The following is a 72,089-nucleotide window of genomic DNA, read 5'->3' as shown; positions in this document are numbered from 1 at the left end:
CGATAGCAATTTAGTGACACCAATTTCTGACATTATAGGTATAATCACCCCAGTCTGAGCAGCCTGAAAAAAGCTAGATTAGTTGTATTTGCAATCTAATTCATGTACAATAATATAGGTTGCCTGCAATGGATACTTGACGAAAGTGTATACCATCATGTATGTGTTGTGGTATCATTGAATTTGCTTTCAACGCACTATGCACGAGCGCAATTCAAGCATGCTTTTAAAAATCTGCAATGTGGAAATTGCATTTTCTTTCACAAGGTTGCAACTGTGTTCGCCAAGAACACCAAGAAAGTTTTGCTTGTAACATCTCTAGTTGGTGTACATCCTGCTTGTTTTAAGACACATTGTTCCAAATCATTTTAAATATACTGGCAAACTCAGTCTTGCTAAGAAACACATGTCACTCATGTCACTAAATCGTTTTCTCGGTGTTTCCATCGCAACCTATACACTCACCTCATACAAACTGAGTGCGAAATAACTTCGTACAAAGCTGTCATCAATGGTGGCTCGTGGAAAAGTTGGTTACTGAATGTACAGCAGGTGCGCATGGCTTCCGTTTCTTATGGTAAGGTAACTTCACTGAGCCACCTGGTTGCTGTATTCAAGTAGCTCGCATGTTCATGATGTTCAATATTAAGCCTTTTATTTTTATTTTTTAAAAAGTCAGTGCTGTAAGTTGTGTGTGTAAAAGCCACTTTTGCAGATAGCTAAGTGTTCAGGCGAACACAATGTGCAACAATAATTATCTCTGTCAGCCGTGCCGTTGAATAGGATTCAATAATGAGCTTATCAGTGACTGCGGCAGGCAGCCATGCACGTATTGAAAATTTGAGCAAGTCATACTTCTACATAGGTCTAAAGAATTCTGGCATGCCTGTGCTCAGATATCCCGCTGGAAAGTATAGTTGTGGCTTGTATAATTATGCATGCAGGACAGTGAGCACTAGCACACAGCTACTACTTCCTGAGGTGCCGCAAATAATCTGATCATGGATTGAAGCCATAGAAAAGCATTTTAATGGTTACCTTTTTACTACCGGCTGGAATAGCAAGAACTGACTGCTTATCTCACCAGGGAGGAATGTTTTGGTGATCCTCGCTGCCTTGCTTGCGTAATCATGAAAAGCACAATAAACTTCCGAGTGGAATATCTCAGAGCATAGACATGCTCGAAGAATTTTTCCAAGTGGGAGTGTGTAGAAACACGACTGCCACAAACTGTTCTATGCAAACATACCCATTTATTCCTTATCTGCAAAGGCAGTATTCATTTCTTAGGGCTGACTTTTACTACAAGCAAAAAGCACGTCTCTGAATGTGTCAGTGCTGCTTTCTAAGGTTTTATGTTATGTTGATCTTTGTGTAATCTGCAGTTAGTCACTTAAAATTGAACTTTTTGCATTGCAATAAGGCTGTAGCAGATCAGTGGTTTTATTTTCATTGTAATATTGACTGAATATTGTTTTAATGTTTTGTAACCTCAATTCATTGTCTTCTCGAATTTAATGCCTAAGTGCAACCAAGTGATTTTTTACTGTCATACTTAATCATACCTAACTTTGCCAGTACCTAACCATGTGTGATATATTACAGAGATACTTAACCATGTTTAACATTGTTAATGATGACTGACAGAAGGCATTTTGGAATACTATAGCATTTTAAACTCCACTGTGTCTTTTGTGCGAGTATTTCGGTATGGAATTCGAATTCAGGGTGTTTCCAAAACCACAATTTGATTGTCAAACACAGATTTGTGGTGAAACCCTATAATTACGACTACTCATGTTTCTAACATACCTGAATTTAAGCGCACTGGGTGAGAAAAAAATTAATTGTTCGACTGCTGCTTTTTGGCTTTAACAAATTTTCTACCTTCATATATTTGCTACTGGGTCAATGTGTTTGCTAAGCTAGCCTGCTAAATTTCGTTGCACTGACAGAAGTCTGCTCGATAAGAACAGTATGTTCCTTTTGTATGTGTGCAGGCTCCTGGACCAAGTATCTGGCCAGCCCCTCAATTGCTTTGTATAATTATAGTTACTATAAAGCATGCAAGTTATGGGACAAAGTGTTATGTATAATAAAGGTTACAAGTATGCAACAAGATTTGTTGAAATTTTGCATTTGCTTTTGGATGTATTTCAGGCAACACCAGAAACAATAATGAGTTGACGTTTAAAAGCACGTCTTGTCTCTAAGCAAAACAGATTATTGTAATAATAGACGGCAGATGCTAATTATTTATTTCAACAAATATGGCTCCAAATTCGCTGATTAGAATAGTGCCAGCAATTATTTGATGCCAAATTATGTTGCTGTCCCCACTTGTCACTCTCAATAGTGAGCAGCTAAATGCACCGAATGTAAAACGCTGACATGACGCAGCAAATCAACAACGGGAAACGCTCAACAAGCTCGCTTGCATAAAATATAAATGTCTAAAAATGTGTTAAAATATCTAGCAAAAGCCTTTTTAGAATCTTGGCAAGACATTTACTAGGCTTATAATAATATAAGTATAGTAAACGTTCGCAAAGGTTCTTTAAAAAAATCTAGAAAGACGCTTTTTAGAATTCTTGCTAGAAGTTTTCTAGCCGTATAATAACGTGGCGTTAGCACAGCTACGGGAAGTTTTCGAGCTGCTTAGGTTTAAATAACATCTCAACTAGACTTCTTATATATACGTTTGAACTATCCTTTTTGGACATTTACTGGAAGTTTTTTTAGCTTTTCTTGTGTTTTGCCGGCTGTCGCCTTCTGCACCATACCACGCCTTTTACCTCACACTACTCGGGGCCGGGGCCAAGCGCCATCAGCTCCTTTACCCGCTGCTCGAGCTCGGTCCGCCTTCCCTGTTCTTTTTGAAGGTCGCCCTTCATTTGTTCTAATAGGCCGGCGGTAGGCTCCTCCCGCTCACGCGACGCTTCGAGCTGTTTCTGGAGTTTCATTCTCTGCTCCCGTTCCGCCCTAAGCTCCCCCCGAAGCCCCTTGATGCTATCCTCCATGCGCTGCACGGCCGCCTTCAGTACTTCGCACAGCCTGCACACGAAGCTCGCCTTCTGCGCGTCTGCCAAACTCGTGAAGGCTGTCTCGTCCAGGTAACACAAGCGCTTGCTTTGTTCGCCCGTGGTTTTTCTGGCCTCCTTAGCCATCGCCCGCCCGACCATCGGACCGAGCGCTCGACAGCCCTAAGTTCAACCCTGATCCTGCTATGCAGCTGCTTCCGCTAACTCTCCTACCTAAGCAACTGTCTGAAGCTGGTGCCTACGCCATATACACTTCGTGTTCGGGTCTTACAACTAACCGTGTGCACCGAACTTCTTCAAAACTTCCGCTTACCCCGTTCACGTGGTCAACGTCTTTGTCGTCGTTCTGTTCTCGCGCTATAACTATCGTCATGTCGTACCAACTAACCCAAACTGACACACTTCTAAGTGCCAAGTCATTGCAACTTGGTATAGTGGCTACAAAGATTTCCTAGTGTCGTTAACCACAGAGTTTCCTAATATACACTAGAGGGAACTCTGGCGCTAGTGTCTATGGGAGCCGCAACGCACGGCCCTTCAGCAAGTATGGGAATGATGGGTAATAGTGTAATACACACATTTGTCTAATATTCGTACTTTTGGCCTTCTTTTGGCTCCGTGTGTGTTTGTGTGGCTTGGAGCTGTTTTCTTATGAAACAAATATTAGGAAATGTTCAGCGGTCGCGCTTCACCACGTTATTTTTTTAGGCTTACCTTTCCAAATGGGGTCATGAAGTTCAAAAGGGTTGAATCGTTCTTTCAAAACAAAACCGAAACACAGCAATAAACAAAGCCGCAAGTACGATTCACCGCCCGTAAGTACGAAGACTAGGTAAATTTGTGTACTACTAATATATTATACTCTAGTACACTCATCAATCCCATGGTCGCTGAACGATCGCAGCGCCAGAGTCCCCTCTAGTTAATTTTTGGAAACTCTATGTCGTGAACGGACGCCTTCCCAAGGGCAGCGGATAAACTAAATTTCATGCACCGCGACGCGGCGCTGTTTGTTTCTGGCGCACGAAGATTTGGCGAAGATTTGCAGAGATTGAAGGACATCTGCGGTAATGAGGGAGATAGGTTAGATTTCAGATTCAGTAAGGAAAAATCAGCAGTCATGATTTTCATTGATAACGATGGTAGTGAGCTTAGAGTACAGGAGGTCACGCTAGAGATAACAGATAAATGCAAATATCTGGGTGTATGGATAAGCAATGGGACCGAGTATCTGAGGGAACACGAAATATACGTGACCACTAAAGGTAACAGCAATGCAGCAGTGATGAAAAATAGGGCTCTGTGGAATTACAATAAGTATGATGTTGTGAGAGGAATATGGAAAGGGGTCATGGTTCGTGGGCTGACGTTCGGCAATGCGGTCTTGTGCATGAGATCAGAAGTTCAAGCAAGATTAGAATTTAAGCAACGTGGAATAGGTAGGCTTGCTTTAGGAGCTCACGGGAATACACCAAATCAGGGAGTACAAGGTGATATGGGATGGACATCATTTGAGGGCAGGGAAGCTAGCAGCAAGATAAAATTTGAGAAACGATTGAGAGAAATGGGGGAAGAGCGTTGGGCTAGGGAGGCTTTCAGCTACTAGTACATGAAGAATGTCGATACGAAATGCAGGAAGCGAACCAGGAAATTGATTGGTAAATACTTAGAAAACAGCAGGTGGCCAAACCAAAAAGAACTATCGGTTAAGAAGAAGGTTAAGGAAGCTGAGACCGATATGTGGAGAATGGGCATGATTAAGAAGTCCGCACTAGAGATCTATCGAACTTTTAAGCAGGAAATTGCCAAAGAAATGATCTACGATAACACTCGGGGTAGTTTTCTACTCTTTGAGGCCAGCACGGGAGTATTGCGAACCAAGACATATCGGGCCAAGTACGAAGGGGTAGACACAGTATGCAGTGCGTGTGGAGAGGAAGAAGAAACTGCCGAACACTTGATAATGTTCTGTAAAGGGCTTCACCCTGTAGTTCAGGATGATGGCACTGAGTTTTTCAAAGCACCGGGGTTTAGGGACCGGGAGGGCAAAATAGACTTTAAGCGAGTAGACTTAACTAGAAGGAGGTTATCTGATTGGTGGCTAAAGTCAAGGCACGAGTGAAAATTAAACCCCTCACTGCAAATTACCCGTCCAACTTTGCTATTTAAAGGGGAAAAAGATAAATATAGTGGTTAGTTCAGTAAGTATTATGGCTTAGTGGCGCTAGCTACCGCCCGATCTAAAGGGTACAGCCATATCCACCCATCCATCTATCCACTAGGAAGGTTTTCAGTGGTGTTCTGTGCTTATACATAGCGGTGTGTGCCGAGGCGGTTTCGTCCGGCGGCGGCGTGGGGCTCGTTTTGAGTCGGCGTCGTCGGCGCACGCCGAGTAAAATCATTGGCGGCGGCGCCAGCGGCGTGGAAGTTGAAACAATTTCAAAAAGCAACTATTGCGTCTTTTTTCTTTGCGTAATAAGATGAAATTCAGAGCTTTTAGCCCTAGCTGCAGAATATCACATATGATATTACTAAAAGATAATTGAAAACGGTTCGTAAATACTTTGTTTTTGAGCATGTATACTGAAAATGTCGGAAAAAAATGGGGCAAGGGTGTGTGTGGGGGGGGGGGGCTACCTATATTGATTCGTGTACAGTACATTATTAACTTCCTGGGAAAGCTCTGACACCCCCCCCCCCCGTTTAGCGTTCGTCAAATAGCGATTACCACGGCCGGGATCGAACATGCATCAGAACACCGTGCCACCACGGCACGTATGTTGAATGTACGTTTATTGCTTCCACAGATGTGCAGCATTCCTTTTTTTTGGTAATGTGTTCTAATATGTTTCACAAGATTCATGGCAGCAGCTTGCTGGCATATCATCTGAAAGAACGACGAAACCAGCCTTGAAGGACGCGCGCACACAACAGGAGTTAACACTCAAGCTTGCCATTGACGTCAGTATTTTCAATGAAGCAACACGGTTCGAAAGGAAAACCAAGACGCACATGCGCTATACGTGATGCAGTTAGTACAAATGAAAACACTGGACATCAGACAGTCGCATAATTGATAACCAACACGTGCCCATGTGCCGTAAAAACCATTAAGATTTAACGCAGAGCACGATACATACTAAATTACAAAATATTATCAGCGTCTTTGTGTGATAACGGTATAAGGTACACGATCAAGACCATGTTTTCTTTTTCATTTTATGCGCTTGAGCTAGTTACTTATCGCATATTATGGCATTTGATATATGCGCCCATCAGTTCCCTCTCGCATTTATTTCATTGCTGGGTATCGTTAAACACTGAGCAACCGCACACTCTGCAGTCGAGCAGGCGAGTCTCCTCCCGCTGATGTGACGGAGTTTTCAGGTTCTCTGAGCGCCCCGCCTGGCCTATGCACACAATATATCGCAATACAAGAAACGGCTAACATCCCTGTCCTTCCTTTCTTCTTCCTCCTACAACAAGGAAACGGTATGCGATAGGTATGACAGCACACAAAATAATGAGCCCTTAAATGTACACTTCTTTCCTCACATTTGCGAGTAATTCGGCTAATCTATTACATGACCAGTAGTGTCTGCTCCTTGATTTGCGGTTTTCGATGATCTCACAAGATCGCCAAAGCAACATGGCGCCGATGATTCGGCAACTTTTTTCACGCCATGAGAAATTGTGTACTGCCGCTCGTCTACTGTACCCACTTTCACGCGTACCTGAAGTCCCACCTGTTTCTTTTTTACTTTCCTTTTCATCATCATCATCAGCAGCAGCAGCATCATTATCATCAGCATCAATTACTTTCCCTTGAGGGCCCCTGACGGAGTATTCATTTCAACTCAATCCTGCAGCCTTACAACAGGTAACTCAAATGCTGCAGCTTTTCAGCAAAAGCTTTTCAAGTGCCGCCTGATTCCCTCCGCGATTGTAGGTATGCGTGACCCCCTAAAATGCACTTTCTTTCTACTAAGAGTCCTTGCGAGCAAAAAGAAGTTGGGAATTGCGGTGGAGGGGGCAAGCGTTAAAATACGGTACTTTACATTGCCAGGGTCGAAAGAGATTTTACAGCTTTTTTCTTTTTCCTTAAAGTGGAGTAGATATGGAATCGCACACATGTACGTGTCCACAGAACACGTTGCCGAGTAACCGAGAAAGCAATCACCCCTTCCCTCTTCCTCTTCCTAATACAAAGAACAGGTCGCCGGAGGGCTGTGAGGCTGCTGATGGCCGTCCAAATATGTGCTCCCGACACGGGAAGTGGGGCGCTATGCAGCTCAACGAGGCAAGGTGTTCGACGAAAACTACTGCAATGATTCCCGGCCACAACGCCCTAGTTTAGGAGAGCTGTGTTAAGGCAGCTGACAACCAGTCCCAATAATTGAGCGTGTCGAGTGGTGGTCCTTTTCTTGGTTGCACGAGAGTGAGACTATAGTGAAGCGAGACCTGTGCCCCAGCCGTCTTCTCACATCAAAAAAAAGGAAAAAAAAACTCCCAAGCATTTTGCCGAGGGTGAACATGGTTAAGTGCGAATGCACGGGGTGATGCTATGAGGGGGAGTAAAGTTAAAACCCGTTGGCATTCGCCAGTGAGTCAACGTAAATTCCCCCGTGTGATCACATTGCGATTCCCAGGAATCATTAGACCCTCTCGGGAAATCATGGTGAGTTTACGCGTATATGTGAGAGTAAATTCGCACTTTAATAATGTTTATGTCCGCGGCCCGCTTCGCCCGCTTGCGCTCGGCATCACGGGCCCTTCGCCGCGCTGCCTTGTCTTCAACCGGCGCGACATCTTCAACGACGCGTGCAATGCTCGCATTCGATTGCCTTGTACTCGTTGTTGGAAGTATCACAGTCGAGGTTGATGCCTGCGATGGATCCAAACCTATGACGACTTGCCGATCTCGAGCAAGTCGTGGCTGCGTGGAGGGCGGAGCGCGCGCAATCACGTGGTGTGTGACGTCGCTGCGCCGTTGCTACAGACGCTCCTCTCCGCTTCTCGCGCCGTTGCTAGGGGAGAGGAGGAGGCGCACCGCGGACGGCGGACTCAGGGTCGCTTATAAAGTGCATTCGCACTTAAAAAGGAACACGTTGGCGCCCTAGGTAAAATGTGGTGGAAATGTCGAGTCAAAAATGTCGACCTGCAGGCGGGCGTTGGCTCAGTGGAGAGAGAGAGAGACAAAACATCTTTATTATGTAGGTAGAACAAAAAGCATGGGAGGGACCCCTAGTCCGGGGTCCCTAGAACGACTCTGGCATCATACAACGTGTCGATCCCGTTGTATGATGGCTCGCAGAACCTCGGGAGGTCCGTCGCGGAGGGCGTCGTCCCACAGCTCTTTTTTGCGCAGCGGGCGGAGGAGGGATGGTAATGGAGGGAAAAGGTTTGCCGTGCACTCGATAGTGACGTGGAAGATGGAGGGTGATCTGCCGCAGCCCGGACAATTGTCGGCATAACAGTGTGGAGACATCTTCGTCTGGTTTCACGATGTGTTCGTCACGTAGCAAAATGCTTGTGATGTAATTATTCTAAATGAACATCCAGTTTCCTTCTACATCAAGCTGCATCGACCCCGTCATTGCGAATCTCCTGTGCCAGAACGACCAGACACAACACTTTAACAACCTCTAGAACCGCTGATATATCTCTTGAGAGTTTAATGCCGTTTAGTAATCTGTCATATTGAGGGTTCTTCATTTATTTGGCAGTTTTATCAATTATTCGATTACTCGCATGATGATGATTTATGGTAAAACACTATCCACAATTTAGAATATCTTTCTGAATATCTCATACAGCATGCTGAAAGGAGGTCGATCGGTCTGTATAGTTTGTTGAATGGTGAAATAGATCGCGTCATGCGTTGGTGAATTCATTTTGTATATGCGTACGATGGGAAGATATCGGGAGAAGAGGAAAAGTGTGAGGATAGTTGTTACGCCACATGCATGACGATAAAAGGGATGATATTTAGCGAACTATACTTTATAAGAAGCCATTCAAAAACACGAAAACAGCGAGGGAACCAGACATGACAAGTGCTGGACTAATAACTAAATACTTGTTAAAGAAATCCCCCACATGTATGAACCTTCAGTCATCATAAATGTGCTATCTGAGCCTAGTACGTTGCACATTTAACAATACAAAGTCAATAATCAAGCATGTCAAGGTGTCGCAAACAGCGCATTTCCACAAAGCCAAAATATCAACGCCACGTGAGCCCGTTGACTAAAAACTGGGGGCTCGCATCCCATATGTCACGTTGCCTTTTTTTATTATTTTGATGGGCTTCACAACTTTCATATTAAACGTTATTTCTCAATTACTTTTTTTATGACACGCTGATTTGGAATCAGGGGCGCGAAGCTACACCCTTTGCAGTGCAGACATACGTAAGTTTCGAAATTTTCTTGTCATGCGGCCCTGTCTACAAAGGTCATAATAGTAGATCAGCTTCAATGACAGGCTGCGTGAACCACGCATTATACTCCCTGCAGGTACTGGTGGAAACTCACCTCTGCACTGCAATGACTCTGCGTCCCTAATTTCAAATCAATAAGTGTCATTGGCAAAGGAATAAAAATAAGCTTGAAAATAAAGCGTTTACAGCCTTCAAAATAAAATAAAAACAAACACATGGAAAAACGTCTTGTGTAAATAATTCATCAGTTTTTCTTGCAGATAAAGAATGCGCATTGCTACATAGTGATTGCCCGGTAGGGTCGAGACTATAGTGTTTCATGAAAATGTGCTGTTTGTAACACCTGTGCACGGTTAGGTGTGCAACTGTGATGTGATCAGATAGCCTATGCATGCACGCGTTGCTGGTTTGTGTGTGGGTAGGCTTTCTAGCTGCAATTTGCCATCTCGTTGAAATCCAATGCTCGTTTTGTGTGGTTGTTCTCCTTTGCTGTTTTCGCGTCTCTCGTTGGATTCCTCTTCCAAATATTATGAAGCAACTCGCACAGCAAGTTGCGTTAGTGACGTACTGTTTCAAACACCGTTGGGAAAAATCGGCATCTTGATTTAGTTACTCGAATTTAGTCGAAGATAAACACGGGTGAAGTAAGACGCAGATTACTCGGTTTATTTATTCTTTATTCGAAGTATACCTGCAGCGCCCGAAGGCGTTATAGCAGGGGGGTTACAGATTCGAAAGAAACAAACTTTCATTTACAGCAGACACTTGTACACTTGTGAGCCCATTTCACTCATGTATTGTTCTGACAAAAAAAGAATTCGCAAAAATTCCAGTCCTGCGACGGTATTCCCTCAGTTTAAAAGGATGATCAATTCGATTTGACAAATAATACGGCGTCTGTAAATACATATCCTTGTTGATTCCAGTTTTATTATTAAATATTAGATATAAAAGTTTTAATCGCAATTTTTTCAGCGCGATGAAAGCAGCTCCCAATTCAATTCTTGTTTCATAGCAGTAGAGCTTTCCCGCCATTGATATTGTCCCAGGACGAACCTTGCCGCCCTGTTCTGTATTTTTTCTATCTTATCACTAAGATATATACCTGCGCCGGATCCCACACAGCGCAGGCGTACTCTAAGACCGGTCGTACACACGTCAAATACGCACATTCTTTAAGTCGCTGATGCGAACATCGTAAGTTACGCTCAATAAAATTTAATACCCTCGCAGCTTTCACGACAACATAATCAACATGTACATTCCATGAACAGTGAGAAGAAAAGAACACACCCAGGTATTTGTAAGTTGTCTTCGTGTTAACTGGCATATCATTTATACAATATCTAAATTCGATCTTCTTTTTCTTCTTTGAAAGTCAAAGGTTAATGCCCTTATTAAAATCTAAAGACATTTTCCACGTTGTACACCAGTCATGAATACGCACCAAGTCATTTTGAAGTTGGGAGGAATCCTGCTCACTCTTAATTTTCCGGTTTGATTGATTGTTTGATTGAATCAAACATTGAATGTTTGATTGTCTGGCGAGTGCATGAGAAAGCGGAGGAAACACAAAACATTACATATACTTAGTGTTTCATCCGCATGCATTCATGTTGCGTGCAGTACGTCACACAAGTTTATGGTGATCCTAAGGCTCGCCCAATGGTCGACTTTGTTGAACCTGCCAACTGGATCGTTTGTTTGATAGAGCATACTTCATCTGTTGTGTTGATCGTCTCTTTCTATATTCATTAAAGGCTGTGTTCCAATTTCTTAACGGACTTTTTTCTAAATACGCATGCCGCAAACAGCTGGCTCCTGCTCGTTTATAAGCAACTATAAGCAACTGCTATACGCATTCATCTCAGTTCAGTTCATTATTTTAGTTGTCCCCCTTTCTTGCAAGGGCATTACATAATGGGGCTTCTACAATAACTAGCGCCGATCTTTCCCTTTGAACTGTAAACGTTCCTTCACTCGTTTTCACAGTCGTATTGATCGTTATTCCAATGCCGACTTTCCACACCTTTTATAAGTACATATTGTGTGAAAGGGAGTATCGATCGTCAGCCAGAATATGATGGTATATGTCCTCGCCAAACACCGCCGTTGGCGCTGGTACCGACCTGTATTCGCTTAATTACAGTGAGCTTGAAAGTAGCTTAAAATTAACGTTTATTTTGTGTCCAACACTACCTTCCTCCGTTATTAGAGTACTGAACAAGTTTCACAGTGATAGCTGACATGAGATCACAACACGGAGTTGCCCGCCGCCGCCGGTGTCCGCAGTCACATCGCACGAAATTAGAAAACAAAAATGACCTAGCACCAATTACACAGTGAAGCTTGAACCAGGGTCCACTGGTTGCCATGCCTAGTATTTTCCCACTAAGCCAAACCGGTGCTTGGGGCTTCTTGGCAAACTTGCCTTAGGTAGGCTTGATTGATGTCGGGAAAGCGATCACCTTAATAGGACTTAAAAAAAAAACGTTTTAAAACAACGAAAGAACCACGGTCGCTGGATGAAATAGCGCACGGTGCGCTCTTTACAAGATATTGTTTTTGTTCAGCTATTAGTGGCACATACCCACTTCAGGCACAATTCCTCATCGTCAGCCAGCAGCAGCACAAAATTTCTTGCAACTGTTACTGGATACCACGCTTTTCAGGAAAATTACGAAAAATAGCATAGCGAATGCCGGACTACTGCCCTAAAGTTTTTATTATTAATGCCATAGTGGGTATCAAGCAAGTGTGCTTGCAGAAGTTACCCAATGAGCGTTTAGAAAAGGCTCTGAAAGGCCGCTCTTCTAGCTTTCGCTGTCACTGTGCTTCGCCTTTCGCGCAGGCCTGGCGTTTTTTTTTTTTTTTGATCCAGTTATTTAACTGTAACAAAATCGATTGCGATGCATTTACTAGAGGGCGCAATGAAGAAAGGACCAAAAATGTAATGGTGACAAAACAAAATATAAAAAAAGCCAGGTTTACTAAAGAAAAATTGATCGGCGCACCCAGAAAACACACCAGCGGTGGCGGCGCGCCGATCAGTTGGCAGTGGCGGCATAGCGAAAATTGTTGGCGGTGGCGCGCCGACGTCGCGGCACACACATCTACTTATACATGACGAATGCCGATACAAAATGGAGGAAACAAACCAGAAAATTGACGGGTAAATACTTAGAAAACAGCAGGGGACCAAACCAAAAATAACTATCACTTAAGAAGAAGGTGAAGGAAACGGAGACAAAATGCGGAGAACTGGTATGATAAAGAAGTCCACACTAGATATCTATCGAACTTTTAAGCAGGAAATTGCCAAGTAAAGAATTTATGATAATGCTCGGGGTAGTTCTCTACGGTGAGGGCCATGAGGCCAGGACGGGAGTATTGCGAACCAAGACATACCGGGCCAAATACGAAGGAATAGACACGGCATGCAGTGCATGTGGGGAGGAGGAGAAAAGAGCCAAACACTTCATAATGTTCTGTAAAGGGCTTCACCCTATAGTTCAGAATGCTGGCACAAAGTTTTTCAAAGCACTGGGGTTTAGAGACAGGGAGGGCAAAATAGACTTTCAGCGGGTAGACTTAACTAGAAGGAGGTTATCTGATTGGTGGCTAAAGTTAAGGCACAAGTGAAAATTCAACTCTTCACTGCAAAGTACCAGTCCTGAACTTCACTATTTAAAAAGAAAAAAGATAAATCTAGTTGTTGGTTTACTAGTGAAGTGAAGTGAAATGAACATTATTTGGCCCTGAAGAACTGGTCAGACGCCCCCTTAGGAGGTGTCCGCCGCAGTTGCTTGCCGCGTCCACGCCAGGACTGGAAGACCGTGGCCCTCCGCCCGTTCGCAGGCCTCCTGGACTGCAGAGTATTGGACTGAGAGTTCGGGGCTTTTAAGAGCCCTCTCTCAGTCTTCTTCTGTGATGAACTTTGCGCCATGTAACGCCGGGCACTGCCAGAGCATGTGAGCGAGTGTGCAGTTATGTGCCTCAAAACTAGGGCAACCTGGAGTTATGCCATCAGCAAAGTGACTGAATGTGCTACGAGATGGGAATGAACCTGCCTGTAGCATCCGAAGAACCGATGACTGTGGCCGAGTGAGCTGGAATGCGGAATCGGGTACCTCCGCCTAGACAACTGATAATGGGACGTCACTTCGTTAAAGGTGCCAAAGGGATCTTTAAAGTTATCCGCGAACCTATCTCCGTACCCGCCCGGACCGCTGCGGCACGTGATTTCTAGCGCACGGTTATGGGCAAGTTCGTTGGCGTTGGGAAGAGTCGGATGCACCTCTGAGCCCATGTGGGCCGGAAACCAGGTGATTGTCCGGTGGCCTACTACACCCCTGGAATTTACGGCTAGGTGGCATTAGCCACCGCCCGACCTAAAAAGCCATATCCAGATAAAGCCATATATCCAGATAAAGCCAGATAAATCCATATCAATCCATCCGTCCACTATTCTTGGTTTCGCTTTTGATTTCACATTTGCGCGGCGCTGCTTTTGCGGTCACTGGTTCTTTTTCGGTGTCCAGGAATTCTTTGTGACCTTCTAAATGCACACCAGAAATAAGTGTATATTTTGTTCTCCGGGCTAACGGGTTCATTGTGAAAGATAAAAGCCATCGACCAATCAGCGGCCCATGACGTTGGTAAAACCACTGTTAACTTGATGTAGTACTGGCTCTGCTTGAGCCATTTACGCCCGACCGCCTCAAAGCAGAGTGAGAGCGAAGCGACCTTTCAGTGCAAATTATTCAAAGAGCACGTAATATCGTGCTTTTCAATCAGCTGTCTTCTGAGCTAGGGAGTTTTAGGATATCCTATGCAAAGGTTGCAGGCGAACGTCGGTTTGAATCGCGTCGTCTAGCGACCCAAAGTTGCCGTGACCCTCCACGCCGCGCTATCAGACGAGAAAGGGGCTGCGCAGGTTTGTGTGAACTGGTCGCAGAATACCTGCACTGGTAGAGGTGTGATGTGTTCTCTCGGCGCGCCATTTATAGACGATTACTTTCTTTAGTAAGCCTGCCTTTCTTTGGCACTCTATTCTGTCACCAGTAAATTGTCAGTCCTTTTTTAATACTGCCCTCTAGCAAACACATCGCAATTGATTTGCCTGCCAGTTACAGTTGAATAACTAGACAAAAAAACTTGTTCAGTGCTCCTATTATCCTTAAAGTAAAAAGGTAGTGTAGGACTTAAAAAAAAGGTTAATTTTGAGCTTTGCTCAAGCTTATTGTAGTTGAGCGAATACAGGTTGGTGACAGCGCCAACGGCACTCTCTCTGGCTGACAATCGAGTTAATATATATATATACTCCCTCTCACACAATACGTATGAAAAGGTGTGGAAAGTCGGTATTGGAATAACAATCAATACAACTATGAAAGCGAGTGAAGGAACAGTTACTGTTCAAATAGGAAGATCGGCGCTAGTTATTGTAGAAGCGCTTCTAAACCTATGGAAGCAACTCCTTATATTGCTCAGGCGTCTAAACGAGCAAAAGCTAGCTGTTTGCGGCATGGATGGATGGATGGATGGATGGAAACAACTTTATTTATACGTCCTGTACAGGGTGTAGCCACCTGCCTGGCTAATCCCACGTTGGGACTGGGAGGTCATGCCTCCTAGCCCTGTCATGGGCGTACTGGACTGCCAGGACTTGGGGGATATGGTCGTGAGACTTCATCATTCCTGTAAACCATTCCCGGGAAATGCCACGGCCAAGCGACCCCCATTCCAAGAGCATATGATCAAGCGTGCACACTTCTTTCTTACATGCCTTGCAAACAACATCCATATCTTTTATATCGTACCAATCTTTTACCTGTGCCGGTGAGTAATAAGACTGTGTCTGTAATTGTCTAAGTGTGACCGCTTGTGCTCTGTTTAGTCTACTGTGAGGGGGTGCAAAGTCTCTCCTCCCCAGGTAGTAATGTTTAGTAATTTCATGTCATGGGCGTATTCCGTTGTAGATTTTCGAATCCAGCAGAATCAAATCCACGTGTAAAAGCGTCCCGGTCCGTAAGTTCACGGGCAACGCTGTTGGCCGATTCATTTGGATTCATGGGAATGTCATCGAGTGAACAAGGTGCGCTGGGAACCAATATATTTAATGTGTATCAATGGCCTGTTTACTATTAATAATTCGAACTGCTTGTGGTGTGATCCTGCCCCTGCTGAAGGCTCTGATGGCTGGTTTTGAGTCACTGTATATCTCAGTGTATCGATCATTCGCCAGGGCCAACGCGATAGCAACCTGTTCAGCGACTTCCGGTTTGGAAGTGTAAACTGTGGCGCAGTTGGTACACCTGCCCTGGTGGTCAACTACTACCACTGCGAACTTATTTCGGTCTTTATATGAGGCTGAGTCGACAAAGCAAGCCCCGCTGCCGCCTTTATCCAACTTCTTTAATAAAGCCTTAGCCCGGGCAACCCTTCTGGCTACGTTGAAGGTTGGGTGCATATTTCTTGGCGACGGGGCAACGACGATGCTCTCAGCAAAGTCCTGTGGTATCTTGGTGTATGTCTCCTGGTGTATGTCTCCTGGTCTATGACAGGATTGATCATGATTCTATCGAGGATCGATCTCCCCGTGCAAGTGGTAGAGAGTCTTGCTATTTGTGACCTTTCTTGAGCCTCCGCAATTTCTCTATTAGTGTTGTGTATTCCTAACTTGAGCAATTTTTGAGTGCTGGTGCGAAGCGGGAGACCAAGTGCGCTCTTGATGACTTTCTTGATCACCGCGTTGAGCTTCTTTAGTTGGGTTTGTGGCCAGTTATACATAGAAGCTGCATATGAAACATGACATAGCACGAAAGAGTTGATCAACCTGATAAGATTGTCCTCTTTCATGCCTTTTTGTCTCCCTGCGAGTCGTCTGATCATCCGGTATGCATTCTCTGTCTTGATGCCGGATGATCAGACGACTCGCACTATACATAATTAGAAAAAAGTCGGTTAAGAAATTTAGAAAAAGTTAAGAAATCGGAAAATAGCCTTTATTGAGAGGTAAAAAACGCCAGACCTGCGCAGAAGGCGAAGCACAGTCACAGCGAAAGCTGGAAATGCGACCTTTCAGAAAGAATTATTGAGTAATTGCTGCAAACACACTTGCTTTATGCCCACTACGGCATTAATAATAAAAATTTTAGGGTAGTAGGCCGGCATTCGTTATGCTATTGTTCGTCATTATTTTGAGAAGCGTGGTATGCGCTAAACTATTGCGAGATATTTCGTGCCAATTGGTCATGCAGTAGCTGACGACGATGAGGAATTATGCCTAAAGTGGGTATGCACCCCAGTCAATAGCTGAACAAAAACAAGCTTCTGAAATGGGTTGAAGCATTGGACGACCCACTTGTTACGCTATTTGCATTGTACGACAACTGCTTGTTTTTTTGCCGTTTTAAAATGCTATAAAGTCGTATTAACGAGATTGCTTTCCCGACACCAAATCTGCCTAAGGCAAGTTCCCGGCATGCCCGGGAGACACGAGAAAGATCTTTCCGACGACAGGTCACAGAAATCGTCATGGCGATTCGTCGAAGCTTGACAAGTTTTGGAAGGAGCACCCTCAAGCGTTCACCTGATTTTGTCGAGAGAAAGTCGACCACATCTAGAAATGTGACAAGACTCGTTGCACGTTGCTTTGCTATGTCAAGTAACATATTGCGGTGAAGCTGAAAACAAAAGCATTGAGATCTACTTTGTAGCACTCGCATAGATACGTGCAGTCAGCATCACCTGTTACAAACTGCTCGACTTGCTTCATGCGATACCACATTTCTGACGGAGACCGCGTGTGCAGTGATGCATGCACCATGTCAATAACTAGATAAAACCGCTGCCGGTGCAAAGCTTCGGGGGAATCAGTCATGGTTGCACCACCCTTCATCATATCAACGTGCTGTAGGCACCGGTCTTTTAGAAACTCTTGTGGCCCCGATGCCCATTTCACGCGCTTCATCAGACACATCCGCCCAAAAACTGGAAAAGTCATCGCGTAGTTGACCAATGCTCTCTTTAACGGCCTTAACTAAATGCTGTGCATGGGTGAACTGTGGGCTTTTCTTTTGGAGAGCGTAGTTGACAATTTCCAACCTCTCAAAGACAAGAAGCATGAGCCTCAGTAGAAATTAGGTGTCTAACTTTTTGAAGTGTTTTTGTATGACCTCTCGCTTCGGCACCCTAGTCATTTCTCTCTTCCGATGAAAGAGTAAAAAGAAGTCTCATTTACATGCTTCTATGAGTGTAGCCAACTAAAATATGTGTGATGTAGATTGTGTCAAGTCACGCAAAATAAGCTGCACATATCAACATATTTGCACAGCGCAAGACTATAAGTAGTTACGGCGTAACTACGAAAGAAGAGTCAGGGACAGGAAAGAGCGCTGACTTACAACTGAAATTTCATTAGCGAGAGGGTTCAAAATATATACTCGTGACAGAAAGCAGCACATCACAGCACAACCTATTGCATCACAGCCAAAAAATCAATACCTCATGAAGTGGGTACAACACCACACCTCAGCGCAAACTAACAATCTATTGCGTCAAAGCCAGATACAATGAGGAATCGCCAATCATTGTTTCAGAAACGCTCTCCTGTGGCCACTCGTCAGACAGCAGCTTTGTTCAGCAGGACTGATAAGCGCTAGTTTCCCTGATCATGTGCTGGTTTCAGTGGCAGAAAAGTTGCTTAGGACCATTAAACAGGGACATGAAGCACAAGTGAACTGCGTGGCCAGTAACTCAAAGCGCGTGGCTGTGACTCCCTATCTACATATGATTTCTCACAATTTGAAAAATATAGATGATAAGGTTGATGTGAAGGTTTTCTCTGCTCCAGAAAAGCTTTCAGTGCGCTGTAAACGCGTGAATGCACAGTCCGCACGAAGGAGCTGCTGCACAATCAAACATAGGAAGTTATTCGTAGCATGTGTGATAGCTATCAGTTATTTGATCCCGTTGTTATGCGGCAAGATGAATGTAGCAAAGCACGAAAACAGAAACAAGAAAAAACTGCGTGCGGCGGCGGAAGTCTAGAGCTTTTCCCGTTACTGGTGAGGCGTGTCCTAAACATTTTAAACGACTACATCATACGTCCTGGCAGTATTGCACCGCATTAGCACCTCAAAATACCGTCTTTAAGTCAGCTAAAGCCATTTTTATTCAGTGCGTTTCGATACACAGGCATTTTTTTTAACGTTTCCACCCGCAAAAGCATGCTGCACACTCAAGTATAAGTAAAAATGTTGTTAAGACGTAGCCTAAAGCGCATCTTAAAACGATATCAAGCCCTTTCAGCAGAAAAGCTTGTGTGGAGGCTAGTTGGAACATACTGCAGGAAAAGGCTGCGCTACAAAGTTGAGGACGAAAAACTGGACTGGCACAGGGAAAGCGCATGTAACAACTGAAGTTTATTGAAATAAATAGCAAGAAAGGTGGAGTAAGATACAAGGGGGTGGGCACTGCAAGCAAACCATGCATGAACCTATCGGGGTGCTATCTATGCCGTAATACACATGCTTTCATCAAACTTTTTTCATTTTATTTTTCTCTGTAAACACGCCACTTGTCTATTTGAAAGTGCTATCGAAGGTACGCTAACGCATGGGCCAAACTTCCTAAACATCATATAGTAAGCTTCAATGATTGTTCTCATGATTTTATCTTTTCTGTGAGCCGAAGTGGTAGTATCCCCGAACTAGGTTGACACCTGCAATCATAGGAGTGTTGAGCAAGATTGCTTTCTATGGTACGCCTACTACACAAATTACTGTGTTCCTGTAACCTTATATTAAGGCACCTGCCCGTCTGCCCAATGTAAAATGGACCACAGCTCAAGGGAATCAAGTACACCACTTCAGCCCTGCACACAAGAAATTTTTTATGTGCCTAACCCTACATGCTTCTTCTCTGGCGTCGCCTTCAGAGCCTTCAGCGTTAACTTTTTTAGACAAGCATACCAGATGGTTGGGCGTAGAGAAAACTACTTGTACACCATACTGGGAAGCCACCTTCTTTAATCTATGCGCTACTGTGTGCTTGTACACAGATGCGCTTTCCCTGCCCCAGTCCAGTTTCTCGTTCTCAACTTTGCAGCACAGCCTGTTTCTTTCCGCAGTGCAGAGACAATGTGCGATCAGCAACTAATCACCCTTGGTAAGTGATCGCATGACTCATCGTGCGAGTGGCGCAGTCACTTACACATTAACGCGTATAGTGGTGTAAACTCGTTAAGCGACAGTTTTAATGGGGCATCTGCAACAACCCTGCGAACGCATGCTAAAGTTGGAAATGGCTGGCAGCCTACTTCTGCAGAGCTACTGCAGATGCCCAGCTTGCACTGTGCAATTAGTACCTACGAAAACAGTACACTCACTGTTAACAGGCGCACATTGTCTGTGTCCGCACCTCCATAATTATTCCTTGATCTGATCTTCACTTCGAGCACGGAACCATGCGTGGTTGCCACAGAAAATGCGCATGTTCTCTTGAACTCAAAGCTACCAAGACATTGATTGAGTGATTCTTGAAAGGAGGAAAAAAGGCACCTAATTTCTGCCTGTCTCTTAGGCGACACGGCGCAGTGCCACCAAGACATGCAACCGGCGCAACCAACACGACAAATTAAAAAGCGGATGAGACAGACAGAGAGAGGGAGGAGGCATTGGCGGTGACGCCACAGCTGTAGCGTCGCCCCCTTTCTCCAGCAACTCCGGTCATTGCCTGGGTAACCCTAGACGGGGTGAGTGGGGAACACGGCAAGATGGTGTTGAAAGCAAATGCGCGGTACGTCTCTTGGGTCAGAGGAGAACCTGCAACAACGGCGCCTAACAGCAAACGCGTGATATTCGACAATGAGGGCAATCGTAACGCACTTCGCGACAGTCCTATGACTCCCTTCTAAATGGCAACTCTTTCTCTTCTCTGCTTCTGCCTTTCAAAAGGGGTCAAGTGAATACGCCAATAGAATTAGCGTGTCAGAATCCTCTTACGACTCTCTCTCTCTTTTGTTTTTTTAGAGTGTATGCGATGACAATGTCTTGAGCACTGAAACATGTATTTCGTAGCTCCTTAGGGAGAAATTGTCAAATCTCAAATGCTTGAATGTCCGGAAGGCTTTTAACTGCATGATTTCACAGCCTGAACAAAGGAGCGAATTTGATGCGCCTTGTACCTTCTCTATACGGAGACAAAAACACTGCATCCATTCGGGTTTCTAACGTTCTCTGCATTTCTACAAGTACTAGATTCCCGAGTACACAAATTTCAACTATGCATGCCTGTTGCAACCTCAACTGTATAGAAACCAAGAACATTTCTTGGAGAGTTGAAACCAAAACTACGGAGTTAAGTCAATTCATGTTACAAGAAAGAAAATTTAACATGAAAACAGCGCTACGGGGTTATAACATGACAGATAACAGATAGAAAATACGCAGTTTGTAAGCTAATTTTAGAAAATCTTGTAACGGAATAAGCATGTTAGAACATGCGAGTAATTTGAAGCTATATTAAAAGTACACATCCCAGGAATTAGTTAATGTTTATAATTCTTTATTACATGCGGCTCATGACGCAACAAAAAATAGTGACCAAACAATAATTGAATAGATTTTCATGCGTATTTTAAATAAATGAGTGAGGACACGTTTGAAAAAGACCACGTGCATGCTCACGGTCCAATTAACCAAACCATACAATTTGGGTACAAGTCTTTACTGCATCATCTAACCTGTTAGACTGAACTTTCACGTCTTCATTAGCTTGTAACTGTGTTTCAAGTACACTTGATGTAAGGTTAAATTATCTCAACGCAAGTGCTGAATCAATACGCTTAACTTGAATGGTAAACGACTTTGAGAAGTTTAATTGTCAATACGTAATAAATCGTGCATTCAGAAACGAGGGTACTAGATGATTTGCATAGGTACCATTTTTTTCCCAAAGCGTTCGTACAAGGCTGAGACTAGAACGTAAAATCATTGTAGTGAAAACTTGCCTGCGTCGATAGTACTTCACTAACCGGGCAGCACACAGCAGGCGAGGAGGCTCGCCGAGCAAGACATCTCAACACAAAAAGTAAAAAAAAATCATATTGGTGCTAAGTATATGTATCTGGCTGGTGCCTACGAAGCGGGCCTATTTGCTGTTATCACGTTGTACTTTCGAAATAATGCACATTTTCAGCTTTAAATGCGACTATGTCAAAACAAGCTTTTTTTGTACTTATGTTTATCTCCACAGCCACGATATCTAAATTTACAGACTTCGGCCAGTATTTAAATAACGTAATAAATAATATGCCGAAGCAGAATTACTGTTGGTGCGAGGAAGCGTACTTCTTCAACATGACATTTAATTGCGATTACCGAGCGATATAGGTAAAAAAACTTACACAAATTTTTCGTTACAATTCTGAGTGCTAAATCTCTCTCAGTAAGATGTGCAATGGCTTATGATCACAATGATAGCAAAATAATGGCTGTGCTTTTTATGCTTATAGAGAAAAATGTAAAAATTTCACCTAAAATACATGGCGGTTAGAGGACTAACCATGTCTCCTCAAAGGGGCCCTCGAACACTATGCAACCCTATTATGTTTCATTCGTGAATTGTGTAGACTGAAGTACAGACAGACTAATGCAGAAAAAACTGTAGTGATAAAGACACACAGTCTGAAGTTATTTGACTTAGAATATTCAAAATACAAGAAAAAAAATGCCGACTTTCAATTCGGCTTTCACAGAGTCACTTGACCACATTTCACTCGCCCGTGACGTTAGAGGGTTGCCCCAATGAAATAAGCTGAAAGCGCCCACATAGAGGAAGCTTGCACATCACTGTTTCTTTTTTTTTTCCAAAGTAATATTGACCTTGTTGCCACAATAACAAACCTGGTGCTTTTCTTGCCAGAACGTGAGTGGGAGCTACTGTGTCGAAATGAGGTATTTTCTGCTGTTTTTCAGAATATTTCGAGTCACTCCCTCCTCTTATTCTGAGAAAGGAACTTAGAACGACCAAGACAGTGAAGTGCTGTTGACCCTTCGCGCGTTGTTCGGTGAGCCACCCAACGAACAACAATGATGCACTGCACCCCTTCAACAGTGCCCATGCAGGAAGAGACGGCTCGCAAACTCCCCAAAGCAAAAAGAAAAAATGACAGAGAGGTCCTTTGTATGGACCTCAGACCCATGCAAGCCAAAAATCCAGTGGCGATATGGCAGCAGTGTCTCTGTCGTGCTTTGTAGTCGCAGTGATTTTTTTTTCTTGTGGCAACGTCTGTTTTGAATTCAATGAAAAAGTGCCGAGACAAAAAATGAAACAGATTAGTAACCTTAGTTTTGATCCTACACCGCGATCACTTCTAACGTTACATTTATCTAATCATATGACGGCAACCTTCCGGCGTCATTTTTAGCCGCAAAGTTCTGACGAGCACCATTACATAATGATGCGGTCAACAGCGATTTAGTGGCTTTATTGAGGAATTAAAATACTGAATCATTTGATATCCGTGCTTAGACCTATGCTAAAATTACCTCCAGCTATAAATCTATGCAAACCACAAATAAAAAACAGGTGCTTAAATAGTGCTAGAGGGCCCTTTAAAAGGGGTTCTCTAGCACTTTTTACAACCTCATAGTTTTAAGTTTTTTTTTCTAGCTGTTTGTGTACACTGAATACTTAAGAGATAAGTGCTGCAAGAAAGGCAGTGATAGGGGCAGGCAGCGCAAAGTTATTCAGCGTAGAGATATCAAAATACAATGAAATGGTCGCTTACCCTCAACTCGATTTTTGCGGGTTCACCTGACCCGTGGAGGGCTCCGAAAATTTCGATCACCAGTGGTTCTTTATCGAGCATGCAAATGTAAGTGCACAGGCCTCCGACATTTTCACCTCCATCGCAAATGCAGCCCTCGCAGCTGGTATTCGATCCCATGACCTTCGGTTTAGCAGTTGAGCGCTATATATAATCACTAAAACACTGCGAAGGGCACATTGCACTTGCTGACAAGGCTATTCTGGCAAGTAACACATGCAGCCAGCCTTGCTTGGTCACTGGCAGAGCGGCGTTGATGTAATAGCTGATGCCATGTTACGTTTATAGAAGATGGTATAGTCCCGACGATGAGCTCCATCTACACCTCTTTGCTGCTGAGAAGGGTCAGAAAACCTAGCACGAAACTAAACGTGGGTTGTATGGAACTTCCTTTCTACAGCACTTTTTTTTAACGTTTTGTGGCAGCATTTTCAAGTTGTACAGGTGCTCAGTTCTGTCACAAATGTTAAACAGCGGTTTGTTTTCGGGCCCATTGGGAAAATCCTGTACGCCTTGCACCATTTTATTAGTTGATTCTATGTAATTGGATCATGTTTTTTGTAAGGCGGTGTTTCCATGACGATAGATTCCAGTGGACACAAGAAAAGGAACATTGTGTTCACAAGCGCATATGTCTCACAAGGCTGTTCTTTCAACTGAACGATGCATTACGTCAAACACAAGGGCCACACTATTGAGTGAGTGTGCATGTGTTCGAAGAGAGAGCCTTTTAGTAAGAACGGTTAGTTGCAGCGAACACAGGAAAAGGGCCTCTCTAGTGTGTTGGTGCAGATGTGCTCAATGAGGTGGCCTTTTGTTGACAATAATACATAGCAGTGGACAGAGAAGGGACGATTTTCTGTGTGAGTGCAGATGTGTTTAATGAGCCCGCTTTCATTGAAAAACAATGCATTGTAGGGGACGCAGGAAGTTAGCACTCTATAGGCAGATGTGTCCCATAATGCAGATGTGTCCCATAACAGCGCTCTTTTCTGTCCTTGTTTTTTCGCTTCCGTAGTTACGAAGCAACTACTTGTAGGTTGCGCTGTTTCTGCAGTCAGTTGTGTCCCATAAGGCTGTCTACACAAGGTAGGCATTGCAGTAGAGACAAGAAAAAAACTGCTAACGAGTGTGCATGAGGATGTGTCTAACAATCTTGGCTTTTTGCACAAAGGACGCATCGCAGTGAACGCAGGAGGGTCACTCTGCTGTGTGAGTGCGCAAGCGCTGATTTTGGTTGTTTTTCACAGAAAAGATTGCATTGCAGTGGACACAGGAAAAGGGCTGCTATCCAGTGTCGATAAGGATGTGTTTTACGAGGTTGCTTTTTGACACAACTGACGTATCGCAGTGGCTACAGGAGAAAAGACGCTCTCCTGTGCTAGTGCAAATGTGCTCACTTAAGTGGTGGTCCTACGTAAAATATACAGTGCAGTGCACTGGACAGAGGAATAAAGACACTCTCTTGGGTGAGTTCGCATGTGATCACTGAGGTTGCTTTTCACAGTAAAGGATGCATTGCAGTAGACACAGGGAAAAGGCCGCTATCCAGTGTGCACACGGATGTGCCTTGTGAGGTTGCTTTTCCGCATAAAGGACGCATCACAGTGGGCACAGGAGAAAGGACACTCTCCTGTGTGAATGAGCATGTGCTCACGTAAGAAGCGGCTCTGTGTAAATGATGCTTTGCAGTGGACACAGGAGAAGGGTCGCTCTCCTCTGTGCGTGCGGATGTGTCGCTTGAGGGTGGTTCTTTCTGCGAAAGACATGTTGCACTTGACGCAAGAAAATTAATGCGCTCCTGAGTGCTTGCGCATGTGCTTCACGAGGGTACTTTTCTGTACAAAAGAAGCATTGCAGCGAACACAGGGAAACAGATGGTCTCCTGTGTGCGTGCGCATGTGTTGCTCAAGGTGCCTTTTCCGCAGAAAGGATGCACTGCAGTTGACACAGGAGAAGGGGCGCTCTCCTGTGTGGATGCGCGTGTGCTCCATAAAGTGGCTTTTGTGCGTAAAGGATGCATTGCAGTGAACACACAAAAATGCAGGCTTTGGGGTGTGCTTGCGGATATGGTGATCCTCGAGGGCCTCTTTCAGTAAAAAAACAGCATCGCAGTGGTCACAGGAAAAAATAGCCTCGCCTTTGTGCTTGGGGATGTGCATTAGGAGGTCGATTTTGCGTACAAAAGACGCACTGCAGTGAACACAGGAAAATGGCCGCTCTCCTGTGTGAGTGTGCAAGTGTTTCGTGAGGTCCCCTTCAAAGGAAAAGGATGCACTGCAGTGGGCACAGGAGAAGAGCCGTTGTTCCATGTGCGTGTGGATGTGTCTAACAAGGGTGTATTTCCTCGAAAAGGATGCATTGCAGTGGACACATGAGAAGGGGTGCTCTCCTGTGTGGGTGCGCACGTGAGCCTCCACCTTGGACTTGCACATGAATGCAGCTGGACAAAAGCGGCACTGGAAGGGGGGCTCGTCCTTATGTTTCCAAAGGTGCCTAATCATAGTTGACTTGTCCAGGGTCACATAGGTGCACTGCTGGCAGGAATGAAGTCTGCCTCGTACAGACACCAGTGAAGAAGACGGTTCCAAGGACCAAGACAAGGAGCCTGCAAAGCAATCGACAGCACACAAAGTAGGTGTAAATTATGTGTCTTAACTAGACTACAGCAGCAGGCAATACACAAAGGTGGCTGCACATGTAAGAGAAGTAGATGCTTATCTTGTCTCACACAAACAAAAGCTTCTTGCAACAGAGCACCGACGCAGCAAGTATTTTGAAAGTTCCCATCTTGCTGCGGGTAAATGCTATGGTCAACACATGCAAACACCAGGTGTGAAAAACAAGAATATAATTAAGCTATCATTCCAGTGCTATATCGAAAATTTCAAAAGTGTTTCAATGCACACTAATAAAAACTAGCCCATTAAACTACTTACTGTACTTCAGTTTGCAGAGAAGTATTCACAAAACACTGCACAAAGATCACCACTGCCTATCACAGCACATCAAGCATAATAAAAATTATGAGTAAATTATTATGTAGTGCAATATGTAAAAGCAAAAAAAAAATGCATTGTGCACTGCCACAGTAACTGTTTATATAATACTGCCACAGTTTACAAATTTTCCACAAACCTCCCGCAGCAGTGGTGTAGCGGCAAAGGTATTCGGCTGCGGACCAGCAGGTCGCAGAGTCGAATCTCGGCTGCAGCGGCTGCATTTCCGATGGAGGCAGAAATGTTGTAGGCCCGTGTGCTCAGATTTAGGGGCAAGTTAAAAACCCCCGGGGGTCTAAATTTACGGAGCCCTCCACTATGGCGTCTCTCATTAATCATATGGTGGTTTTGAAACGTTAAACCCCACATATCAATAAAAAATCAAACGCCTCTGTACAGTTTCAATAAGACCACAATTATAACCAAAGAACACAATGTCATTTACGAATCATTAGTCGCATCTTGCAGTATCAAAGTAAACCACCACTACACCACATTGGGACAACCCATCTGCAAAGCTATTTTTCTAAGCAAGGAGAGATATGTAAAAACGAAAAGATGCATTATTAAATGCTTACTCTGAACCATGAGACATTTGTAAACATGGTGTGTGTGCTGGAGCTAAAAATACAACAAGTGGACTTGTCGTTTTTAAGGCTTCTAGACAAAAAGTCGACTTCGACACCCACACAGTGTTTACAAAACTTTTACCTCAGGCTTTTATCTTCTCCTTCTTGCCTTTTGTATTGGCTTCCAGTCTAAATTAGTAATTTGTAGCACAAGCGAAATTTCTTCATGTCGCAATTTAAGCACTTCAATAAAATTCATTACTTTCTCAATTTCAATAGTATTATGCACAAACATTGAAAAAAAAAAGACTAGTAAATCTCATACATTTCAATGCTAGCATTCAGGAGAAGTCTAGGCATGGTCACATCATTATCACAAACTCAAGTTGATACTACTACAACTTAAGGTGTAAAATAGTAAATGACATTTATGTAGAATCTACTACAATGCCCGCATTGCAATATGCAAAAAATGTAAATTTTGAGTGCTATTCAACGGTGTGGGAGTAGAAGGCTCAACACAAACATTTATTAGTCAGGTGGAAGCGCTTATGTCTTGGCCATGGAGTCCTAGCTTCTCTGTGTCGTCTTTCGCAGACCTGAAGTGCACTGTCAACTACATGCCCTCCCCCCCCCCCCCCTTTGTGATAAAGGCATTGCCATTGAGCAGTTTATCGGCTTGAGATGGCGTTGCCAGTGTCAACGTGAGCTGTCTTCGGATGGTCTATAAAAATTGCGTCTTTGCAACCGTTAACCTGGAGAGGATACTCAGGATCGTGCTTGGAAACTTTTTTTAAAGGAATACCAAAAGGTGCTTGTAACCGAGTGCAAGTAGCATCATGACGGATGAAGACATGAATGGTATGAAGGAATGATGGGCTCATATTTATTTATTTATTTATTTATTTATTTATTTATTTATTTATTTATTTCAAATACTTCAAAGGCCCCAGCTGGCGTGTTACATGAGGGATGGGTATTAATTACAGAATAAAAAAAAAAGTAATTCGAGAGCAATCTAGAATTGATGCGGGTCGGAGTGGTGCATGGTAGTTGCAGGCAGACGGTTCCAGTCCTGTGCAGTTGTCACAAAAAAGGAGCGAAGATGTGCGGTGCTTTGGGCTGGTGGAGGATACACTCCGCTTGAATGGTTTGTGCGGCTTGATGAGCAATGTACTGGCAGGACGGCTGGAATTTGGATGGGGGCATGATAAAATTTGTGAAAAGGCATAGTCGAGATATGTGACGTAATTCTAGATTAGAAAGGTGAGCACGAGTTTTAAGTGTGGAAACACTAGAATTGTAGGTATATTCAGAGTAGATAAAATGCACAGCACGGTTTTGAATTGATTAGAGAATGTTGGATAAGTGAGATTGGGGGGAATTTCAGACAGAACATGCATACTCTAATGTTGGACGAACAAGTGTGACATACGATACTAGTTTATCTGATGTGGGCGCAAGTCTAATGTGTCTACGTAGAAAACCCTGAGTGCGATTCACGGAGTTGGATATGTTAGTCACGTGAGCTGACCAGGAAATGTTACTTGAAAATGTGACACCAAGATATTTGTAAGATTTAGCAGGTGAGACTGCAGAGCTGGAAATGGTATATTCTGCTGACTGGTGATGGGGCCTGCGATGAAAATATACCAATGAAGTTTTCTTTATGTTTAAAGACATTAACCACTTATCACACCAGGATACAATTAGATTGAGGTCGTTTTGAAATGTAGTAGTGTCTGCGCTGTTTGCTATGGGACGGTATACGACGCAGTCTGCAAAGAGGCGAATGCTTGAAGAGATGTTGGATAGGTCATTGATGTAAATGAGAAAAAGTAATGGTCCAAGCACTGTACTTTGCGGCACACCAAAGATTACAGAGGAATGGCTAGACGAGACGGAGTTAGCATGCACAAATTGTTGGTGATTGGTAAGCAAACTGCGAATCCAATTAAATACATTTGTATTAATGTTTAGACGAGAAAGCTTTAGTAGTAGCTGTTGATGCGGGACTTTGTCAAATGTTTTTTCAAAGTCTAAGAAGAGGGCATCAACAGGTATGTTTATGTCGAGGCTGGAACTGATATCATGATAAAATAAAGCTAGTTGTGTGTCACATGAAAATCCTGAGCGAAAGCCGTACTGACTGGAATGAAAATAGTTATTGCTGACTGGAATGAAAATAGTTATTGCTGACTAAGAACTTGATGATGTTAGAGTAAATCACATGCTCCATTACTTTGGAGCAAATGCTAGTAAGGGAAATGGGGCGATAACTGCTGCAAAGAGGTGAAGGTCCTTTTTTGGGCGCTGGAACAATCTTGCCCACTCTCCAGTCTTCCGGCACCACTCCTAATGATAGTGACTGCTGAAAAATATGACAGAGTAGTGTACTAGCAATTGATTACGTGTTTTTGAGCATTTTCGGGTTGATGCCATCGATGCCGCATGAAGATGTGAGTTTCAGTGAGTCGATTAGTTTTGCGATGCCGTTTCAGCAGAATGTGATGTCCGGCATCTCGCCATGGTTGGGATTAAGAAATGAAGGCAAGTTATCGACATGTTCAACGGTAAACACGGAAGAAATAAAGCTGTTAAATTGTTCGGCGGCCTCGTGATCGGGAATTGGATGGTTTTGATCGTTGTGCAGTACTAATGATTGGAAAGTACTTGGGTTAATTGTGTTCCAGAATTTTTTGGGGTTGTTGCTTAACATAGCAGGCAATGTTTGTGAAAAAAATACGTTTTTCTTTGTTAGCAAGTTTATCGAATTCTTTTTCTGCAGCGTAGTACCTGTGTATAAACGATCTTCAAATCACAATGAAGTGGCAGAGGTACAACAGTAGTCATAGTAGTGCACAGGATGTCAGCGTTAGAGTGTACCTTAGCAAATGTCTGTTCCGACACAAATAACACGTCAGGTACGTGACATGTCACGCCAAAAACTAGCTCTGCGAATGAGCACCGTGCATCTTCACCGCGGCACAAAGACCTCGCAGAACCAAAGGCAGACACTTTGTCGATTGAATTCTTATTGTATTTTTTCGCGTATAACCCGCCCCTGCATATAATCCGCACCCCCACTTTCAGCTCACCGAGAAAGAAAAAAAACCTCGCGTATTGCCCGCACATTTGATATACAGGAAAGGCTGTACAAAGCTACTGCTCAAGCAACATAGCCCATTTGTAGACAGAAAAAGCTTTATTTAGCAAGCAGAATACGCTGTCCGCAAGACCAGTCACAATTCACTCACTGTCGCTGCTCTCGCTAGAGCTATCACTTGAGCCGCAGTCCTCACTATTATGCACAAGGTCATCTTTGGTTCCATCTATGTTGTTTGTGATGCAGCATTTCTTGAAACTTTTTCGCACCATCTCACCTGGAATGGCCTTCCATGCCTCAACAATCCACTAGCAGAATAGGTCAATATCAGGCCTTCGGACTCGTCCTGTCGGCGTCAAGTCATAGCAGCCTTTGGCCATCCACTCGGTGTAATAACGCTTGACATACGCTTTGAAGGGCTTGTTAAGCGACACATCTAGAGGCTGCAACATTGACGTCATTCCATTGGGTTATAACAACTAAGTCGGTTCCGTTGCGTGAAAGGCAGTCCTTCACTTCCTCAGTTCTGTGGCCGCTGAACGAGTCAAGAAAGAGCATGCACCTCTTTGCGAGCATCGCACCGGGCCTCTTCTCTCATACCGCCTTGATCCAGTCTACGAACAAGTCACTGTTCATTCACGCGTTCTCCTGTGGGCGCACCACCACACTGGCAGGCAAATGAACATTTGGTAGAGTTTTCATTTTCAAGATGACGTACGGTCGCAGTTGCGTGCTGTCGGCGAGGGCACAAAGCAAGACTGTGATGCGCAGTTTCGTGTTCCCGCCGGTCAGCACGCTCACCGAACTGCTGCCCGTCTTCTCAATCGTTGTGTCCAACGGCATTTAAAAATAAACAGGAGTTTCATCGGCATTGCCGATTTGCGAGAAAATGTAATGGTGCTGCTTTCGCAGGCTAATGACATATCTCTGGTACTTGAGCAGCTTCTCCTCTTAAGAAGCCGGCAAGCATCGACATATTGTAGTCCGCCGTCTGATTGAGAGCCCTTGCCCCCTCATAAAGCGGTGCAGCCATCCGCGGCTCGCACGGAACTCATGAGGTAGGCCTAGCTCCCTCGAAAGTCGCCGCGCTTCTACTTGGGCCACCTCGGTCGATACGGCGTGACCCCTGCTTCTCAGATCTTCGATGAACTTCACTAGCTCCGCCTCCAGCTCAGGGTAGGCACCGGTCTTGGGGCCATGAAATGACGTACGATCGCGGTGCACGGCTTGTAGGCTCTCTTTCTTCTTTCTCCACAGTCGCACGCAGGACTCGTCCACATCGTGCTGTCTTCCCGCTTCGCGATTTCCGAATTTCTCGGCGACGGCGATGATCTTAAGCTTTTGCTGTGCCGTGAAGGCCTGCCGCCGTACGCTACTCATGGTGACAGAACAGATTGACTTAGGCTTGGCGAACGGGTCGAGATGTGGAGAACTAGCGGTATCAGCGAGGTAAAGAGCGCTCACACTCGGCGACAACTTGATAGCACTACCCCTTCTAGTACACTGTAACAGCACCCTGGAAACAACAGAACCGAAATGCATGCCTGCTACCGCGTCAAAAGGTAGTACATTAATTTACTGATAATATCTCTATAGGCACTGTAATATCTCATTTGCCTTGCTGAAATAAATACTCCTTTATTTATTATGAAACTTTCTTAGACAGCACCACCTTTTCGGCAAGCCCTTTCCAAAAGTAAACATGGCGTCCGTGATGTAGGGACATGTGGAGGGTCACTGAGCGGCCACGAACGTCCAAAAAATATACTTGTGGTGTGACACTGAGATTTTACACTGAACAATCAAATTGTCTCTGCCCAAATGTTTTTCTAAATGCTTTGACGATGCAAGCAAGCAAAACCAAACTTGGCCGCAAGCTGCCGTGCTACTTGCGGAGCAACACGAATTTGCAGAAACCGCCTCCGTAGCCTTCAGTACACTGTTAAAGGTCTTCACAGCACAACACGCATTGCTGTGAAGCAGCACTATAGGAAAAACCCCGCGTATTATCTGCACCTCCACTTAGCTACTGAAATTTTAGGGTTTTTGGTGCGGGTTATGCGCGCGAAAATACGGTAAGTCTTGCACACGCATTGATTTGATATATGGGGTTTAACGTCCCAAAACCACCATATGATTATGAGAGACGCCGTAGTGGAGGGCTCTGGAAATTTTCACCACCTGGGGTTCTTTGACGTGCGCCCAAATCTGAGCACACGGGCCTACAACATTTCTGCCTCCATTGGAAATGTAGCCGCCACAGTCGGGATTCGATCCCGCGACCTGGCGGTTAGCAGCCGAATACCTTAGCCACTAGACCACCGCGGCGGGGCGAGTCTTGCACACACAGTGATGCCTTCAGCGTACGATGAAAGCGTTCTAGCATGCCGTTCAAAGTGGGGTGTTTAGGTGTAGTTTGTATCAGTGTTACACCTAGAAGGCGGGAGACAGCCCCAAAGAGGGATGATTCAAACTGTCTCCCTGGAGCAGTTGTTACGGTTTACAGCAACCCATAATAAGTGATCCAGGTGTCCACGCGAGCCTGTGCAACATATTCTGAAGTGGTCTTGCTTAAAGGCTTTGCTTCCAGCTAGCGGGCAAATCGATCGATAGAAGAGAGTATCTAATGTGTCATTTTTGTTCAACCACTTGACAGGCACATGAAAATACACTGTACACATTGTTTGGTTCAAAGGGAAAAAGGCTGCATGTCGCAGCTTGACTGGCCCCTTCAGCTAGAAAAAGAAGTACAAGTTCAAAGTTGACAACAAAAAACTCGTAAAAAAAGTAATCTATGAAAAAATTAAACTAAATAACCAAAACAAAAATCATCCAACATCCATGAACAACACAAGCAGAACACCCAATTTAACATATCAGTTTTGGACAATATACACACATATCAAGTATTAATTTCCATTAGATCATCCCATTTGGAAGACTGCAATGTAGCACTTCAAATTCTAGAGTTAGTGGGAGAACATGGTACATGCTAAGTCTCCGTGACCAGAATAACGCGACTGCCATAATTAGGTTGCAAGGCGGCTGAAGTGAGTAAAAGAGAACTTTCCCTGCAGATTGACAGAAGCTGCTATTCTTATTATCTAGCGAGTGGGTTCCGGGACAGCGGTAACAGATTCATAATTCCGACAAGAACATAGCTAAATGGAACGTCTGGTGGTGGAACTAAAAAACCCCGTGGATCAAAGCCGTGGTAGGCTGAGCGCACACACTACATAGTTGTACTTGGCCGTCGGCAATGCGATGTGTTAACGGTAAAGCAGCACTTTGATGTGGATAAATCAGAGCTCAGAATCTCTGGGCCGGAACTCGGGAAGTTTTGAGTGTGGCGACGGAAGGTGTTGTACGTTCTTGGGAGCTCGATTCCATGATGTTTAAGAGACGGGACAAAGAGTGGCGATGCAGGAAGCATCCGAGGTCACCAAGTTTTGGGAGCAGAAGGCTCAACACAACATAGCCAGGTGACAGAGCCTATGTCAAGGCCATGAAGTTTGAGCTTCTTTGTGTCTTCGTCTTCCGTGGACACGAAGCACACTGTCCCCTACAAAGGTAATGGACAATTGATAATTGTTGGGGTATATCTCAAGACCCAAGCAAGCGCTGACAATTTTATCCGCATAACCAACTCGTTGCGTCGTAGGTGCAGTTTTGTGCTATCGTATATTCATGATGAGAGAGCAGCGATGGCGTAGTGGTTAGAGCATCCGCCTCGCATTCAAAAAGTCCGTGGTTCAAATCCCGGTGCCGCGCAGTTCCCAACCGGATAAAAAAAAATCTGCGTGGTGATGGAACTGCATTACGAGGCCTGGGGTGCGGCCTCACCGGTAAACACCGCCGGGCACGCACTTTCTCACCAGAGAAGGATTGGCCACCCTGGTGTAGTATCTGGCCACTACTTCCCACATGCATACGTCAATCAACTCATGGCCCTCAGTCCCCAGCAGCCGCAAAGCAACTGACCATGGCGGCGGTCAGATCTGCAACGCAGCAGAGGATGCTAAGAATTTCCAGATCCGGACAGGCTGCCATTGGAACCTGAACTTGGCAACCTTTAACGCTAAAACCTTATCTAGTGAGGGAAGTCTAGCTGTACTATTCGTGAAGCTAGAGGGTGTTAAATAGGATATAATAGGGCTCAGTGAGGTTAGGAGGACAGGTGAGGCCTATACGGTGCTAAGGAATGGGCACGTCCTTTGGTATCGCGGCTTGGCTGACAGAGGAGAACTGGGGTGGGGTTCCCAATTCACAGAAACATAGCTGGCAAAATAGAGGAATACTATAGCATTAATGAATGGGTGGTAGGTATCGTAATTAAACTTAATAAAAGATACAAGATGAAGGTAGTACAGGCTTACGCGCCTACATCCAGCCATGATGACACTTCAGTTGAAAGCTTCTATGAAGACGTGGAATCGGCAATGAATAAGGTAAAAACACAGTATACTAGAGTGATGGGCGACTTTAATGCAAAGGTAGGGAAGAAGCAGGATGGAGACCAGGCAGTAGGAGATTATGGCATCGGTACTAGAAATGCCAGAGGAGAGCTACTAGTAGAATTCGCAGAACCCAATAATTTACGGATTTTGAATACCTTCTACCGAAAACGAGAAAACCGCAAGTGGACATGGAGGAGCCCTAATGGCGAAAATAAGAACGAAATAGACTTTATAATGAGTGTACACCCAGGAATCGTGCAGGATGTGGAAGTGGTTGGCAAAGTACGATGCAGTGACCATAGAATGGTACGGTCTCGAATTCGCCTAAACTTGAAGAAAGAACGACAGAAACTGATACGCAAGAAGCCAATCAATGAGCTAGCACTGAGAGGGAAAGTACAGGAATTCAGAGTGTCGCTGCAGAACAGGTACTCGGCTCTTAGTGAGGAAACCAACCTTAGCGTAGATACAATGAATGATAATCCGACGAGTATTATTATGGAGTGTGCAGTGGAAGTTGGAGGCAGGGTAGTTAGACAGGACACTGGCAAGCTTTCCCAGGAAACGAAGAACCTAATTAAGAAGCGTCAAATCATGAAAGTGTCAAGTACAACAGAAAAAATAGAACTGGTAGAGTTTTCGAAGTTGATTAATAGACGTAAGGTATCCGATGTAAGAAGATATAACATGCAGAGAATTGAACACGCTCTGAAAAACGGAGGAAGCGTCAAAGCAGTGAAGAGGAAACTTTGGATAGGTGAAAATCGGATGTATGCACTAAGGGACAAAGAAGGCAAAATAACTACCAATATGAATAGGATAGTTAAAATAACGGAGGAGTTTTACAGAGATCTGTACAGTAGCCGGGGCAACCACGACTTTAATACTATAAGAACTAGCAGTAACTCAGATGACACCCCACCAGTAATGACAGAAGAAGTCAGAAAAGCTTTGGAGAGCATGCAAAGAGGCAAAGCTGCTGGTGAGGATCAGGTAACATCAGATCTGCTAAAAGATGGAGGACAGATTGTGTTAGAAAAACTAGCCACCCTGTTTACGAGGTGTCTCCTGACGGGAAGAGCACCAGAGTCTTGGAAGAACGCTAACATCATCTTAATACATAAGAAAGGAGATGACAAGGACTTGAAGAATTACAGGCCGATTAGCTTGCTCTCTGTAGCATACAAGCTATTTACAACGGTAATTGCTAACAGAGTAAAGAAAACATTAGAATACAATCAACCAAAGGAACAAGCAGGATTTAGAACAGGCTACTCAATAATCGACCACATTCATACTATCAATCAGGTAATAGAGAAATGCTCAGAGTATAACCAACCACTATACATAGCCTTCATAGATTACGAGAAGGCGTTTGATTCAGTAGAAATATCAGCCGTCATGCAGACACTGCAGAATCAGGGCGTCGATGAAGTATATATAAACATCCTGGAAGAAATCTACAGGGGATCAACTGCTACCATAGTGCTTCATAAAGAAAGCAACAGAATACCAATCAAGAAGGGTGTAAGGCAGGGGGCACAATCTCTCCAATGCTGTTTTCCACGTGCTTACCGGAGGTTTTCAGAAGCCTGGAATGGGAACAGTTAGGGATAAGAGTTAATGGAGAGTACCTTAGTAACCTGCGCTTCGCCGATGACATTGCATTGCTGAGTAACTCAGGGGACGAATTGCAACTCATGATTACGGATTTAGACAAGGAGAGCAGAAAGGTGGGTCTTAAAATGAATCTGCAAAAAACGAAAGTAATGTACAACAACCTCGGAAAAGAGAAGTGCTTCGGGATAAATAACAGTGCACTTCAAGTTGTAAAAGACTATGTCTACTTAGGGCAGGTAATAACCGCGGAGCCGAATCACGAGATTTAAGTAACTAGAAGAATAAAAATGGGGTGGAGCACATTTGGCAAGCACTCTCATTATGACAGGTAGATTGCCACTATTCCTCAAGAGAAAGGTATATAACAGCTGTATCTTGCCGGTACTTAGCTACGGAGCAGAAACCTGGAGATTTACAAAGAGGGTTCAGCTTAAATTGAGGACAACGCAGCGAGCAATGGAAAGAAAAATGGTAGGTGTAACCTTAAGAGACAAGAATGGATTAGGGAAGAACAAAAATTAGGGAGTGGATTAGGGAACAAACGGGGGTTAAGAATATCATAGCTGATATCAAAAAGAAGAAATGAACATGGGCCGGGCATGTAGCGCATAGACAGGATAACTGCTGGTCGTTAAGGGTAACTAGCTGGATTCCCAGAGAAGGCAAGCGGGTTAGAGGGAGATAGAAGGTTAGGTGGGCAGATGAGATTAAGAAGTTTGGGGGTACAAATTGGCAGCAGCAAGCACAAAACCGGGTTAACTGGCGGAACATGGGAGAGGCCTTTGTCCTGCAGTGGACGTGGTCAGGCTGATGATGATGATGATGATGATCTCAAGACCACCATAAGATTATGAGAGATTCCATAGTGAACGGCTCCGGATATTTCTATCACTTCAAGTCTTTTACTATGCATCTAAACACACGAGCCACAAGCATTTTTGTCTAAATCAACAATGTGAACACCAAAGCAGGAATTCGATCACAGGACCTCGGAATCAGCAGTCGAGCACAATAACCACAAGGCCACTCGGGCGGGTTAGCAGGAGTGGAGACATTTGCAGCAGTCAAATTATTACTGGTAAAGGGACCACAAACAAAGAAGTAAAATGCAAATACACTTTTATCCTTGGCATCAATCAGAGGAACGTTATAAATTTGGTAATCGATTCCACACAGCTAGTTACCTTTTCAAAAAAAAAAAAGAGAACAAGCTCTTCAGCATATACACTAGACAATACAAACAATGACACTGTATTAGACAGGAAGAATAGAATTGAAGAGATGCGGTAGTGTGATGCATTGACATATGGAACACGAATGTCAAATGTATAGAGAACCAGAGCAATACGAGAGTCATTCACTAGTAGCGATACTCTCAGTACTTGTTTCTTCAATTTAACACACAATATGTGGGTGGACTGCAGTAGCATCTCAATGTTACAAATATTGAGGAGTGACAATAAATACTTGAAAATACTTGCGTAAGCTGAGCTTCATAAATATGTAAAACTAGTATCCAAGTTTGGGCAGCGCTTGGATGCCCAAGTGATGAAAATAAAGAAAGTTAGCACATGTTTCAATTCCTTATTTCATAAGGCCACAGAAACATTACAGGAGGACATTCTGAGCAATCACCAGTAGTTTACAGATGTCGATGATCATAGTGGTACTCTTACTGATATAGCACACACAGATGTGTGAGATACCACGTCAAAATGGGCGGCATTTCCTAAAAGCTAGAATATCTTTGACCATTTTAGTGTTCTCCGGAATATTTCAGTACAACATCAAGAATGTGACTTTATGGTGTAGGAAAGGGTCCAACTTTCCCTTTATAACAATACTGATTGTTGGCCTAGTTGGTACTTGCTTACTGACATGCTTTGGCCCCAAATAACACATACACAAAGTAAAGAAACACTCAACGACACGCACAAGCAACACTTCCAACTAAAGTAGACCGGGCGCAAATCCAGACTTGAGTAACATTGCATTTGCCTATGCATTGCAATGCATTGCTATACAATGCATTTGCCTATGCATTGTAAAGCCCGCGGGTGTGCACCACGTTTTAACGAGTTTAAGATTCTAGGTAGAAGTAGGCATAAAACTGCGCGTGAGTTGATGGATGCATATTACATTAAAAAGAAAGGTGAAAGCTGTATCAGCAAACCGTCGGTGACGACGTACTTATCGGAGAAGAGATTGTTCGATCGCTGGATAGCGAAAGGCTGTGTGAAGACCGCGCATGTCTGTATGTTGTTACTTAAGTCTGGATTTGCGCCCCGTCTACTTTAGTTGGAAGTGCCACTTGTGCGTGTCATTGAGTGTTTCTTTACTTTCTGTGGGTATTATTTGCAGCCAAAGCATTTCCCTTTATTTTTTTAGACGTGCTAAGAAGCTCACTTATCCACGCAGAAGGGTACTGCGATCATATTTTGTAAATGTGACAGCACCGCGTAGACAGTAATTTCATCAAGTTATTCTCATGCTTCGCTCCCGTGTTTCAAAGGTTTGTCCCCGACTTTGCTCTTCTGCTGCCAAGTGTTGCCCAAAGACAAGATTCAGTAACACTGACCCTTGCAGCTGGTTCTCTGCACTACAACTATCTCTTTGCCTTGAACTGTTGTGATTTTGGCTGCGTAGTTGTCACGTCTGCCGCTTATATACTTCACTCGCTGATATTTTGCACCCACATCGCAACACCTGCGAGTGTCATGGTCTTTACAGATGGTCAAAGAGGCAGGAACAGCAAGGAACAGGAAAAACCATTTATGATAACCAAACTCAATGAAAAACCTAATTAACAAAAGACCTGCTAAATGCGTTACAACAATTTCCCACACACTATAGATACAAGACTAGAGTGTGATATTTACGAAATCTAAGGTGCGTTGCCTTGACTGCGGCTGTACCAATTTTGGTTCTTGGTGCGCTGCTTACAGAGTCTTGCTGCAGGCCATCTGTCTGGCGAGTCCTAACAAGGTTGCGGTCACTGGACTGAGCTTGTCGAACTCCTGGCTGCGCCCCGCAGCTCAAACGACATTGTCGCGAAGGCTGGGGTACGTCCTTCCTAGGAGCTGTGCTCGTAGGGTTACGGCAAACACCGTGCCGCTTCGACCTATTGTTCGCGCAGGTCTGCGTTCAAAGCCCCCGCGCCTCTGTCTGTCCCGGCCACGTTGCCGCTCGTGCCCTTTTTCTCGCCTTCATCATCTTTTTTTTTTTCGAATTTCTCTTCAAGTCAGGCAGGCGTTATTCAAATCAAACAGGCATACCTTCGTCGTCCTTCCCCCCCCCCTTCTTATTTTGTTATATATATATACACTCCGTGCGGGACCTATAGAAGGCACCTTGAACAACACGCACAGCGCCACTTGTGGTGTGGCGGGCGCGCAACTTTGAGAGTCGCTGCAGACAGCAGCGCCTAATTTTTTTGATGGCTATGGTAACACAAGCACCTGTGGCCGGCGGGTTAGTGCGTGCTTCAAGAAGAATTTAAAGATATCGTAGGGGGACAATCTTCCACGATGTCAACATGAATGAATGGGAAAACCTTCACGAAATCAGCCACGTTTTTTGCGTTAATGAGCGCTTTGCTGCCCGTCGCCAAGAATGACGGCTAAACGCGTGTGTCAGGTGTGTGTAATGCATGAGGCTTGCTGCATAACTATCGCGGCAAGATGTCATTCTTTAGAACTTAGATTATTATCGGTGCTTGCCCACTACTCGCGCAATTGCAAAATACTCAGAGCCTTTAGAAATATCGATGGCTCCATGGCCACTCGCCGTGGAAACTGGCGTGCTCGTTTGTTGCGGCGTCGTGCCACGGCGATTTTCAGCCACCGAGTCTCGCGAAGTGCTTTGCTTGAAATTGTTGTGGCAACATCGTCGCTCATCATGATCATAGGCTTTACCTCGCCGCTTGCGCAGCTCATGCTAAGAGCTGGAGGCGCGGGCGAAAAGGAGAACGCGAAAAGATTTAGTCCAGAGAGGATGACACATGCCCTGTTCTGTCTTTCGCTTCACCTTGTAGAGTGCTGACAATGACGGCACGGTCACTTTGGCCACCGTCACGTGTCTCTCATTCACTATAACCTCTTGCATTGTTTATGTTGCTTTCCGAAACAAACACCGACGTGCACATTCGTCGCTACAGCATTCGCAAAGCATCATTTCTTACCATGTATAGTTCTACTATGCTCCACACCCTACATCATTTCTTTTTAACGAGCAGATTGTTCAACAGTCAAAGAAAAAGCCTTTTGAATGAACCAAAGCTGAAAGATGAGCTTTAATTTGTAGCGGCGAGAGAAGAGAGACGTGAGATTACGTCGAAGGCAGCCGATGGGGCCGTGCCGATCTCGCCACTTTATTGCAGGCCTGAAGCAGAGCCGCGGTGGCTGTCCACGTCCAAACCGCCAGGCCAGAAGCTCGTTCTCTATCTCGCGCAGCTCGAGCTAGCATGAGCTGCGCGAGAGGCGCGGCGCGGTGATGAAGAAATGATGATGGTGATGATGGCGCTACAGGGCTCCCCCCCTAGCGCTTTGCGCGATTTGAAGGCATGTGAAAAAGAAAGAGAGTGACAAATGCTATATACATGAACGGCAATCCATAAAGTGTTCTTTGGCCAGTCCAGGTTGTCAACGTTTATGGGCCATTAGTAGGCAGCGGTCTCTGGCGGGCGACACTGGGAGTTGCGCAGAGGACGCAGGAGGAAGTGCCGGGTCGCTGTGGTAGCCGACAAGCGGGTCTCACGGTGACCTGGTCGGACAGGCCGAGAGTGGACCGTGTGTCGCGAGGTCATGACAGGATGGTGGGTGACAATGTTGGCGCTGGGTGCAGAGGACACTATACTGACGCCTGTCGAGATTAGAGGTCCCGACAGGGCCCCATGATGGTGGTGGTGGTGGGCATGTGCCAGTATCTGCGGCTGGGTGAACGTCGGTATCTGCACCAGGGATTGGTGCTGGTCTGTCTGGAACGCACCCAGTGTGGGCTGGGCCAGCATGGTCTGCGTGGGCAGCATGGCCTGCAGCTGTTGCAGCGTCAGTGGCTGTCCCGGGACTATGGCAAACGAGGGGGGCGACATCATGCGTGGCGGTGCCAGAAAGATGTTGGGCCTTGGCCCCAGGTTCTGTGGAATGACAAGCGTCGGGGTGCCAGGCGGTCTTGGATGTCCCCCATGGGGCCTGGGCCCCGTCTGAGGTCCCAGGGTCAGGCCCGTGGCATGGGGTGGCCGCAGGGCCAGCTGGACCCCCTGTATCTGTCCCAGAGAGCTCTGGGTCTGCTCCAGTGCGCCTTGTATCAGAATCGGGCTGTGGCCCAGGCCCGGAATGTACTGGTTCAGCAGGAAAGTGCCGTGCGCAGGTCCAGCCGGAAACATGCCCGGCTGTGCTGCCGCGGGGTTCCCGATGAGCAGCGGACTCCCCGTGTTGAGACCCATCGCGGCTCCGTGATGCACCGTGGTCGCAGGCTGCGGCGCCGGTACAGGCGCGGGCCGCGGTGTGGCCTTGTGCTGAGCCGCCCGGGGAGACTGGGACCGGGTGGTCGCCGCTGCCGAAGGCGTCGTCATGTTCGCGCTGCCGCTCGACAGCTTGGGCAGAATCTGTGGCTGTTTTGGCTGGATGAGCCGGGGGGCACCAGAGGTGCGAGAACTGGGGCTGGCCGAAACCACCTGTGCGACGCCGGGTCTCGACGCAGGTGCCTGCTGCGGCGCCACGGGCAGAGGGGCGACGGTGGCAGTTGCTTTGGTGGTTGCCGGTGTCGACGCCGACGATGAGGGCAGGCTCTGGCTCCGCGAAGGCACGGCGCTGGGGCCCGTCGTAGACCACGAAACAGAGACAGGGACAGGGGCGGGGAGCGGGGACGCCGAGGGTGGTCGGCTACTGGCCGGGGAAGTGCGAGTGAAATGTGGCGAGGCACCCGGCAGGCCATTGCTGGCACCAGTGGCAGGTGGCGGAGCGGCAGGGGGCACCGTCGAGGAGCTGACCAGCAGCTGCGGCGAGGAGGAGGCCGAGACGTCTGAGCTGGTGGTCGCGGAAACGGCGAGGGCCACGGTGTCGCGTGCCGTCGTTTTCGTGGAAAACGCGCAGGTGGCAGGTACGTGTGATGAAGCTCCGCACGGGGGCTCTGAGGGAATGTACCTCGCGGAGGGAAGGTCAGTTGCAGTGGGGGAGTCTTCTACCAACTGCGGTCGTGATCAGGTGCAGGAGTGGATGTTTCTGCGACCGGATCAGGTGTAGAAGTAGTCGAAGCCGGGGTACCGAGGTAGCGGTCCATGGAGGGCTGCGGACCGGTTCGTACCTTGCTCTGCGACGCCGGGGAAACCTGCCTGGTGCGGGTAAACGGAAGCGGACGGTATGTGAGGCCATGTCTGGCAAGCACCGCCGAGCAGAGGTCATCGTAAGGCTGCTGGCTGGAGGTTGAAGTGCCAGAGAGATGACGCAACTCTACCGGAAGGGCGTCTTGAAGAATGGCGTGCATCAGCAGCTGGTCCGTGATGCCATTCACCGCAAGAACGGCGTCGAGCTGCATAAACCATACCTTGGGGTAAGTCGATTGGTACGGCGGCACTGGCGGGCAGAGTTGCGGGAACATGGCCGCGGGCCGCTCGGCGAAGGGCGTGTTCTCCGGGTCACCAATGTAGCGGCGAGAGAAGAGAGACGTGAGATTACGTCTAAGGCAGCCGATGGGGCCGTGCCGATCTCGCCACTTTATTGCAGGCCTGAAGCGGAGCCGCGGTGGCTGTCCACGTCCAAACCGCCAGGCCAGAAGCTCGTTCTCTATCTCGCGCAGCTCGAGCTAGCATGAGCTGCGCGAGAGGCGCGGCGCGGTGATGAAGAAATGATGATGGTGATGATGGCGCTACAAATTCATTACTTCCAGCGGTTATTTTCTTTGGAGCTACAGCACTTGGTTTTAAACACTGGAGCGTTTGGGATGCCATATGCGATTTGCTACGGGAGACGAAACGAATTGAATTGTAAGGTTATGTAAGTGAAACTTATTCTTCAATGACATTACACTTTTTTCGTGAATTAAGCTAATTAGTTATTTAGGAAATGATCTATTGCTAAAGATTTTGAGATTTATAAAGAAAAACATCTATACAACAAGGCACCACTCATCTTATGGCCCATCCCCCATGGTGCCTTGCACCAGTTTATTAAGGACCAATTAACAAACTGACATACTAGCTTGATCCTATCGAGTGCGCATACGCTGGTGGGTAATTACTTGTGTTTACGGTAAAATGCTACGTAACTCAGTTCACCCCTTCGCTGATAGACCCATAAACTCAGGAAAGCATGAACTGACCTCGCATTGCATTCCTTAAAACTGCGAACAAGGTAGTAATTATTAAGGTCCATTAAAACGTCCATCAGCTTTTATCTGAAATAAAATTTATTGCATGCGTTTCTTTTTTCACCAGCTCTATGGCAGCAAGAACGTCACTCAGATCATAACACCTGCAGAGGGTGTCTCAAACCAATTAAAGCACGCATCGCAGAATGCGAGACGGCAGAGGAAATGGGAACTAAACACTTTTTACGTCCCGCAGCCGTGATCCACTTATTTCGCTGCCCAATAAAGCAAGGACAAGTTGAGAGACTCTGAAACTTCATTCTCGCCGGACACGGCGTGTTGGTACGATCGACTATGCAGCAGTTCATGATTCAGATAAACTACATGCTAACGAACATTGGGAGAGTGTTTCGTTCTGCTCGGGCTCTCAACGTTTGTCTTCTCTGACGGCCGCGCGGTGGCGCCAGTCTCAGTGCACTGAGTGTATACTCATGACAGCAAGCAACTGGCACGACCGATATGTGGGGAAAGCCTTAATCAGCGGATGGTGTGCAATGTTACGTTGCTGACATCAGCATAGACACAATGACACCCGATGCCATCCTTCTGAGTGAAAAAAAGGTTGAGAAGGCTGAGAAAGGAACAATAATAAGCCAGAATGATTCCGTTATGCTCTGTGCTTGCCTTATTGATATACTTATTCACAATATTTTGGCCGCGGCATGGACACATTGGCCAATTCCAGTTACCTCTATAGGATCACAAAGTCTGGACGGGGGTGCTGCTCACTATTCCTTTATTTATTCATTTGTTTAACAATGCTGTACGCCTTTGTACAGGCCCATACAGAAAGCGGTTAAAAAAAGTATACATGGGCATGAGAATAACAAAAAAAAAAGAATGCTTCAACAAAGAATAATTCAATAATAGATCAACAACATTACCCAAAAGAAAAATTGCAAGAGTGGCATCACACATCAAGAAGCACCATACATTTACACAAGCCCCTGCAAACATTTACCTCATGAAGTAGATGCCTATGTACAATCAAGAAAGGATTCAAGTTTTGCAATAATTTCATCCACAGATCGACATTCAAGAATTTCTTTTGGCAATAAGTTCAAAGTTTCTATAACGCATCAAGAAAATGTGTATTTAAACACGTCGCATTTGGTCTGATGAGGCTTGATGTGTTTATTGTGACAGGCTTTCACGGAGCAGCGGTGCGGTGTCTGCACGTAATCTTGCTTATGTTTACATGCTCAAGATAGAGCATAAAAAGAAACTTCACTGCAGCTACTACACCCCGTCAGGCAAAGGTAAGCAATGCTGCTTGATTTCTAAATGCACTTATGCTTTAGCGTCGAGAGTACTTCAAGTATATAAATTTTAAATACTTTTGTTTGTATAATTTCTAGTTTTTGTATAAGTTCTTTCTGGTGCCAGTTCCAGACATTACTACCATACTCAATAATCGTCCTCACTAATATTTTATATGCAGTTGATTTCACATGCGATAGAGCTGCAGACAGCTCCACAAAACACCTAGTGTTGGGAAGGCCTTTGTGCACGTGTTTTCAATGTGAACATTCTATTTCATGTCTCTTGTAGAGGTCACACCCAGATATTTAACCGAGTCTGTCACTACTAAATTGTTACCTATAAGTACGTAGTTGAAGCTAGAATCTTCTTTTTATAAGTTATGATTATGCAATTAGATTTCTTAGGATTAATTTCTATGCACCACCTGTCACACCAATAAGCTATCCTGTTAAGTGTTATCATTTCATTTAAGCTGATCATCGACTTTCTGCACGCAAGTGTAAATAACTAAGTCATCCAAGAAGAGCCGAAATTTTACTCCCTTTCTGCGCAGTCAGAAATATCGTTGACGTACATGAGAAATAATAGTGGTCCCAGCACAGATCCTTGTGGCACTCCTGACTAAACTAAAAGTTCATGAAAGTCGTAATTATTTATAGAAACATTCCGAGTTCGGTTCAAAAGATAAGCTGCTATTCATTCCACAAGACTGTCTACAAATTCAATAGACCTGATCTTTTCTATCATTTATAGTGCATGACACAAACAAAAGCCTGTGAAAAATCAATAAAAATGGTATCAGCTTGGAAATTTGAATCATTGAAACAAAGTTGTGTATTATCCCTAAAATATTGAGTAATTATTGATAAACCTTTTCTAAAGCAATATTGCATAGGGTATAACAAGTTATTTCGTCTAGATACGCCATGACAGCTTTACTCGCTGTGTGTTTCATTAATTTGCAGCAGTAACTTGTCAGTGATATGGGTCTATAATGTTACGAGTAACTTCTTTAATAATCTATTCACGGTGCATAGAACTTGGCAAGCACGATGGAGCCAGTCCAGCATCAACCAAAACTGACTTCATCCTCCTTTTCTTTCATGCAGCCGCGTTGTAACGGCTGTTATGTATCATAACCCCCGGCAGTAGAAGCACCGTCGCGGTGCTTAAAGGAGCACTGACATCAAATTTCAAGATCGAGATGTGCCCGTCATTTCATCACATGGTATGCATAGGTCTTCTTGGCCAAATTTGAATGACGTCCGTCGCGTCAAAGTTACTTTGTTTTGACGTCAAACAGCGTAGAAAAGCTAAGGAGAAAAAACGAAAAGCAGACTGCCCTGCGACATCGACAATAGTGCTAGGTGTTTGGTGTGATGCATTCCACAAATACCATCTTGACTGACGATACGCTAGTAACGATGACGTCACTAATCTTTGAGTGAGTTTGGAGCTGACTCTCGGCCATGCTCTCACTAGTGGCTCTCCTTGCTGTGTTGAAGCTTGCGTGCGATTCATCGTGTCGTATCGACTGATTGCGTTGTGCTCCACTGCGTGTGATTACGATCATTCACAGCGACAATACGTGCCAGAATGTCGTGGAACCGCTGCGTAGTGAGAACCTGCACGTCGAGGCGCCGAAAAAGCGGAAAGTGTGTGGCGTTTCGTGCTTTTCCAAGCCACAAACCTCAACGCAGCCAGTGGGTTGACTTCGTACTCGCCGCGCTGATGGACAGAGGGACTGGACGCCTGTGAAGAACAACACATTTGCTCCCTTCACTTTGCGGCGAGCTGCTACAGGGAAATTCTGTGTTGCCGAACCAGTTGGGTTTCACCAGCAGTACGAGGCCTCTTCTCGAGGCGAGGGCTATTCCTATTGTGTGCCCTGCTGCAGCTGAAAGCAGCGATTCACTCGCCAAACGTCCACGACGCGAGGTGCGTAGTTGGTGTTCCTGAGGTTCGACAACACGGCCGGGACTGATAAATACATTGCATTTAACGCGAAGCTAGTCAAGCAAGAATCGTCGCGAATCGCGACGATACCCAATTTCAGGTCACTATCATCATCATTTGCCGATGTTGACCGCGACGGCGGCGAGAAAGACGATGTTGGCGACAGAGACATGTCTACGTTTTCAGAGACACAGCTGGATTGACTGTACGTGCGCTCCTAGCAGATAAAAAGCCAGTGTGACGTCACCATTTTTTGTGTAAGCGGCATCAGCTGTGCAGCAGCCTTAACATGGCTGCGAGGCAGCACTGCCAGCACTACAATTTGGCGGGCTTTCCACTTATTTTGAACCCCGTTCGATAGCGAATATATAAATAAATATTACAGATACTCATTCGTCAATCAGGTGTGTTATAGGTCACAAATTGCTATAAGGGGGTCCGTAGCTACTCGTTGACGCAAAAACCTTGACATGAGTAAATTTGATGTCAGTGCTCCTTTAATCTACGCAGATGATGTCGAAGGGTGGTAATAGGGCTTTAGCAGAGACACGTGAACGGTGTCACTCGAAGCTGACGATAACTTTGTTGGATCCGTTGGGACAATCTCGTACGTGACGTCCGTCACCTGGCCAATAACGCGGCATGGCCCAGTGTAGGGCGACAGCAGTTTCTGAGACAGTCCCACATGCCGAGTAAGTGACCAGAGGAGCACGTGAAAACCCAGGAAAAAGTGCACGTCCCTATGATGACAATCGTGGAGCTGTTGTTGGTGCTCCTGTGAGGCCTGTGACGGTTATGGGCGACTTGGTGCACTTGGTCGGTGCGGGCAATGGTTTCCTAGGCATATTCAGTGGCCGCAGGTAGCAAAGTGACCAATGGTAGTGTTGGGTCACGGCCATTTAGGAGATAAAAGGGTGAGTAGCCAGCAGCGTTGTGACAGGAGGAATTGAAGAACGTCACAGAGGGCAAATGAATGTCCCGATCTCGCTGGTCAGCCGCAAAGTGTTTGGCGAGCATATCAGTTATGGTCCTGTTGAGGTGCTCCACGAGGCCACTCGACTGGATGGTATGAAGTAGTAAATTTGTGCTTGGTATGGCAAGACCTCAGCATTTCGTCAACGACAGCTGAGAGGAAAGTGCGGCCCCAGTCTGTGAGGAGTTGGCGGGAAGCTCCGTGCACTAATATTATGTTGTACAACAGGTACAACAGGAAGTCCGCAATGTCGGTAGCGCGAATCGTTGGGAGTGCTCGTGTGATTGTGTGCTGCATCGCGTAGTTTGTGGTAACAGCAATACATCTATTTCCGACGGTGAAGAGTGGAAAACGATCGAACAGGTCGAGACCAACTTAGAACAAAAAAAGTTTCAGCGGGAATGTCGATCGGCTGAAGATATCCAGATGGAAGGGGAGACGGCGTTTCGCGATGCTAGCAAAGCTTAGAAGCGGCGGCATAGCATCGAACAGAACGGCCAAGTCTGGACAAAATGAAAATGACGTTGTACACCGTCGTATATGGGAGAAACACTAAAATGCCCTGCCATGGAGCGGGCCATTTGAATGTAACTAACGCACAAGCGTGGGCGTTACAGATCGACGATTAGCTCACTGGAGGTGACGTGCAAGAGATGACGTTGAGTTCCGCAATGGTTAGGAGCTCTGACTAATGTTGTGTCTACGGCCAGAATGTTGCACCAGTGGTTTACCAGCAGCTGAGGCCTCATATGTTCAAGCCGTAAAATGGAGCGGCTGCTGCTTCGCCCTCCTTCGCTTGCATTTCTTCCGCTCCCTATCAAGGCGGAGAAGCCACTGCGTGCATGACCAGCAGTGTCTCTCACGAGGAGCAGGAAACTGGCGTTGTCAGGTGCGGGAGTCGTGATCAGGACCTGCTTCCAATGACCTGTCCATCTGTCGTTGTCACTGGCATATCTTGGGTGCATTTCAACATGGTTACACTGTCCATCTCCTCATTGTCGGCCGACTCGAGGAGAAGAAAAGGTGAGAGATCTTTGGGACCGGCAGTGACTGGGGTCGTAGTTTCAGCAGGGCAAGTGTTGTCGGCAGCAGGTGCCCTGAAGCCGTAGCGGCTTGGGAGGTTGAGGAGCTGCTGTCGTTCGAGTGGAGGCTTAGTGCATAACTATTCTTTAATTGTGCTTACTGTGAGGTAATGCCTCCTGAAATAGAGGCGGGTTTGGTGTGAGCCCTGCCCAGACATTGCTGGGGAGAAAAAATGTCCCCGGAAGAAACGTCTTCGGAAAGAACATCACTTCTGGCATTGCTCTCTAGGAAAAAAAATGCCAGGCCTGCGCAGAGGGCGCAGTGCAGTCACAGCAAACGCTAAAAGAGCGACCTTTCAAAGCCTTTTCTTAACTCTGTGTGGGTAACTGCTAGATATGCACTTGCTGGGTGCCCACTACACCATTATTAATCATAAAATCCGGGTAGTTGGCTGGCATTCACTATGCTATTCTTCATCATTCTTCGGAGAAGGGTGGTATCCACTAAACACTAGCAAGGAATTTTGTGCCAATTGTTCATGCAGTGGCTGACGACGATGAGAAATCATGCCTAAGGTGAACAAGTGCCAAAGTTAATAGGTGAAAAGAACAAGCTTTTCTAATCAGTTGGAGCACTGGACGACCGACACGTTGTGCTATTCGCATTGTGTGATGCCTCGTTGTTCCTTTGATGTTCGAAAAAGCTTTAATACTCATATTAACCCGATCTTTTCCCGACATTAAGCTTGCCTAAAAAGAATTGCGAACAAGTCCCAAGCACTGGCGTGGCTCAGTGATAGAATACTGGGATGGCACCCAGCGGACCAGAGGTTCAAACCTCATTGTGTCCTTGGCATTTTTTCTATTAACTGAGTTTTTTTCATTTTGTGCAATAGTGGTTGTGAACACCGGCGGCGAACCACTACGGCGCCATGGGTGACCCATGTTGTGATTTGATATGTGAAGTTTAACGTCCCAAAACCATCATATGAGTATGAAAGACACTATAGTGTAGGGCTTCGAAAATTTCGACCATCTGGGGCTTTTTAACGTGCACCCAAATCTTGAGCACACGGGCTCATCGAAGTGACCCGTGTTGTGATCTTATAACACCATTCGCTGCAAAAAAAAAGTCGCCAACAAGGAATTAACTGAAAAACGACTCCTCTATGAAACTTGGAAGTGTGGCAGCTTGGGCTAGTTGGTATGACATGACAATGGCGCTATAACTATTGTCCCATATGAAGTCACTTAAGGAAAAATATTTTGGATGTGAATCTCCAGAAAATTTATTTGACTCTTCTGAAGCTAAAGCTGAATCATATGTCTGATAGCCCCCAGAAAAACTTTGTCCCAGCAGCGTGGCCCTCATAAAGATTGTGAGCATACTGATGCATGGTTATGACTGCCGAATTGCTCGTTTTTTTTGGGGTGAACCGACTTGAGATACAATGCAAACTGACTATAGGTGGCCTGTGAGGTCATCCAAGATTAAAAACACTAGAACAGGGTAAATACTGCATGCGTTTTCTTATTGCTTCCACGCGCTCTGTGTAAGGGCTGGGTAAGACGCTGTGGCCTCACACCCGTACACACTCTCAGCGATCGTGTGATGGCATTAGAAAACTAGATTCTGCAGAAGCCTGATGAGCCCACATTCTCTCATGTGTCCTGGCATTGAAACTAGCTTTTTTTTCCCTGATCTAAGGAAGGGTTATTGACTATTATTATTTTTCAAACTCTTTCAAGGTTTGTTTATACTTGTTCGAAGACGCTACTATCCAGAGTTTTCGTTCTTACACTGTCACTGTTTCACCTTACAAAAGTTTTAGTGAAAGGTTTATTTCCTTTAAGGCGGCGGTGTCACTCCAGCGGCACGAACACACAGTTTTTGCCACCTTTTCAAGTGCGCAGCAGCTGTTCTCCTTGCTTTGTATAGTTTACTTATGTATCATTTAAAAGCTACTTTTGCACATTTCAAATGTGCCTTATTATTCAAGTCAACCGCTACCATTTTGGGATGGCAAGGCAAGATTAAGTGCTATTCACGAGGTTTCGGCTGACTGTGCCTTAGCTATGACCAATATCTGAAAAAGCTACTAGTTACAGTGCTGTTTCTTGCACAGCGCATTCAGAACATATTTATTTATGTCCTCAACGTAGCAAATTTATGTGGGACTTTTACTTTATTGTTGGTCATCTATTCAAAACAGTCAAATTTAGTAACTTCACCTGTAGACTGGCCATTAACTACTTTTATTTTCGGTTTATTTTCGGGACGTACATAAAAACAACATTCCCTATCTGTGTATTTAGTTTCATCCTTTTACGCACTACGGTTCTTAAATTATATGATCCAAATTGGGCAATTTTCTCGATACATGGACCTACCTCTGCCCATTTTTGTGAAAAGCTACGAAAGTTATGCGGCTGATGTTGCACACAGATGAACTAGAGGCTCTGATTTATTTCCTCAACATAGCGTTTTAAAATGAAGCTTGCAGAAATGTAAAACATAGCTCGTGAATTGTCTGAATTTATCACGCCCCAAAGACCAACAAAACATCAATAATCTTGAAACTTCGTTGAAATTTCAGCAATTATAGCTTACTATACAATATTTCCCATCTTTTGATATAAGTATACACACAAATCATACACAAATACTGCATAACCACCGAGAAATCTACCTAAATCTTACCATTAGAACGAGAATCTTCCTCTAGTGCCATCTAGACAGACAAAATCATCAGTCTTCACTTCAGCCTCTTCGTCATCGGTGCCATCTTGCTGTTGCTTGAAAGCGTCAGCTGAACCGTGGTATTTCAAGTATACACACAAATCATACACAAATACTGCATAACCACCGAGAAATCTACCTAAATCTTACCATTAGAACGAGAATCTTCCTCTAGTGCCATCTAGACAGACAAAATCATCAGTCTTCACTTCAGCCTCTTCGTCATCGGTGCCATCTTGCTGTTGCTTGAATAAAGCGTCAGCTGAACCGTGGTATTTCAAGTGGTGGAAGGTGCTTCACGATCTCTTCGACCTCTCTCCATCCAAAGCCAGCTTTTGGAGCTCCGTTTGGGATGTTGCTTACGCCATGCAGAGCGTCATGGCGCGAGAGCAAGCCCAACCGAACCACCCGCCGCCAACCCCAACCCGTCAACACCCCACCCCCCCCCCCCGGAGCCTCCAATCTTCTCCGGTCTGCCTGGCGAAGATGTCGAAGACTGGCTCGACAACTATGACCGCGCAGGTGTCTACAACAACTGGAACAAGGCATCGAAATTATCACGCGTCCAGTTTTACGTCTCTCAGGTTGCCAAGACGTGGTTCTTAAATCATGAGAGCGACTTTCGCGATTGGTCTTCCTTCAAAGACCAGCTACGACGCATTTTCTGCACATCGACCGTCCGTTCAGAAGTTGCTCGGAAGAAACTGGCAGAACGCGTTCAACATTGCGGTGTGTTCTACACTTCCTATAACGAGGATGTGCTTGCACTTTGCCGCCGTGTCGACGACACTATGCCAGAAGGTGATCGTGTCCGGCACCTTCTGAAGGGTATCGGACCTACCCCTTTCAACGCCCTCGTCGCGCACAACCCTTTGACGGTTTCCGACGTCGTCTCTGTATGCCAGCGGCTTGATACCTTGCAGTCAGTCCGCCTGAGACCCGACTTCTCTGAGAACCCCCTGGCAAACAGTATGGAGCTCCGATCCATCATTCGAGCCACCATCATTCGAACCACCTGTGCCTGATTGCGACCACCTTGCCCCTCCAGTCGCCCGTCCACCGAACCCCACCTACCATTCTCCCTAGCGAGCCCCACGGCCTATTTGCTTCTACTGTGGAATTCGAGAACACATTTCCCAGTACTGCCGACGTCGGCAGCAAGATGAACATCGTGGTTATACCGCTTTTGAACGTGACGACACATGTACTCGAAGTTACTACCGTTATGCTGACAGTCATTCCAACATTCCAACCACCGATCCCCGTCTCCTGTGCACATTTCCAACACGACCAACAATACACGTGCCTTCCAACCACGCTCCCCTTTGCCATTCCGACGCTCTGTTTCACCATTTCGGCCTGTCTCTCAACTGTCTGCCCAGCGATCAGAAAACTAAACAGTGCAGTTTTTGGAGGGAAAACTGCATCGCGGCGAAATGACCCAAGTCCTCCTGAACGACCGTCAAACATGTTATTGGTGACTGTGCAAGGTGTGCGGGTGTCGGCTTTGTTGGACTTGGGAGCATCTATTTATGCGTATCGACTCGTGTTCTCGATTGAGGAAAGTGAAGACGCCCTACCTTGAATCATCCTTGATTGGGGCCAATGGAGCAATAATTAGACCATCGGCCCAATGTACAGCACGTGTCTTCATTGATGGTATTCGTCCTCACATCACCTTCACTGTCTTAATTTCGTGTGCTCATAAACTAAATTTAGGTTGGAACTTTCTCTCATCAACATCATTAATTTCTTGCCGTCAACGTTGTGGGGTCTCGGCGAGGCGAACGAGCGCATTGCCACGCCACGTTCTTGGAGTGAACGGACACAGTAGACGCGGTTGGTACAAAGCACACAACATACATACATTTATTACTAATTTAGACGACGATATCGTCCGCCGAATGATACATCAATTTTAACTAACACGCTACCATACAAACATAACGCAGTGACACACTAAACACACACTAACACACCCAACACACTAACACATACCCAAGGCGGCGTCGCCAACGCCCGACTTTCCACGCTGGACCCCGGCGCGAAGCCCGCGGTGCCGAGCACCGGGGACCCGCGCTACAGACAACCGTTCGCGGCAGCCGCCACGCGCAGAAAAAGCTCGCTCAACGCTCGCTCACCGCCAAGGCCTGCCTTCCGCCAGGAACCACCGCCGGCGTTACCACTCTACCAACAGTGGTACTCAAAGCGAACACAATGCCATCTATCGCCCAGCGGTGGTCACCACTGAAATAAAGCCTTGGGGCGAGACACGTGCGCCACGCGGCACAGACAACTTTACAGGGGGGGGGGTGTCAGCACACTTACAACGTGTAGTCCAGATGACCGAGACTGATCACTGCAGCGAACGCGTCGACGAGAAGCCACTGCGTTTTTTCACAACTTCCGATTCCATACTGCTACCGGGTCAGGAGCAACTCCTCACCATCACTTCTCCGAATATTGCCCATGGTGACGTCCTTATCACTTCTTCCAGCCACTGACTAGCTCGCGGCGTCGTACTCCCCTCTAGCCTGGTGCGTTTCAAAGACAGTGCTGCGATAATCCTTGGCCTGAACCCTACCCCGGAGCCTGTCCTCCTACCCGAAGGTTCTGCAGTGTCGTGTTATGTGGATACCCAACCGGTATCTTTGGTCTCTCTTGTAGCCTTGCCAGCTCATCCACAACAGGGCCAGCCTGTTACTTCCTCCTCCTTTGCTGCCGGGATAAATCCCGACCTTACTGCTTCTCAACGTGAGGCGTTGCTAGATTTGCTAACGAAACACCAGGCCTCCTTCGACGCCAATGCTTCGGCACTAGGACAGACCACAGTTGCGCATCATTGCATCAACAGTGAAAGTCAGACAGTTGTACGCCCTCATTCCTACCGAGTCTCCTTGGCCGAGCCCAAAATGAGCGAGAAGATTGTGAGCGATATGCTAAAAAGAAACATCATACGACCCTCTACCAGTTCTTGGTCATCACCCGTCGTGTTGGTACAAAAGAAGAATGGATCGGTACGATTTTGTGTTGATTACCGCGCGCTCAACAAGATTACCCGAAAGAATGTATATCCGATGCCCCGTATATATGATGCACTTGACTCAATGCAAGACGCCCAATACTTCTCCACCCTTGACCTTCGGTCCGGATATTGGCAAATTCCAGTGGACGAAGCAGACAAAGAAAAGACCGCTTTTTCAATGCCGGACGGTCTTTACGAGCTTAACGTAATGCCATTCGGCCTATGTAATGCTCCCGCCACATTCGAAAGGATGATCGACACTGTTCTTCGTGGCCTCAAGTGAAAAACTTGTCTATGCTACCTCGATGACATCGTCGTGTTTTCTTCAACTTTTGCTGATCATATGCGATGCCTAGATCAAGTGTTCACATGTCTCTCCAATGCTGGACTTCAACTAAACACAAAGAAGTGCCATTTCGGCAACACAGCTATAAAAGTTCTAGGACATCTCGTTAGTAAAGATGCCATCCAGCCCGATCCGGAAAAAATTTCCGCAGTCCTCAACTTTCCACGACCCTTACGTTCCAAAGAACTATGCAGTTTTCTTGGACTCGCATCATACTTTCGCCGCTTCATTCGCAACTTTGCCACTATTGCCGCTCCTCTCCACAAGTCCTTGCTAGTACCGGTTCCTTCGATTAAAGGCAAAGTGTAATGTGTGATGTGATCCAAGCTCAGTTTGCTTCGAATAAAGAATTCGGGGTCCAGTCAATGGGTGCTTGTGGCGTTTATATTTTGTCGTTTCGTGAAAATGGGCTGTTTGAAACACCTTGACACGCCTCCTAGGTTTAATACTGTTGATTTTGCAATGTTACTTGACTCAGACAGCCTATTTAGGCATGCGCTGATTGTTCATGCGTGTGCAGGTTTAGTTGTTAGTCCAGCACTTCTACTGCCTGCATCCTTTGCTTTTTCGTGTTTTTCATTTCTTTCTTCTCAAATATAGTTCGCTAAAGATCATCATGTCATGCGAGTGTAGCAACCATGCATGCTCACACCCTTCCACTTCTCCCGATGATTTGCCATCACGTGCATGCGCGACATTTTTTTTATCAACGCGCGACGGGAACTATCAGTGCAGTATTTTTTGTTGCACCAAGATCTATTACACAATTCACCCGCGATTTCTACAGACATATGAATGTCCTTTCAGCATGTTGCACGAAGAAGATAATCTGAATTGTATTTTGGATGGTGTTTTACCATGTATCATCACATGCGCACGGCCAATCAAATAGCTCATAAAACTGCTGAATAAAAAAGAACCCCCGCTATGACAGATTACGAAGCGGCATTCGACTCTGCAGAAATATATCGATGGTTCTATAAATTGTTAAAGTGTTGTGCCCGGCCGTTCCGGTACCAGACCGAGAATCAAAAAAAAAAAAAAAAAAGGTGTCGAGGCAGCTTGTAGACTGAAAGAAACTTGAAGACAAGCAAGTCGCTAAGTGACGAATATCTCGTGAAACTATGAAGGCATGGCCGCCACACTTTTGAAGTTTCTACGCGTACACTTCATCTGTGGCAATGAAGCAACTATTGATGTGAGCGGTCGTTGGGTGATAGGTCTCACGCTCGTATAGTACTAGGAGCATGTTACGAAAAGGCAAACAACCTCCGTTTGTCCTGACAGTGGCAATACATCTGTATTTATAAAAAATGGAAAAAAAAATTAAAAAGGAGCGCTGCTTGCCATGCTCAATTAGTGATGCTGGTTGTCATTCGCAGTGACACCCCTCTCGTCAAAGAGGGTGTTGTGGCCGGGAACCAATGCAGCAGTAGTTTTTCGTCGAACACCTTACCGCGTCGGGCTGCATTATTGCGCCTCACTTCCCGTGTCGGGAGGACAATGCAAATTTGGACGGCCATAAGCAGGCCCGCAACCATCCAGCGACCTTTTCGCCGGATGGCTGCAGGAGGAAAGCTGCGGTCACACCGCTTTCTTCTTGACTCAGACGCCAACCCCTACAAGGTGTTCCGTCAACAAGTACATGTGTGGAGTTCAGCAGCTACTCTGCTTAAAGAAAAAAAAAGTTGGAAAATTCCTTTCGACACTTTGTCAAGGTAAAGTATTTTTGAGCCCCCTCCAACCCAACCACCTTTTTTTTTCTCTGCAAGACCCTTAGTGGAAAGCAGGTGCATTTTTGGGAGCTCACGCATATCTACAACATCACGGAGGTCGTTAAGGCGGCACTTGGGGAGCCTCCGTTCAAAGGGTATACAGTGTTGAGTTGAAACGAAATTGGAGAAAAAAACAAACAGACAACACTTCAGCTACTCGTGAAAGTGGGTGCAGTCGGCGAGAGGAAGTATACGTACATGTGGTGTTCTTTTCGGGGTGTGCTTGGAAATAGTACTTTCGCTGTGCGCACATCTCGTTTTGTTTTATCCATGAAGGTGTGAATATAGAATTGCCGCCTCTATTGTGAAAATTGTTAAATTGTTGTGTCTGCAACGATTAACTCTGAGTTGTGTGTCTGTGTGTTTGTAAAGCAAGAACTACAAATAGCAAATTCGGTGTTCATGATCACATTGCTCCCAATAGTACATTGTGACTGCACATATCGGCCTGTAATAACTCGCATGACGCTCAACTGCTACATGTCGTATACATCCTCTCAGTAAAATATATATACTGACTCAATATAGTTACGTAAAAATGACACGAGGCGTGCCTATTTAGAATCTATATTGAAACTGAAACGTATAGTATCGACTAAGATGGAAGACGGCACGCACAACCCACAGACCACTTCCTCGTTGTCATCTTCTGACCGTTGATATGTCAGCTACGTAGCATTACCCCCCTCCCCCGGTAAAAGTGCCGTCTCGGTGGACATTATATTACGGTCTTCAGTAGGCAGGTGGTAAGGTTTGAGCCTGCTGACGTGCACAACATCACTGGGTGTGGTTGCAGACACGCTTGTCGCCTCAGATGCAGGAATTATCTCATAGGTGACGTTGGTTTCCTGGTGGATAATACGGTAAGGACCCATGTAGCGAGACAACAACTTCTCTGATAAGCCAACTCGACGAACTGGGAACCACAGGAGAACGAGAGAACCGGGTGAGAAGCGAACGTCAACATGCCGGCTGTCGTAGATGGCTTTCTGGGTGGCTTGCGAAGCCGAAAGTCTAGAGCGGGCGATCTGACGAGCGTGGTTGGCACGAGCAATAGCGTCGCATGCACATTCGGTTGACAGCATTGTAGTGGTCGGAAGTAGGGTGTCGAGCGGTAACGTCGGATTACGGCCATAGAGCAAATAAAAGGGTGAATAACCAGTGGTGTCATGGCGCGAACATAGTACGCGAAGGTCACGTGAGGTAGCGCCAGGTCCCAGTCATGGTGGTCAGAGGACACATACATCACGAGCATGTCCGTGAGGGTGCGATTTAGGCATTCGGTAAGGCCATTTGTTTGGGGATGGTAGGAAGTGGTCAACTCGTGCTGCATCAAGGAAGAGCACAGAAGATCGCCGATTACTCGGGACAAAAATGCGTGGCCATAATCCGTGAGTAATTGGCGACGAGCGCCATGGTGTAGGATGACATCGTGGATCAAAAAAGTGCACAACGTCAGTAGCAGTGCTAGTGGGGAGCGCTCAGGTGATGGTATATCTAGTCGCGTAGTCTATAGAAACGGCGATCCACTTGTTGCCCGATTTCGACTCAGGAAAAGGACTGAGAAGATCTATACACACACGGAAGAAAGGTTCAGTTGGGATGGAGATCGGTTGAAGAAGTCTGTCACAGAACAAGCGCTAAAAATGGGCGCGCCGCCAAATTCTTGCGATAACGGGCGGGAGAAACGCCGCGAGGTCAAAATAAAAAAAAGAAAACAAACATCCAAGGCTCCCCGGGCGCACGCTCTCCCCTCGGAAGCGTGGCTTCGCCGACAAACCTCCTCACCCCACATCGGCGGCCCAGCAAGCCCGCGAAATTTCTAGAACGAAAAAGGCGTGGTCACGCAAAGTTGAGTCATCCGACGCGGAGGGCAGTCGAACCGTCTCGCCCTCTCCCCAGCCTTCGCTGCGTATCGCGCCGACGAAATGACGAGAACTTTCTGGAATGTCGCGCGGAAGGTATTTAACCGAGCAGCCGAGACAAGAGCGAAGGAGAAGACGGAAAATAGCGCCAGAGCGCGTAGGGATTCCGCCGTGTAGTCGGCGAAGGTTCTGTCCGTAGTGACAGAGCAGGAGAAGACGGAAGTTAGAGCCAGAGCGCGTAGGGATTCCGCCGTGTAGTCGGCGAAGGTTCTGTCCGTAGTGACAGAGCAGGAGAAGACGGAAGTTAGCGCCAGAGCGCATAGGGATTCCGCCGTGTAGTCGGCGAAGGTTTTGTCCGTAGCCACAAAGCAGGAGAAGAAGAGGATTTCCACCTGAGGGGTGAAGGCTCGAGCTACAGGCAAGAGCGTGTGTTTATCGCTATCGAGCGAAGACGCGTGGCAACAGCTGCGTGTGTGAAGCCGACGTGTTTCCGGCGAAGAAGTTGAAGCTTGAAGAGTGGCCAATTGAAGACGCGAGGTTTCCTGGAAGAGAAACTTCAGGGGCCAGCGGAACGACAACAATGCTGGACTTCGAGTGAGTGATTCTCGGAAGAGTATCATTCAGACTTTTGCTCCAAGGACTTTGGACTGAATAGGTTTTCTATCTCTTTAATCTTTAAGTGTCTTGGTTGTTCAATGCATGCGACTGCATTGTAGTATGTATTGTTGTCTGTGTCCGTTGTTTTGAGTGTGGCTGATTGTACTGTGTAGTACGTTGGTTGATTGGTGACATATTGTACTCAACTATTGTGGAGTGTGCATACTCGTGTATTGTTTTCGATCTGCCGTTATTGAGAATATAATTCTGTTTGTTTATCAACTCTCGGCTCTGACTTGTTCTTTGGGCCACAGCCAGCGTCCGCTGGCGCGCCAAAAAAGGACCACTTCTAAATTGTCCACGCTTTCGTGGTGCGGTTCGGCGGGCCGATACTTCGGCCCTTGGAATTAGTTCGGCGATCGCCTCCCTAATTAACGGGACCTGTGTGACAATTAATCTGGCGTTCGCGACAGGACCTTTTGGTGCACAGTGTGTCCAAAGTAGTGAGAAAGAGCCTCGAGTGTTGATAGTGCTATCGGAACGATTTTGTGTGTTGTTCAGTGTTCTCGTTAACGAGTGCAGGGGAGTGTTCTGATAGACTGATTTAGGCAGATATTTTTTGCACACGGCAGGGTTTTATTTGCGAGACACAATGGATCTCGAAAAGTTAGTCGCTCTTGGTGAGAAGATGGGTCTTTCTGGCGCCGAACTACGGAAGTGGGTCACCCAGAAGAAAAAAGAAGAAACAGAGAGGGCCAAAGAAGAAAAAGCAGCGGAGTTGGAACGAGAGAGGTTGGCACCTGAGAGGGCGAAGGAAGAAAGAGAGCAACAACTGAAGTTGGAGTTGGAGAGAGAAAAATTGGCAGCCGAAAGGGCGAGAGAAGAAAGAGAAGCGGAGATGGCTGAAAGGGAACGGCAGCGGCAGCACGAAATGGAACTCGAGCGGCTCCGCTTGCAACAGCGAAGTGAAACTCCCGTCCAAGCTAGAGTTGAAAGCAGCGAACGGGAGGACCACGGCTTCCGCTTGAACCCAAGCAAGCTGCTCGTAGCGTTTGATGAAAGGAAGGACGACCTTGACGCGTACCTTCACCGAATTGAGACGATTGCGAGGAGCCAGAATTGGCCGGAACATCAATGGGCAACTGCTTTGAGTACTTGCTTGAGTGGGGAAGCGCTCAGTGTGTACGGCAGGCTGACGCCGACCGATGCAGCCAACTACGCCAAGGTGAAAGCTGCTTTGCTGAAGCGATTTAGATTTACTGTAGAAGGATTCCGGGACATATTTCGGACAGGAAAACCAGCTGATGGTGAGACGGCTACGCAGTATGCTGCCCGACTTTGCCACTATTTCGACAGATGGATTAAACTTTCAGGGACAGCACAGGAGTACGATGAGCTTAGAGAGCTGCTAATTAGAGAACAATTTCTTACTAGTTGCCACCCAAGCCTGTCACTGTACTTGAAAGAGAGGAAGGCTGACTCACTTGAAGACATGCTTGAATTGGTAGATCAATTCTTGGAAGCGCAAGGTGGCACTAATTTGGCCAAGGTCAAGAATGATTGTCCCGATGATTCGAAGAAATTGACTCCCGAAGAAAAGAAGCGTGCACCAGAGAGCATTCCGCGATGTTTTCTGTGCAACCGAGTGGGTCATCGCGCGAAAACTTGTCGAACGATCTTTACGAGCCCTACGGCAGTAAAATGTTTTAAGTGTGGTCAGACTGGGCACAAAGCAGACGCATGTGAATCGGAGCGAGTCAAACTCACCAGGTATCCTCTGTGCTAGCAGCACCAAAATCCGATGATAATGCCGTCACCGACGGATTTGTAGAGTTGAAAAATGGGGAGAAAATTCCTATTGTGGGTGCTGTAATGTCAAAACAGCCAACGGGTGTTACGAAAGGAATGCCAATGCTGCCTGGAAAAGTTGCGGGCAAGAAGGTTACGGTGTTAAGAGACACCAGTAGCTCCACTGTTATCGTGCGGAGTAGTTTGGTACGGGAAAGAGAGTTGACGGGCAGAATGAAACCGGTTTGCCTGATTGACCGTACGGTTCGGATGCTTCCCGAAGCAGAGATTGAGGTTGAAACCCCGTACTTCAGCGGGAAGGTTACCGCTCTATGTATGACGACCCCCCTTTACGACCTTGTCATCGGAAACATCGACGGGGCGCGAGGACCGAATGATCCGGAAGTTTTGGGAGAAGACCCTAAGATAGAGCCCTCGCCAACCCAGCGACCGCGAGATACAGTGGAGGAGCATCCCGTGACGGATCTCACTAGAGCCCAAGGTGAAGCCGCGGCGCAAGAGACAGCGAAGGAGAAGACGATCGTGTCGAATAAGTTCACGTGCTGGGCAGCTGGACGTACGTCGGCACGACCCCAACCGACCGACAGTGCAAAAATGACGGAGTCGGCCAGCCGGACCCAATGCCGTGACATGAACAAGCTGGTAAATAAACAGACAGGACCCGTTGAACGTTATGACCCGTTAACAGTGTCGGAAGTGACAACGATGGCTGCGACGCCGCCTCAGATATCGTCGTTGGAAAGGGCTCGCCGAAAAGGAACGTGGAAACACAAAAAGAGATCGAGCGAGCACCGCAAGAAAGGACGCAAGCGCAGCTCGAAATACACAGGATAAGTGCTGAAGTCGAATCAGAATGTGTTTGGCAGTGTTGAGTGCCATATGTTGTGTGAATGTTGTGTTATCCTGTGTCACAAGTGTCGAAGTGTCTGTGCTGCGATGTGATGTATAGTGTTGTATAATTGTTGTAAACACAGAACTTTGTACGTTTGTATTGTTGGGAATGTGTGATGAAGCGTTGTACTCATGTACCTGCGGTTATATTTCATGTGTGTGAGATTGAATGGTAATGTCCAATTGTATTGAGTGATATATTGTGAATGTGACGTGTCATGAGCGACGGACTGTGTTACAGTCTTTGAGAGTGTGTGGTGACTGTTCGGGCTCGTTTGTGTGGTTTTGAATATTACGAGAAAATATTCTTAAAGTGGGGGGCAGTGTCACAGAACGAGCGCTAAAAATGGGCGCGCCGCCAAATTCTTGCGATAACGGGCGGAAGAAACGCCGCGAGGTCAAAAGAAAAAAAAGAAAACAAACATCCAAGGCTCCCCGGGCGCGCGCTCTCCCCTCGAAAGCGTGGCTTCGCCGACAAACCTCCTCACCCCACATCGGCGGCCCAGCAAGCCCGCGAAATTTCTAGAACGAAAGAGGCGTGGTCACGCCGAGTTGAGTCATCCGACGCGGAGGGCAGTCGAACCGTCTCGCCCTCTCCCCAGCCTTCGCTGCGTATCGCGCCGACGAAATGACGAGAACTTTCTGGAATGTCGCGCGGAAGGTATTTAACCGAGCAGCCGAGACGAGAGCGAAGGAGAAGACGGAAGTTAGCGCCAGAGCGCGTAGGGATTCCGCCGTGTAGTCGGCGAAGGTTCTGTCCGTAGTGACAGAGCAGGAGAAGACGGGAAGTTAGCGCCAGAGCGCATAGGGATTCCGCCCTGTAGTCGGCGAAGGTTCTGTCCGTAGTGACAGAGCAGGAGAAGACGGAAGTTAGCGCCAGAGCGCGTAGGGAGTCCGCCGTGTAGTCGGCGAAGGTTTTGTCCGTAGCGACAAAGCAGGAGAAGAAGAGGATTTCCACCTGAGGGGTGACGGCTCGAGCTACAGGCAAGAGCGTGTGTTTACCGCTATCGAGCGAAGACGCGTGGCAACAGCTGCGTGTGTGAAGCCGACGTGTTTCCGGCGAAGAAGTTGAAGCTTGAAGAGTGGCCAATTGAAGACGCGAGGTTTCCTAGAAGAGAAACTTCAGGGGGCAGCGGAACGACAACAATGCTGGACTTCGAGTGAGTGATTCTCGGAAGAGTACATTCAGACTTTTGCTCCAAGGACTTTGGACTGAATAGGTTTTCTATTTCTTTACTCTTTAAGTGTCTTGGTTGTTCAATGCATGCGACTGCATTGTAGTGTGTATTGTTGTCTGTGTCCGTTGTTTTGAGTGTGGCTGATTGTACTGTGTAGTACGTTGGTTGATTGGTGACATATTGTACTCAACTATTGTGGAGTGTGCATACTCGTGTATTGCTTTCGATCTGCCGTTATTGAGAATATAATTTTGTTTGTTTATCAACTCTCGGCTCTGACTTGTTCTTTGGGCCACAGCCGGCGTCCGCTGGCACGCCAAAAAAGGACCACTTCTAAATTGTCCACGCTTTCGTGGTGCGGTTCGGGGGGCCGATACTTCGTCCCTTGGAATTAGCCCGGCGATCGCCTCCCTAATTAACGGGACCTGTGTGACAAAGTCCAGCCGGGGGCGCAGTAGGTTGCTTACAGGACGTGTAAGAAGAGAAAATGGACACGTCGCCCAGGTAACAAACATGTCGACCATTTAAATCCTTGTCGGAGCGTGTCCATCATTCTCTCGAAGGTCACTGGAGCGTTGCAGAGACCGAAGGGCATGACCTTGATTTGGTAAAGAGCGTCAGGAATAGCGAAGACGGTCTTTTCTCGATCTATGTCATCTACAGCGATTTGCCAGTAGCCAGATCGGAGGTCGAGAGATGAAAAGAAAGTGGTGCTATGGAGGCAATCGAGGGCATCGTCAATGTGTGGTAGAGTGTACACATATTTTTTTGGTAATTTTGTTGAGGTGGCGATAATCAATGCAGAAACGCTATGAGCAGTCCTTCTTTACTTATACCACGGGAGATGCCCAATGGCCCGATGATGGTTCAATTACGTTTTTCGTAAGTAAGCATTTGGCCACTTCTTTTTGAATCACTTCTCGCTCAGACGCTGACACGCAGTACGGCCGATGGTGAATGGGCGCAGGGTGACCAGTGTTGATTCGGTGAGTGACCCTGTGTCCGTTCACTGTCGGCTATATTTTCAAGTGCTTCTGTAATAATTGGCCAAGCATGATAAGAGAGTGCCATGGTATGTGTGTGTATATAATATATCTATATAGGTATCATGCGTAGCCCACAGCACAATGCCACTTGCTACCCATTGCATGCTCGTTCATGGCGAGCTGAAATTCGCACATCAAACCAATCTCTGCCCAAACACACACGATTGAAGCCTTGTAGACGGCAGGCATGACCTGTAGCGTTGTCAGTTTCTACATAAAGCCTGAATGGAAATAGTCGCCCAGTGCATCTAACCTTTCATATATTAGTGAAACTGTGCAAGGGTTGCGCACAGTTGCCACTCAAGCAGAGATTAAATGCACGGGCCATCTCTATCAAGCTAAAACACTAGAAGAGTGGCCAGACATAAGGGAGGGTCAGTTTCTCAGGTGACTGACAACAATATACTTTGAACTAACAGGCGCGGTTGCATGCTGTCTCAAAAAAGATCAGTAGATGGTTCATACCTCTTTACCCACTATACTTGCCGCACTCTCACCATTTACATTGCATAAGAGTAACAAACAGCACACAAGTTTCTTTGCTCGCTGGAAGGACTGTATTCCCTCACATCAGCGTTCTGCAGAATGATGCCCGGTCCCACCCTAAAGCAGTGAGCTGCTAGCCTCACTTCGCATGACATTCTGATGCCTTCCTTGACCAAATTGACTTTTTTGTTAATCTTATAGCAAATGTGATGACGTACCTGAAAAAAAAGTACTTGGCTCCGTTTGCGTAGCAGTTGTTGAAAGAGTATTCTTTTGATTCGTTTGGGATGCTTCGTGGCAGGTGAGTAGTTGCACTTGAACCACTTTATCTGCAACATGGTTCGAATCACATGCTGGTTCTGGCGCTTGTACCAAGTCAGAAGCCAGACTTGGTGCTGCTCCTTGGAGTCGGTCTGCTGCAAAATCATCCTGAAATAAATTTGCATGTTTCGTTAAAAGTGATAATGTAAAATATTATTGCCCAAAAAGCAAATGAAAGCCCTCTTAGAGGTTCTTTTTTGCTACAATGATTACGCTTCTTCATGTGAGGAATGGCTGGGTCTCCAGAGAGCAAGCTTCTGAGAATATGAAATTCATGAAAAGACGAGTTACTATTCTATCTACACACAAAAAAAATGCAATTATAAAAATGTATACTTTTGACGCACATTTTCAAAAATGTAATCAAATAACATACTTTTGTACATCTGCCTGGTTTTATCTATTTGCGATGCGGTACCTAGCATTTCCTATGCTAATTGCTATCAATATTGCTCATGAACTCAAAAGTTATTATTATATACTCCTACATTGGCTTTCATTTTTGAGATGCCTAGTATATATTTTCATAAAGGGGCTCTGCAACACCTTTTGAAGTAGCTATGGAATGGATTCACTAAAGAAGCCTATTGGCTCGCGAATTTTCAGAATCCGTCTAGTACGAGCGGAGTTAGATTTATTGCACGCTACACTTGCGTTCTCTTTTTTTCTTGTCCCAGCAAAAGTACTGAAAGCTAAACGAGAAGAACGGCACAGAAAAGAAAACACGCCACACACACCTCGTGACCTTGAGCACTTTCCCTCTTTTTAATTAAAGACGATAGTTTTTCTTAGGGACCTTCGACAGAAAAATTTTGGTCTGTTAGTCTGTCCGCCTTTAACAATACCTCTAACAGCCAACTCCATCTGCAGCGCCTACCAATATTGCTCAAGATTTTGCATTCATACTTGTGCAATTGTCAATTAAAAAGCAATCATTGCCCATATCTGAGGTACCATAACATGTCGATGTTTTGTATGTGTGCCTTTATACTAGAGAAGGCACACACAAGTAATCCTGAGGACCGTAGCGTTAAACACGCTACACTGACAGTGTAACACGGTGCTCAAAAAGCAAGTGTTATCAACGCTTTGCTGAAACAACACGGTGGCGGCACCTACTTGTCGCTTTGGGTTATACACCTTATCGCCTCCGAGAATGGCACGCATCTTTCTCCGCAGGCGCGCACACCTTCCTTCGTTTTCGAAGATGACTGCCAGATGGCGTTCGTATCTACCGTGCCTCGATGCGCTCGTTCGCCTCCGCTGCACACTCGAGGCACTCTAACGCAGCGCCTCCAGAATACCATTCACCAATTTTCTTGCACAGAACATTAAATAAATGTTTTGTTTACTCTCTCCAGACGCAAGACTATCGTTTTTCGGCGGCGTTTGCAATGTAACATGCAGATCCGGGGCCAATCTTTTTTTTCTTTGAAGACTCAGCTTTTCAGCGTGATTGCGCGCACACGCGTGAACAAGTCATGGCCTCCTGTGGCAATCCCTGTCACAACCGAGCCCCCAACGCTGACATCAGTGGCTGATACAAAGGCTGTGACAAGTTATTTTTGAGCTGGTTCAATCATTTCTTAAGAGATATGAAAGCAATACTTTGAGAATTTATTGTGAAATTCAGGCCGTGTGCTGTGTTATAATATATATATATATATATATATATATATATATATATATATATATATATATATATATATATATATATATATATATATATATATATATATACCCACCACACTGTAAAACAGAGCAAGCAACTGGCCCCACTTCACAGCAAAAGATGATCCTACAACACTCGCAGGGGGGCGCTTGCTAGGTCACGAATGAAATTGAAGATGGCGGCAAAAAAGCAGTACGTACTTTCAAGCAAATGCATTTGTTGGAAGTTGTTCGCAGTGTGGAGCTAAAGAGGAAGAAGGGTAGTAGTAGAGCTCAGACTTGATGGTGTAGAGGAACGAGAGACGAGTCGGTGGCGATGAGCTCGTGCCGAGGTCACAGCTTTATTTAGGACGCAGGTGTAGGTAGAGTCGCCACTGTAGCATCCCGCCAGGCCAGGAGCTAGGCAGTTCCATCTTTCGTGGCTCGCGCTTCACGAGCCACGTAGCTCACTTCTTTTCCTACGCGCCCAGCTGGCCAAAACTGGCGTGGAGCTACATATGCTCCCCCTCTAGTGCTTTGCACGATTCCAAAAGCATATACGAAAGGAAAACCAAGAAGGGCAGACACTATATACATGAGCAACAGTCCGTGGATTGTCCATTGGGAAGTCCGAATCGTCATCGTGACGGTGGGCGGCACTGGGAGTAGCGGAGCGGGCGAGAGTTGCGAGGAACGGAGACTGCTCGAAGCAAGGGTGGTCGCCCGTATCAGCGGGTGACGCAAGTTGCGTGCCTACGACGCAGGCGTGACTTCTCGCGATTAACTGACGCCAAATAGCGTGTTGCGTGGCATCCATGCTGCAGGCATGGGGACACAGGCCGATAATTGCTGCACCGTCGCCTTGAAATATTTGCACGATGCCTACTGAAGGTGGTAGGCTGCACCTCAAATGGCGAGGCGGCGTTGGAAATGCGGCGTTCATAATGCTGGTGCTGCGCATGACGTTGTCGGAACCATGCCAATGTGTGAAGCACAGATACCAGCCTCTCTTCGCATCTGACGACGTGTCAGGGGGTGCCTTTACCGTACTTCGGCCTTCTTGTGGTAGATGCCTGCACCCTGAGGTACCTTTGAAAGGCGGATGGTAAGCTGCCCGTGCGTTTGGCTTTGAGTACGATGACGTCGCCGTGTTTGAGTTGCAGTTCGGCGTCATGCGAGGTCGTGGCAGGGTGTTGGCGTATTAAGAGCCGGGGCTCTGGCATTTCCGGGGCCTGGCCACTGGCATGTCTGAGCCTCGTTCAGGAGAATATCGCACAGAGGAGGTGCAGACCCCGCGGTAAGACTGGACTTGGAACCAGTGGTCATGGTATTCCCTTGAGAATCCGGTGACGAGCAGTATGCGGGCATGCTCGTTCACTGCTTGCGTGTCTGTTGGAGCATGTGCCGACGATTCTAAGCCTGGCTGGCCCGGTGCATTGTACGCTATCATCACCGTCCTAGTTGGAAGCTCGGCCGTTGCGCCCGAGAAGTCCCCGGGCAGATCAGCTGGCTCATCTGTCATCGGCGATTCGGGAGACGGTGCAGCAGGACAAGATTGTGCTAGTAATCCGACGGAGTGTGATGCTGTAACCAGGGTCGAATCTGCCAAGGAAAGAAGTGGAAGTGGCCATGGTGGCAGAACCAACACATAGGAGACGGGAAGCGGAGACGCCTGAGTGGGGGGGCCTTTTAATTGAAGGGCCACTTGAAGCGGCAGGGTGATCTCCGTCACCTGTGTACTTGGTGGTTGTTGGCACGACGATAGTCTGGACTGGCCATGGTGCGGGAGGCATAGTCGACACCGTGGTGTCGCTTTTGGGAACTGCGAAGAAGGCTGCATCGCAGTTGGCGGAAAAGCGCCTTGAGTTCGATCCGTACCTTGTTGGAGGTGCTGTTCAGCACCGCAAAACTGTAAGACAGCATCCCGTAGTTTATCATATGGGCGGATGCTTCAAGAGAAATATGTGAGGCATCGTTTGAGGTCAGGTGGAAGAACATACTACAGAACCTCAAACATGAATTCTTGGAGCCAGATGCTGCTGAGCTCCAAGGCAGCCTCAAACTCTTGGAACCATGACTCGATGTCAGAGGTGTGAAACGGGGGTAGAGGTGGGTCAAAGTACGGCTGCAAAGCTTGAGTTGGCTGGAACATGGCCCCGAAGCTCAGTGACCGTGGTGCGGCGCCGGTCGCTTGTCCATTGGTCCGTGGTCACCACTTGTTGAGGAACGTGAGATGTTGGCGACGAGCCGTGCCGAGGTGAAAGCTTTATTTAGGACGCAGGCGTACGCCTATTATTTTGGATGCCAAAGACTCAAGAGGCTGGCTTTCATCCCACGAGCTGCCGCTTACAATCTGCGATATCTTTCTGCTACCATACCTCCATGAAGAGTGCCATGAACAAGCGGGCGTCTTGTCGATGCGGGAGTCTGAGGATTGTGAATGGAGACAGAACTATCCTAACCGAGGACGGAAACCCCTCCCCCCCCTCCTAAAAAAAGAAGGGCCGCAATGTTTTAACTGCCATAAATATGGTAATATCTCTCTGAACTTCCAGAGTCTGCAGTGGAGGACGAGGCGCAACGTTTTCAGCCAAAGTGGACATGAAGCCCAAAACTACAGGGAAAGGGAAAGCACGCTTCACCTCTTCAAAAGCGTTGTAAGTGTTAACATCTGTACAGCAGACACGGTGAACAAAAAATACTTGATGCTGGCTATGGTTAACAGAATCGAAGTAAGAGCGTACGTTGACCTTGGCAGTCAGTGTGTCACTTCAGCGTGAGGATGCAGATCGGGTCGGGATCAAATACACGGCGATGGAGAAGCAGCTGACTCTCAGGGGCTACAGGTTGGGGTGTGCGAAGCCACATGCTGAGGCAAACCTCACAGTCAACCAAGCAACAGCAGACGTCCCTGTGATGATCGTGCCAAATGAGTCACAGGCGATTCTTATCATCTTAGGGCACCCTACACCGACCAACAGTGCATATTTTTGAAGAGCAAAAGAATGTGGACTAAAGTGACGACACAATACAATCCATCAAAATGCCAGATCTTCTGAAGCACCCAATCTGCCTTTAGGCCAAGAGTTGACAGTAGTATCGCCGAACTACGTTGGATTTGTCAAGTCCTACGTTATGGGCAACAAACCCAACGGCATTGCTTTCATGGATGCCGTGGAGGCTCTCATGAACTCTGAATTTTTTGTCTAGCTTGTTTAGCAGCATCGGTACCAAAACTGGGCACTTTCGCGCTGCAGTACAGATCATTTGTGAGGAACGCTTTCTCAGTGTAGTAGCAAGGCTGCATCTGAATTTGATTAAGTGTACCAAATTGACTTCTGTTAACATTACAGAAATGACACACAGCACCAACACAGGCAAATTTTATAGTAGGCTCACATACGTACCCTTAAGTGTCAACAACACATGTACCACTTCAAACCACTAGACCTTGGTGAGAAGTTTATTACTTCTATGATTAAAGATGATTGGTTTACAATGCTTACTCAGCATTATGACATGTTTGCAGGTGATGTATTTGCTAAATAACCAAAACAATACTACATATCATGCTTATGTTATGAAGCACACATAACTGGCATCTGCAGTTAAGGTTTCATAGGAGACAGGTGGTCTATCACCTTTGCTAGTATTATTTTAGAGAAACTGCATAGACAAAAGCTTTATGCAGCAATATTATGGGCAATGCATATTTAACATCACCAAAAACCAAAGAACGCCGTGTTAAGCGATTCCCTTTTACCAGTTCACTTCGCCTCAAACCTTAATGTGACATCTATAATTTTGCTTTCCACTGCTCGGTGTATCTTTTTAAGTCAAGCTGAACGCTCTTCGTAAGCCTCCAGGTTGCTAGGTAAGAACAGGTAGGATGCAGTTGTTACATACCTCCCCTTTCAGGGTTATGGAAAACTACCAGTCGTGATTTGTGAATGCTTGCCGAATGTGCTGCAACTTATCCTTATTTTCTCTCTCATTGTTCATCTCACCGATTACTACTAGTCCTAAAGGACGTACACCTTTGAACTTTCAGTTTGTCACTAACCATAGCAAAGCGCTATTTTCTACCGAGATCACTGTACATTGGTTGCGTGCATATCTACATTTAGACCTACTTTCCTGCTTTTTTTTTTTTTCAGTTCAGTAATCACAAGATGTGATTCGTCCCCTCAGCACTTTATTAATTCAATGTTATCAGTGAACCACAGGTTACAAATTAAGGCACTATCAATGAACTATAAATCATTGCTCTTCCGAATCTAAGGCCCTTTTTGAAAACTACCTGTAAGGACGCGGTGAATAGTATTGGGGAGATCATGTCTCCCTGCCTTACAGTCTTTTTTACTGAGATGCTGTCGCTTTTTTTTTTTTTCCAAGAACACATGCCTCCCTGTAAGCTCCAACATTCAAAACCTTACCTCATCTTCTGGCCTCTTCAAGAATGCTGCTCTCGGTATCTCCGATGCATTGTTTTCATTACCAAAAACTGATGGCACCACAGCAGGCCTTAATCGAGCAGGCTTTACCGGAGTTCCCATTACACGCATTAACGATCAGCACTGGTTGAAGTTACTATCACGAGCCTGTTTCGAACAGTAGTTCTCGAAGACTTGAAATTACTTCCTTTCACCGTAGCAATCCACTGAGCCCTTTGTTTTTTCTCACGTTGGAAGTTGCGACGCGGTACACGGTTTTCACTGCAGATACTTTTTCAGCCATACACTGCGCAAAGGTCAGGCACGGTGACAAGATTCTCCGTCCAGTAGCAACTCCTTGACGCGTGAACAATGAACGTGGGGCGGGCAGGTCGAGTACTCCAGGATAAGACGGGCAACTAACGCGGCAAACCTGCGCACAGTGAGTGAGCACAGTGAGTGACGGTGCAAGCGTTCGCGACACACGACTTCTTAACAGTTGCTCAGCATACTAGCCCAATTTGCGTTTCGTACGTGGGCACTGCACAGAACATCTGGGCACTGGGCGCTGCCATCTCCACAAAGCTTCTCGATCCCACGGAGGAAGTAAACCTTTCCTTCCTCCGTGTTCAATCCAAGGAGGATACATAAAACTTGCTGGAGTGGAAGGCGCGCTGTGCGAGTGAAGCCAGCCGCCGCCATCTTGCCAGTGGCAAAAAGCGTGCTCAGCCCCATCGCGAGCTGCTTATTTCGTCCGTTCTTGTTTCACCTTGTCGGCATGTAAAGACAAATAGTTTACAATGGTTGCCTCTTGCGTCGTTTACGGATGTGTTAACAGGTTGAAAAAAGGTTGTGGCCTCACATTTCACCTGTACGTACATGAAAATTATATATATATATATATATATTCTAGTAGATCCTCCGTGAGCGGTCACAACGTGGTTTATATATATATATATATATATATATATATATATATATATATATATATATATATATATATATATATATATATATATATATATATATATATATATATATATATATATATATATATATATATATATATATATATATATATATATATATATATATATATATTATGAGGTCTTGGTGTCTTGGTTTGGATTGGAAGACCTTTATTAGGCCCGAAGAACCGGCAGCCAACAGCTCCGTGGCTGAGATATAGTGTTCTAGAATAGCTGAGATCACGGAGGAAGGGCTGAGATGAACGAACCAAGATGATGATGATACGTGACAACGATGAGGATGCATGA

At 46.1% G+C, this 72,089-nt stretch overlaps 1 protein-coding gene across 1 annotated transcript; it reads right to left on the bottom strand.

Moving 5' to 3' along the window:
* Positions 1-21,037: 21,037 nt before the first annotated feature.
* On the bottom strand, positions 21,038-71,416 carry LOC142804075 (uncharacterized). Its single transcript, XM_075890630.1, has 3 exons — positions 70,816-71,416; positions 64,627-64,837; positions 21,038-25,928 (listed from the first exon to the last, which is right to left on the bottom strand). The coding sequence occupies exons 1-3, from the start codon at positions 70,942-70,944 to the stop codon at positions 25,111-25,113; spliced, it is 1,158 nt and encodes a 385-aa protein (XP_075746745.1). The 5' UTR covers positions 70,945-71,416; the 3' UTR covers positions 21,038-25,110.
* Positions 71,417-72,089: the final 673 nt, after the last annotated feature.

The sequence above is a fragment of the Rhipicephalus microplus genome, chromosome 3, assembly GCF_043290135.1.
Source record: "Rhipicephalus microplus isolate Deutch F79 chromosome 3, USDA_Rmic, whole genome shotgun sequence".
Taxonomy (NCBI): Eukaryota; Metazoa; Arthropoda; class Arachnida; order Ixodida; family Ixodidae; genus Rhipicephalus; species Rhipicephalus microplus.
This window is presented reverse-complemented; position numbering and strand designations above follow the sequence as displayed.

What these genes read in the sequence shown, in the direction of transcription:
- LOC142804075 (XM_075890630.1), bottom strand. Translation starts at nt 70,944, where the DNA reads ATGCGTGTAATGGGAACTCCGGTAAAGCCTGCTCGATTAAGGCCTGCT. An exon ending in TGAAGAGGCCAGAAGATGAG is followed by an intron (nt 64,838 to 70,815) that starts GTAAGGTTTTGA and finishes AATTTATTTCAG; the next exon opens with GATGATTTTGCAGCAGACCG. An exon ending in GCCAAGTACTTTTTTTTCAG is followed by an intron (nt 25,929 to 64,626) that starts GTACGTCATCAC and finishes ATTGCTTTGCAG; the next exon opens with GCTCCTTGTCTTGGTCCTTG.